The sequence below is a fragment of the Ovis canadensis genome, chromosome 14, assembly GCF_042477335.2.
Source record: "Ovis canadensis isolate MfBH-ARS-UI-01 breed Bighorn chromosome 14, ARS-UI_OviCan_v2, whole genome shotgun sequence".
Lineage (NCBI taxonomy): Eukaryota > Metazoa > Chordata > Mammalia > Artiodactyla > Bovidae > Ovis > Ovis canadensis.
The window spans coordinates 36,539,323-36,611,411 of record NC_091258.1 but is presented as its reverse complement, the minus strand read 5'-3'; positions in this window follow the sequence as shown (position 1 = coordinate 36,611,411).

The following is a 72,089-nucleotide window of genomic DNA, read 5'->3' as shown; positions in this document are numbered from 1 at the left end:
AAGAAGACAGACGATAAACAACTTGTCTCTTAAAAATAAACATATCTTCATAAACTGGTGATGATGTCTGCAAAAGACAAGTACGATTATTTTTAGAGAATGAAAAGGAAAGACTCCTTTGTGTTGGGGTTTTAGGGAAAACCTGAAGGGCAAAGTGGAGTGAAGTCGCTCAGTTGTGTCCGACTCTTTGCGACCCCATGGATAGTAGCCAACCAGGCTCCTCCGTCCAAGGGATTTTCCAGGCAAGAATACTGGAGTGGGTTGCCATTTCCTTCTCCAGGGGATCTTCCTGACCCAGGGATTGAACCCAGGTCTCCTGAATTGTAGGCAGACACTTTACCGTCTGAGCCACCAGGGAAGTCGCTTAGGCAAAATTAGCAGTTAATTCAGCCAAGAGGATGGGGAGAGGGGAATTCGTGTTGTTTTTTAATTAATTAAAATTTTTTTATTATAGTTGCTTTACAGTGTTGTGTTATTTTATGCTATACAGTAAAGTAGATCAGTCATATGTATACATATATTCCCTCTTTTCTGAATGTCCTTCCCATTTAGGTCACTGCAGAGCACTGAATAGAGTTCCATGTGCTACACGGTAGGTTCTCGTTAGTTATCTGTTTTATACACAGTATCAAGAGTGTATGGAGCTTCCCTGGTGGCTCAGAATCTGCCTGCAACATGGGAGACCCAGGTTCGATCCCTGGGTTGGAAAGATCCCCTGGAAAAGGAAATGGCAACCCATTCCAGTATTCTTGCCTGGAGAATTCCACGGAGAGAGGAGCCTGGCGGGCTACAGCCCATGGGGTCACAAAGAGTCGGACATGACAGAGTGACTAACACACATCAAGAGTGTAATCAGGTCCCCAGGAGGCACAGTGCTAAGGAGTTTGCCTGCCAACGCAGAAGACGCAAGAGGTGTCAGTTTGATCCGTGGGTAGGTAAGATTCCTTGGAGGAGGAAATGGCGACCCGCTCCAGTATTCTTGCCTGGAAAATTCCATGGACAGAGGAGCCTGGTGGGCTATAGTCCATGGGGTCACAAGAGTCAGACATAGCTTAGGGACTAAACCACCACCACCACCATCAAAGGCTGGCTTGGTGACCCTGGGCAAATCCTTTACACCCTCAGAGCCACATTTTCCCCATCATGAAAGGGGACTAATGAGGTCTACTCCAGAGGACCCTTGCTGGTGGTTCCTGGATGCGTATTTAATCCTTGCTTGTGGACTGTTGGGTTGTGCCAAGCACGGACCACATCTGAAATGCCCACTCCTATGGGTACTGGGTACTCCCCTTGATGGCTAACATCCCCTTCTTTGAGGAATCACCCCCACCAGACAACTTCATAAAGTCAGATTCCCCCCAGCTCCCCAGGTTGACTGGCCTCTGTCCTGAGGACAGCGTGGCCAGGGGCTAGCTTGGGGAAATGGACGAAGCCAGTCAGATCCCTGCACACTGAAATAACCATGGGGCGGGAGGGCCAGAACACTTCCTGTGGATGCTGAGTTAAGAAGCTGTGAACGAGGGAAAGGCCAGAGTCACCATCAGGGGTGGGCACAGACTGAGACTTGGAGGACACTGGTAGGAGAGAGGAGAAAATGAGGCAGAAGCACATGGGAATGCCTGAGAGGAAGACTACACCAGCCGTTCCTATGGCAACAGGGCTGCTCTCAGTGACCCTAGCAAAGGTCTCTGCCCAGGGTCTGCCTGCAGGGGGGTGTGAAGTAAGAACTGACTTCCACTCACTGCCGTGTCTCCTAGGAAGGCCCTAGGGGTCAGTAAGGAGCCTGTGAGGAAATTGCAGTGGTTATCACTAAACATGGGCCAGGTATCCTTCTGTGTGGTCCCTTCTCAGAACAGCCCTAGGAGGCAGATGACCTCAATCTCCCCATTTCACAGATGTGGAAACTGAGGCACAGGGTGGTCACATGAGTTGCCTCATACAACAAGGTGTACGAGTGAGCGACCCAGGATTCAAACCCAAGTAGTCATCTGAAGAGACTTTGACCTTAACCTCTGTGTTATCCTGTCAGCGACTCATCAGTCAGAGAAGGCAATGAAAAACAGATCGAAGAGTCTGTTCACAAGAGACTCAAAAGTAGTCATCAGCCCCCAAGGAAAAGGGCAGGAACTTTATGAAAAAGAGTACAAAGCTTTACCGAGTCACAGAAAGTTTGGATGATACATAGACACTGCTCCGCTATGGAAAGGTTTAGTATTAAAGTTGCCCATTTTGCCCACAGTGATCTCAAAGTTCGACAACCTAAATCACAAAGGTACTTTTTAAGGAACTTGATAACACGATTCTAAGGTGCATCTGGAAGATTTAATGAGCGAGAAGAGCCAGGAAGTTTCTGAGAAAAGGAGCATGATTAGGAGGACTCTGCTCATTACTGTGTTTGGGGGGTGCATATTACGAAGCCAGGGTAATTAAAACAGTGTGACACTGGCTTTGAAGAGCAGAAAGATAAAAGATATGCAATTAAATATTTGCTATATGATAAAGGAGGTGTTTCATATAAGTGAGGAAAAATATATCATTTATACCCAAATTAATTCCAAATGGATTCAATATTTTCATGTGAAGAAATGAAACTGTGATTTCCTCTCAAAAATGTATAACCTGAATTTAATCAAAGGGAAACATCAAACAAACCCAGACGAGGGACCTTCTACAAAATGGTTGGCTTGGAATCTTCTAGCTGTCAGCGGCAAAGCAGGCAGAGGGAGGAGAAGGAGCCCCAGAGCTGGAGGGGAGACCCCTGGGTGTGGGCAGAGTGGTGGTGGTGTCCATAGGAGAGGGACAGGTGGGTTTTGCAGGAGGTGGTGAAGAAAAATGGATCCCCAGGAATCCTCTGGTGGTCCAGTGGTTAGGACTCTGCGCTTCCACTGCTGGGACCCGAGTTCAGTCACTGGTCCAGGAACCAAGATCCTGCAAGCGGCACAGTGCCACCAAAAAAAACAAAAAACAGATCCTGAAAGAAAGGTTTTGGGGAGTAGCCTGTGCCAGGCTGAGGCACCAACAAGAAGCCCTGTCCTTTGCCTCCCTGGTTTCCTGAACTCGCCCCTGGTGATTACTGATCCATGCCTTCATGGAACTTTGTGGAAGCTCAAAAAAAATTTATGTTTTTTTTAACTTATGTCAAAACAGACATTAAATATAATGTTAGGTAAAAACACTTTGTAGTATTTACTATGCGCCAGATACTATTCTAAGTCCTGTAGACTTATTCCTCATATTTACCCTATGAGGCAGGTACTGTTATATCCCCATTTAAATTTGAGGAAATTGAGGCAGGCCACAAGAGGTCAAGTGACTCTGTCCAAAATCACATGGCTGTATATGCTAGGACTGAGGTTTGGCTGTAGGTAGTTGAACCCTTAAAACTGCATTCATAGTCACCATGCTCAGAGACTACCCAACTTGCTCAGAAGCTGGGATTGTGGGCACAGTATTTGTTTTCTGGGTGTATTTGTTTTTGCTGAACTTTTAGAATATTCCATGGTATGTCGCATTTTTTTTAAAATCGGAAAAAGTCAACAATTAAATGGAAAAAATTCAATCCACATTTCTTGTTTGAACTATGGGAGTCAGTGCTTGGCCCCTCTGAGCCTGTGCTCATCTCAGTCCTCTCTGAAATCCACACCTTAGGCCCTCCATGTACTGCTAAGGACTTCATTGTTGGCTAAGCAGTTGGTGGGGTCAATTATTGCTAGGACATCCTGAGTTCCTCAATGGTCTACACTTGGCTCTCTGGGGAAAATGCAGGTGCTCACACCTCAAGCTTTTCTTGCTTATTCACCTTCTGTAAGATAATATTCTGTGTTTAATCACTAAGTTTATTGTAACTTATAGCAGCAATCTGGCTTCCCTGGTGGTTCAGATGGTAAAGAGTCTGCCTGCAGTGCAGGAGACCTGAGTTAGATCCCTGGGTTGGAAAGATTTCCTGGAGAAGAGAATAACTACCCACTCCAGTATTCTTGCCTGGAAAATTCCATGGACAGAGGAGCCTGCCAGGCTACAGTCCATGGGGTTGGACATGACTGAGTGACTTAACTCTTTCACTTCATGGCAGCAATCAGAAACTAATACATTCCTAGTGAGAATAGAGTCAGTACATAGACTTGTGCTATCTGGCTCCAGACCTGAAACTTTTAACCATGATATTCGACTGCTTCAATCCGTGTATACAGAATAGGTATCCATGGAGAACTTATTTGGGGTCTTAGAAATTCAGGAGGAATTCAGGAGGCATTGAGGGTATGGTGAGTGAGTCTTAAGGTAGATGTCAGTCAGGGCAAGGGTTTGATAAATGGAAGTAGGAGGAAACAGGGCAGAGAGAACATCCTGACTGAGGAAACAGTATGCAAAGTTCCAGAGGCAGCAGACAAGTCAGCAGAGGTGGGAGGGATGAGGGGCCGGATGGAGCAACAGGAGGCCCAGAGACACCAACAGAGAATGTGCCTGGATGCTGTGGGTTCTGCAAACAGCCACGGGAAAGATAAACATATGCCAGTCCATTGCCCATCCATGGAGGCAGGAACCCACCCCACTCAAGGGATAGGACCACACCCCTCCTGGGGATGCTGAGCGACCCAGGAGCTGGCCAGGTCTCTCTCCTAGTTGGGATTCTAGGTCTCACTGGCAGACATGAGGCTGCTGTATTCTACATGGCATCTGACGCCATGGTTTGGGGCAGACATTTCCTGCAGGTCAAGTCCAGCTCAGGTTGAGGTTGTTGTGCCCTGGAGCACCAGACCTGTGCAAAACAGGATCGCTGGTGGGACCTGGTCCCCTGAAACTTCCCCTGGCTCAGGGAAGATGCTGGAGATAATCCTTGTACCTAATCCCTCTGCTCTCACAATCCAAAGTTTATTTCCACAAAACAAGGCTGCCAGCTGAGTTTGTTTCTCGTGTCCCTGTCCTAAGCCTTAATCATCAACTTCAGGGGACCCCACACAAGACAAAGCCATTCATTCATCCACCCTTTATCCATCACATACTTACTGAGCACAAAGAGTTGGCTATGACTGAGCAATGAACACTTTCACAGATCAGAAGATTTCTTATAGATAACCATCTTTCCAGTTTCCCACAAAAGACTACAAGCTTTGGCAAACCAGGCTCACATGTCCATTCAACTAGGGTTAGCACGGAGTAGAAGCTGCCCTCTTGCATTCATCACAATCACCCTTTTCCTCGCCCCTGCATCCCCGAGCAGGGACATCCACCAGAGGACAGGTGTTGGGACCCACCCTCACGGTTGTATTGTTGTTTGTTACTTGGAAACCTCCACCTGCAGAGACAGTCCCCAATATACGTGGCCATGATGATCTCTTCAGAATCTGTGCTTGCCTGTCCTGAGTCCTAGCAAACACTGCATGCTGGTCAGATGAGCACCTGTTCTTGTACCTGGTGTTGATGGTACCAGCTCCAGGCTGCGCTCAGAACCCACTGATGTGTCTATACGGGTTTGCTGTGTGGCCCCGAACAGGTCACTTCACCTACACCTTTGTGTCCTCACCTGCACAATTGGGGAAGTTAAAAACCCACTAAGTGTTCTCCTAGCTCTAAAGCTCTCTCCATAATCACATGTCCTTCCTTCCCTGTGGCACTCCTAAGACCTAGTCAGATCACAGATGTGGAAGAATCTTGAAAATTCAAGAATTGCACAGTGGCTAAGGGTATGGACTTTGGAGGCCAACAACTCAATGGTTTAAAATCTCAGCTCAGCGCCTGCTTGTTTTGAACCTGGGGAAACTTTCTTAAGGTCTCTCCATCTCAGTTTCCTCACATGTCAAAAGGGTATAATAAAATTCACTCACAATGTTGTGAATATTAAACAAGTTATTGTAGGGAAAGTGCTTAAAGCAATGCTTGGCGCCAAGAAGTGCTTAATAAATATTAGCTCTGTGCCAGGAGCCACTGTTATTGTAAAAGCCTCTGTTCTTGAAGAACGTCTAAATTCATGGGGAGACAAAAAGTGCCTCTAAAGTACAGTCTGGGGACAACAGGAATTCAGAGTGTGGTGGAGACTTTCAGACCTGTAGGAAGCAGGGAAGGGTGGCCTGAAAGAGTTTGGAAGGTTTCTCTAAGGAAGGTATTGATGGGAGGATTTGCCTGAGAAACAGTGGGAGTCAATGGGAGGGTGCTTTGTGGGGAGCCCTATCCCAGGTGGGAGAAAGAATGGACCAAGCATTGCTTCACTTGGTCATTTATATCTTTAAGGATGCCTCAAGTCAGGCTCAACATTTTGTGCCAAGGACACAGGTGAATGAAGCAATTCAATGTCATAGCTCAGACCACGGACACTGAGTCAGACATACTCGGGTGAGAGTCCCAGCACTGTGGCCATCAAGCTGTGTGATCTTGGTCAAGCGATTTAACCTCTCTGAGATTTACTTTTCCATTCTGTAAAATGGGGGGTGATAATGGCACTTCATCAGGGGGCCATAGTGAGGATTAAATGAAAAATGCCTGAAAAAGAAGTCAGCCCCTGCTAAGCGATGATCATTTTTGCTCCCTTGATATGGGTGTCTTTTGCACTGGAACATTGTGGGGAACATTACCTGTGTGAGAAATACAATTTCTGGCAGAGAATTGTACATAACTCAAAGGATAAGATCTAGGCTGCATGCAAAGCCTCTCCAGACTATGTGATGGTTCTACACATGAATAAAAATGATTCCGAGCAGTGTATTCAAAGCGTGGCCTGTGTTCTCATACCAACCCTGAATATCTTTGTAAGAGATCCATGATGAGACAATGGAGAGGGTGAGAGTAAAAGCTTAGATGCTTTTATGACGTGACATCCAGATGCATGTTTGATAGGCTTGTCTCACTGAACAGGAAGTAGATGAGTTCAGTCACTGTTGAATTTGCCTCCTACAATGCATGTGGCTTAAGTTGCATACCAGTTATGTACAGTAGGACCAAGCGTTAACCCATGATAGACTGGAAATATTTAAAAATGGTCCTTTGCAAAAGATAGTTTGAGAAACAGTTTTCTAGGCAGGCAGAGAGCTTTAATTCTGAGTGAGCAGATATCTCAGTCAGAGTCCTCCGGGAAAACAAAACGTACTCTATGTGTTTCAAACACAGAGAATTCAATAGAGGGGATTGATTACACAGGCCATGGAAGATCTGGGAAGCCAAACAAGGGACAATGGTACAACCCAGAAATTAGCTACAGCCGGAATCTGTGACCACCTCTAAGGCTGGAGGGACATCAGGAGGGTGTGGTACAATGAAAATCAAGGTTCAGGGTTGTCCAGAGAGAGCCAGACCCATGGTTAGGGCGCTCCAGTGGGAGCTGGTGCCACAGACAAGACTTAGGTTCTGTTTTAGATGCCACTGGAAGAAAGGACAGATAAGGAGAAACACCCTGACTTTTAGCCTCCTCCTATCCCCTGGTATTCTGCCAGGACCTTCCATTGGTTAGGACCCACCCAGAAGCCAGATGGCAAGGAAGCTTGGGGATAGAGAGCAAGGGAATGGCAGTGAATGGAACTAAGAGCAAGTAAGTCCGTGACTGTCACAGGGGGGTGAGAGAGCAGGAAACTAGCCAGACAGAAATGATTTCCAATCAACTTCTGACCATAGTGGGAGAGTTGGTGGCAGTGGATTCAGAATTTTCTCACTAGCTCTCCGTCTCCAGTTGTTGAGGAGACCAGTTAAGACGGTGCTCAGTTGATACTCCAGAAAAAGGACAAGGGAGAGGATGGAATTTCTGCACTGCCAATCTCAAGAGCAGGATTAAGAAAAAGGATTAGGGACTTCCCTGGTGGTCCAGTGGCTAAGACTCCATGCTCCAAATGCGGGGCGGGGGGCGGGGTGGGGTGGGGTGGAGTGTGCTGTATTTGATCCCTGGTCAGGGAACTAAATCCCACATGCTACAACTAAGAGTTTGCATGAAAGATCCCACTTGCTGTGATGAAGATCGAAGATCCCACATGCTGTAACTAAGATCCAGCATAGTCAAATAAAAATAAATATTTTAAAAAAGAAACAGGATTAAATATTTCTCTAGATTATTTTCCCTTCAAACTCCTTCTTGTCACTTTCAAGTGGGGAAAAAAAAATTCTGTGAGGTCTGTGATGTCTCTCATATTTGAAATGGAGATGTTAGAGTCAAAAGATGTGTGCATTGTGGAAAAGATGTGAGAGGATTTCGTAGAAGATGAAGAAAGAATTCCAGAGACGTTAAGCAAACAAGCAAACAGACCCAGCGGCAACAACTACAACAAACGAAGGGATGGGAGAATAAAACCCTTGTGAAAAAACCTGCCAGGCTATGATGCAGGGAGAAAATTGATATTAATGAAACATCATGAGCGAATTAAGACAGCCAAAGTACTCTCAGATGTCTGTAGGGACTGCTCCTCTCACTGGCTTTTGGAAAAAGTTAACATGTAAAACTTCCTCATAAACAAAAGTATTTTAAGAATTTCAACTCGGAGACATTCCTGGCTAGCATCACTCATGCAGTTGGGAATACCTTTGATTAATTCCGGCTGGTAATTAGGTTGGAGAGTGTTTGTGCCAAGCGTTTCTTAGAGCTGCGTGAAAAGTGAGGAAGGGCACCTGGGGAGAGACCCCCCCCACCTGGCTTTCGAGTCCTGAAGTGAGCTGGATGGTGACTTCTAGTTTTAGGAGTGAGACCAATACACTCTCAGATTAGCTCTGGTCATTCATAAGACTGTCACTGAAATCACCTTGTCTGTGATTGCAAAAGACACCAGCTGCAGAGTATCTCCAGCTCATCTCTCCTTTCTCTGAGACCATCCCCTCTTCACCGTACAGCCGTATTTAAACCTCAAGATCCCACCCCTGCATGTAGCTGATTGGACCAGGAGTGGTCATCTGACTAAGCTTAGCCAATCATATTCTTCTCCAACTGTCAAGCGTTTGGAACCAGCATTTGCAGATGCTAGTGAGTGTCTTCTTGTTGCTTGAATTGCCAAAGCATTAATGTTAAGGAGTGCTGGCTGTGTGCCTTTCATAGAGAAGCCAGTTTACAGAGAAAGAAATATGAAGATCCAGAGAAAAGCGGTTCCAGGCAATGAGGCTTGAGAGAGACTCTGGTTATGGGGCCCTTGTTCTTGTCCTCTATGAGGCCCAGTTGCATGGTCTCTCCTTGCCTTTTGAGAGGTGTATCCAAAAATAGTCCCCTTTTTATTGCTTGTGCAAATGTGGGTTTCTGCTCTTTGCCACCAAGATACCAACAGTATGAGAAAGTGGTGGTTGCTATGTTTTGGCCTAAGATGCCCTGGTGCCTGCAGTACTTTCTAATTACTCACTTCAGTTTAGGAGACATCTATGCAATGCCTCTTAATACTCTTTCCCATTCGTAGCTCAGTTGGTAAAGAATCGGTTTGCAGTGCAGGAGACCTGGGTTCCATCCCTGGGTTGGGAAGATCCCCTGGAGAAAGGAAAGGCTACTCACTCCACTATTCTGACCTGGAGAATTCCATGGACTGTATAGTACATGGGATCAGACACGTGTTGGCAGAGTCCCACGTGACTGAGCCACTTTCACTATCAATAAAGGAAGAAGTGGGTGAAGATGTTGTACAATTGGATGGCTTCTCTCAAAACTGTCCTGACCCAAAGCAGCCCTTGCCCTCCTACTTTATGTCCTACCATTTGGAGTCATCCCACTTTATGTAGGTCAACACAGGTTGCTACCTGGAGAGGGAGCGAGCCCATTGTACAAGTGGTATGAATGAAGCTCAGTGCTTAAGTGACAACTCTTTTTAGCATCTAGCAAAGCTCTGGAGCCTGGTGTGCTGCAGTCCATGAGGTCACAAAGAGTCAGATATGACTTAGCAAGTGACCACCACCAACAACAACAACAACACTAAGTTGGTATCAGCACCAAGGTGAGGCCTGTTACCCAGGGTTGGTTCCTGGAGAAATCTTGCAGCTGTCTTGGGGAAACTAGTATCAGTGCTTCCCCACCATGACTGTGCTTTAGAATTACTTGGGAAGGTTTTTGGGAAAAAAAAAAAAAAGTCTAATACCTACGCCACACTCCAGACCAACTGAATCACACATAGTCTCTTGGTTTGACACCTGGACATTATATATATTTAAAGTTTTTCTTTATTTATTTGGCTGCATTGGGGCTTAGCTGTGGCATACAGGATCTTCATTGCATCATGCAGGATCTTTCATTGTGGTGCACAGACTCTCTAGTTGCTGTATGTGGGCTTACTTGCTCCCAGCATGTGGGATCTTAGTTCCTTGAACAGAAATTGAACTCATGTTGCAAGGTGGGTTCTTAGCCACTGGACCACCAGGGAAGTCCTAGCATTGTTTTTTAAAAAATTCCTGGGATGATTTTAAGATTCAGTGGAAGGACTGATGCTGAAGCTGAAACGCCAATACTTCGGCCACCTGATGCGAAGTACTGACTCATTGGAAAAGACCCTGATGCTGGGAAAGATTGAAGGTGGGAGGAGAAGGGGATGACAGAGGATGAAATGGTTAGATGGCATCACGGACTCAATGGACATGAGTTTGAGTAAGCTCTGGGAGTTGGTGATGGACAGGGAAGCCTGGCGTCTGTCGTCCATCGGATTGCCAAGAGTCAGACACGACTGAGTGACTGAACTGAGGGTTAAGAACTATTGTGTGTCTATGTGCTAAGTCACTTCAGTCATGTCCAGCTCTTTGCAACCCTTTGGACTGTAGCCCACCAGGCTCTTCGGTCCATGGGATTCTCCAGGCAAGAATCCTGGAGTGGTTGCTATGCCCTCCTCCACAGGATCTTCCCAACCCAGGGACTGAACCCGTATCTCTCACCTCTCCTACATCAGCAGGTGGTTTCTTTACCACCAGCACCACCTGGGAAGAACTACTGAGCTGGGTGAATTACTTTCGGGAAAAAGGAGTGATTAACTGAGCTGATGAGTGCTGGATCTTCATTGTTGAGAGCTGAACATAAACCCCCTGAGCAGTTTGCTTGGGATGGTTGGGAGAAAGGAAAAAGAATAGGGTAGACTGGGCTATTGAGTTCAGAGGTTCCCTATCACTGTGGAGGTCAAACTAGCTTGGACTGTCTGAAGTTCATCACTCATTATACTTCATTAATTTGAATTCAGGTGAGAATTTATGAGTGTTCTCAAACTCTTAGGATATAGCTTTATTCAACAGAGGAAAAATATAAATAAGACAGCTTGTCCTTTGGCCTACTCATGGGAATCAGCTCTACATACACACAGGCACACACACACACACACACATACATACACACACACACACACACACACCCCAACAGTGAGTTTGCTAATAATACATTGGATTTGAGTTAGTCATTCAAGTAGGTCCTTGGGGATCACTATTTGCCAAACACTGTTCCTGGCATATGGTAGAGACTCAATAAATATTTGTTGAATTAATGAATAAATGAACATATTGTCACTGTAGAAGTCACCACATGCTGTTTGGATTATAGAAGGTTTTGAAAGAAAATGTAATATTTTGAGGTCCAAACAAAAATGAGCTGATCTGCCTCCATCTGTAGCCTGGGGATGGAGGGAAACAGTCATAGGTCAGAAACTCCATATTTGGGATGGGCAGAAATTTCTATTGCCTTTGCTTTCAAGATTCCCAAATTCTAACCTGTCGCCTCTGCATACTCCAAGGCTGGGTCTAACCTGGCTCAATTTTGGCTAGTCAACCTAGATAGCATATTGAAAAGCAGAGACATTACTTTGCCAACAAAGGTCCATCTAGTCAAGGCTATGGTTTTTCCAGTGGTCATGTATGGATGTGAGAGTTGGACTGTGAAGAAAGCTGAGCACCGAAGAATTGATGCTTTTGAACTGTGGTGTTGGAGAAGACTCTTGAGAGTCCCTTGGACTGCAAGGAGATCCAGCCAGTCCATTCTGAAGGAGATTAGCCCTGGGATTTCTTTGGAAGGAATGATGCTGAAGCTGAAACTCCAGTACTTTGGCCACCTCATGCGAAGAGTTGACTCAGTGGAAAAGACTCTGATGCTGGGAAGGATTGGGGGCAGGAGGAGAAGGGGACGACAGAGGATGAGATGGCTGGATGGCATCACTGACTCGATGGACGTGAGTCTGAGTGAACTCTGGGGGTTGGTGACGGACAGGGAGGCCTGGCGTGCTGCAATTCATGGGGTCTCAAAGAGTTGGACACGACTGAGAGACTGAACTAAACTGAACTGAATAAAGGGGAGTGGAGTGGGGCACCCCACATATGTCCTGTATGGGGGAGGTAACTGCCCCCTCCAGAGGGCTCCTCCTCTGGGCATCACCCTGTCAATGGACACACTGAGGGCCCAGAGCCTCTCAGACTTGCCAACTGAAATACCAATAAGGGCAATAGAACTTAAACTCATAATCTCCATGATATAAGGGCATTTCCATGAAGCAACCAGTGCCAGCAGGGCTGCTATGAATGAAACTGATTTGTGCCTTCACCACCATCATCCCAATTCCTATGTGAGATCTATAGTCCCAGTGTGGTTGTATTTGGAGATAGAGTCTATAAGGAGGTGTGTGTGTGTGCTAAGTAGCTTCAGTTGTATCTGACTCTTTGCAATCCTATTGATTGTAGCCCACCAGGCTCCTCTGTCCATGGGATTCTCCAGGCAAGAATAGTGGAGTGGATTGCCATGCCCTCCTCTAGGGGATCTTCCCAATCCAGGGATTGAACCTGCATCTCTAGCATTGGCAGGCAGGTTTCTTTACCACTAGCGCCGCCTGGGAAGCCTGCCTATAAGGAGGTAATTAAGGTTAAATGAGGTCATAGAGGTTATAATACAGAATGAAGTAGGTCAGAAAGAGAAAAACAAATACCATTTAACATCACTTATATGTGGAGTTTAGAAAAATGGTGCAGATGAACTTACTTGCAAAACAGCAATAGAAGAACTTTCCTAGTGGTCCAGTGGTTAAGAATCCACCTGCCATTGCAGGGGATGTGTGTTTGATCCCCAGTCAGGGAACTAAGATCCCACGTGCCAGGGGACATCTGAGCCCTTGTGCCACAACTAGCGAGAAGCTGGTGTGCCTAGAGAAGCCCCAGTGCTGCAGTGAAGGTCCTGCCTGCCCCAACTGAGACCTGATGCAGCCAAGTAAATAAAGAAACTATTTTGAAGAAAGCAGAAATAGAATCACAGATACTGAGAGCAAACTTATGGTCACCAAGGCGGGGGCAACAGGGTTGGGATGAATTGGGAGATTGGGACTGACATTCACATGCTGTGCTGGGCTCTGCTTAGTTGCTCAGTTGTGTCCGACTCTGCGATCCTGGACTGTAGCCCACTATGCTCCTCTGTCCATGGGATTCTCCAGGCAAGAATACTGGAGTGGGTTGCCATGCTCTCCTCCAGGAGATTTTTTCCTACCTAGGGATGGAACCCAGGTCTCCCACATTGCAGGCAAATTCTTTACCATCTGAGCAACCAGGGAAGCCCAAGAATACTGGAGTGGGTAGCCTATCGTTTCTCCAGGGGATCTTCCCAACCCAGGGATTGAACCAGGGTCTTCTGCATTGCGGGCAGATTCTTTACCAGCTGAGCTACCAGGGAAGCCCAATTCCCATATACACACCACTATATATAAAATAGATAACTACAGAGAACCTACTCTATAGCACAGAGAGCTCTACTCGGTGCTCTCTGGTGACTTAAATGGGTAGGAAATCTAAAAAAAAACAGTGTATATATGTTTACATAAGGCTGATTCATGTTGCTGCACAGCAGAAATTAATAAACATTGTAAAACAACTATAATCCAATTAGAAAATTTTAAATAAGAATGGCATTCTGATCCCTTAGGATTAGTGTTCTTATAAAAAGAGACACAGAGCGTCTTTAGTACTCAGAAGGACAGCCATGTAAAAACAAAGCTAGGAAGAAGGCACAAGGGACATCTTTGAAGTTTCTTGAACTACTAAAAAAGATGAATTCTGATGTTGTAATCTGCTTGACAATAAAGTCCTTGTTTTAGTATTAAAAATAGTGGTTGAAAATAACATTTTTCCTGACATTTCACCTAATCCCTATCTTATCTCCAGTTACCTTCCTAGGTGCATATGCCCAGTTTGGAAAGAACATGATGAGCTGAATTGAAAGTGGCTTAAGTTGGGAGGGAGCCATGATCTGGGTCAGAAGAAGTGTTTGCAGAAACTGAGGGTAATTGCCACAAAGGGGAGAGGCCTGAGAGTCAAGGATGACAGCTACCTTCAGATGTCAGAAAGAGAACCTGAAACAAAGGTCTTTAGTCTTATCAAGCACCATGTTCCCTTTTGATGAATATAAAAATCTTATTATTCTGGGTACTATCTGGCTCTTATTTATATCATGGAAAATATTGTTTTTCATTTCTTGACTTTAAATATCATAACAAACACCTGTGTGTTTTCAAACCATTTTCACTGCTGACACCCTCTCCACTCTGGAGATTCTGATACACCCTTCGGGTTGGTTTCCTTCTCTGTCTGCTGAATTTTGCTATTTTAAGTGTATAGTTACACAAAGCAGAATCTGGCCAGTGGGGATGAGTTCCAGAAAGGTAGATTTCAGCATATAAAGGAAGGCATTCTGAAAGAGTCCAAAATGGATTAATGTTTCAGGTAGTGAGCTCCCCATGGCTGGAGAAGTGTAAGAGGCCAAGTGACTACTTTTGATCACAGCAGTAATTGGTTGCTGTGATTTCCAGTTCTGACTTTGTGCTTCAAAAACCAAGATATATGATATGGAAACTCCAGATCTCTGGACGAACAGCCACATTTTCATAGGTTAGACATTTCAGCGTGTTAAAGATTGTTCTCTGTACTTTTAAAGAGGGGACACTCACCTCCGATTCCTTGAGCTCCCTAATTCTTTCTACCATCCAGTTTGGGGAGTTGAACTAGGGCATCAGGGATGTGGAGGCCCTGATGGTGCAGTTGAAGAAGGTGGCACCAGGGGTGTCATATGAAAAGGACAAAGGGAGTTCTCTCTGTCACTTCAGCCTTTCTTGGCCAGAAGAGCCAGGGTTCCTTCATTTCGTACTGGAGGTCTCAGCTCCCTACCATGAAAACTTAGCCTGGCCCTGAATCACTCTGTGCTGTCCCATCGTGTGCATGTTGTTATCCTGAAAAATGCCAGCTCACCCCTCCCTCTTCTCCTTCCAATCTTAGGCCAGAGATGACCTTACCACAGGCTAATCTTAATGCATTTGGTTTGACAAGGCGGGTGTATTTTGTGATCCCTCTCCTATCCACCTCTCAAAAAATAAACATTAAAGGATTTCATATTAGGAATCTAGATTTCCAATTTATCTGTATCACTCGGATCTGGGAATCAGGACTTGCAGCCCACAGGGCACAAGTCACCTCTGTGCTGCCCTCTCCTCACCAGCTACCCCTTGTCTTCATTTAGCTCCCACCCAGAGTGGATCCTGAGACCCGGATTGAAGAGCAAGTTATTTATTGGGAAGATGAGCCCAGAACACACGTTCAGAGGGTGGGTACGTGGGCCGGGGAGGGAAGAGAGCCATCAGGTCCTATTCTGGGGAGCTAGAGTTTAATCCTGCTGGATCACAGATCAGTGCAGTGAGTGCAGATCAGGTCTCTGTGTCCCTCCTGAGAGGAGCGGGAGCTGGGGTATTTGTACACCCACTCCTGCCAATCACGAGTGGAGGCTGTTCAAGCAGGGAGAGAGCCAGTGGCCGAAGAATCCTGGCAGCAGGGAGTCCAGAGTCCTCTGAAGGGGTCAGGCCTGCCCGTGGGCAGGGGCCAGGGGTGGGGGGTGAAAGGGTCAGGCCTGCCCGTGGGCAGGGGCCAGGGGTGGGGGGTGGGGGTTCTGCTGCTTCTCTGTGAGAAGCTTGATGCTACCTCTCTGCTTTAAACCATTTTGTCTGGCTCTGTTTAAAAAACATGGAGGGACTGGATGGGAAGGGAGGTGGGCGGGAGGTTCAGGATGGAGGGGACACATGTATACCTCTGGCCAATTCATACTGATGTATGGCAGAAACCATCACAATATTGTAATGTAATTATCTTCCAATTAAAATAATGAATTTTAAAAAAAGAAAAAGGACATCACCTCTCCTCACCATCCTTCTCTGACTCAATTCCTGTTCTGAGCTATGAGGGCATGATGGCGTATGCTGTGGGTTTAGGGGGAGATGTGTGGATCCAGGCAAGGTGCCGTGTCTCCTAAGACGAAAGTCTTTTGCCTTGCACGGCCTTGTCCTCTCAAACCCCTCAGCCGGGCTGATCTTGATTGGGTGTCCTGGGTCCTCTCTTTCCTTATCCCCATCCAGCCAGTCTTGCTCTTTCCTTCCGGAAGATTTAAATTCCTCAAGTCGCCTGCTCTCTGGTTCATTCAAAGTTAACCAGCCAAGTGGTTTTGATGGCCAGTTGTGGGGGGATTAATTGGAGGGGAGGGATTAAAACAATCCTTTTTCTAAGTCAAATCTCCAGATCCGGGTCATTAAAAATGATGCCTTTTTAAGCACTTCCATGTTTGCTGGCATCCCCTTGCTGAGCAAAGGAAGAACGGCAGACGCCAGACAATGGGCCTCCATCTGCCCTCGTGGCCACAACGTTTCCTGGAACCAGAGGGCTGGTAATAGGTACAAATGAGAGGGGCGCGTTCTCTGCCAGGCCCTCCCCAGAGGGGCATTAATCTTCACCATAGACGTGCTTTATTCTGAGAAGCTGTCTTGTAAACCCCGTGCAGACAGCTGTTGTTTTCAGATTACAGAGCCTGTTGACAGTCTCTCCTTCAAAGGATCTACGCTTTGGGGCTTTTAAACTTTGCAAACCATGCCACTGAGTCCCTGCTGGATTCATTTTGGCAGAGGTGCCAGCCAAAGGCTTCCTTTTTCCGTGTCTTTGGATGCCAGGGCTTGGAGTCAGGACTGGCTGTAGCCACTCCTGGAGTGAGTGAACTTTTCCTGGTCCCTTCTCATCTTTTCCTGGCCCTTTTGTCCCTCAGGTGGTATAAACCGGAGACTGTGTAAGGCCAGATCATCAAATGCACCCATGAGTTCCTGCCTTCTGGGGTGTTTAGTGACACCGAGCCACAGTCGGTGGAGCTGACGAGACAAGTAGACCAAGGCCTTGAGTCAAGGGTGTGGCCGTGAAATGTATTGCTTAGGGCACTCGGCCTCAACTGTTTACCAGCTGGGAGCCCTGGGATCAGCCACTTAACTTCTGCTATTCCTGTTTCCTGGGCTATGAAATGGAAAGATAGCACCTACCTCAGGAAGCTTTATCTTCATTATAAAGATAAAATGAGATAATACACAAAAAGCTTCTTGGTTGACACACAGTAAGAGCTTGATAAATGATAGCATTTTAAAGTTATCAAAACATTTATTTTCTTATTGGAGTAGAATTGCTTTACAAAGTTGTGTTATTCTCTGCTGTACAACAAAGGGAATCAGCTATATGTATACATATATCCCCTCTCTCTTTGACCTCCTCCCCACCACCCCCACCCCCTTCCCACGGTGGCCAGGACATGAACATGTCCATCGACAGATGAACGGGTAAAGAAGATGTGGTACATATATACAATGGAATCTTACTCAGTCATGAAAAGGAATGAAATTGAGTTTTTTTGTAGCGATGTGGATGGACTTAAAGTGCATCATACAGAGTGAGGGAAGTCAGAAAGAGAAAATGAATATTGTATGTTAGTGCATATATGTGGCATCTGAAAGATTTGTTTTATTGAAGTATAGTTGATTCACAATGTTGTGTTAGTTTCAGGTATACAGCATAATGAGAGCTCTTTTGCCTTCATCCTCCTCCTCTTCCTTATCACCTGGGCTTCCAGAAATACCATCACTCTGTTTCAGAGGAGGACTGGGCCCCATCCACTGTAAAGGAGCAGAGCTAGCTTCCTAAGTCGTGGTGCTGTGGATGGAGGACGGCCAGTCAGAACCGAGAGGGTGGCATTCCAGGTGGAGATCACCAAGCAGGCTGTGAAAGGAGAGACGCCACCGTGTGTTTAGGGATCAGCAAGCAACAGATCTGTCTGAAATCAGTGCAAGAGACGCAGAGGGGACTTCCCTGGCGGTCCAGTGGTTGGGAGTCCGCCTGCCAATGCAGGGGGCACAGGTTCAATCCCTGATCCAGGAAGATCCCATATGCTGCGGGGCAACTAAGCCCATACTCCGCAAATACTGAAGCCCACTCACCCAGAGCCTGTGCTCCACAGCAAGAGAAGCCACCGCAGGGAGAAGCCTAAGCACTGGAACAAAAGCCCAGCACAGCCAAAAGTAAATTTAAAAAATAAATAAGAGAGAGGCAAAGAGGAGGAAACGAGGCAGAAGAGGCAGGCTGGGACCAGCACAAATGCATGGCTTAACTGTGGTGGGCACCATGGACAGCTTTAAACTAGAGTGTCATCAGAGCAGGAGGTGCCCATGCTCAGAAAGAACAAGTCTGCTTTCTAGGAGAGGCCGAACTTCTCAATTAGGAGATTTCTCCTTTGGCCTTGACAAAATGGCCAACAGGACCACACGCTTGGATGTTTCATTTGTCAAATGACATCCCTTGCTTCGACAGCAAAGCTGAGGCCCCGTGTGATATGCCAGGGTGGGACGGTGGGACATTTTATTGGACAGTATTGAATTTGTTCAGACCTCTGCAATTCCCCTGGAAGGGGCCCTAGTTACGGGGTCAATTTATCCTCCGACCTGAAGCCACAAAGTTGATAATCAGCTGCCACTGTCTATGGGGGAGATGAACTCCAATGCGGAGCTGTTCAATAAATCTGCTATTAGCAGGGAAAGTGCTTACATGCACTTAAAAAAAATTAAACAACAAAATAAGAGCCGCTGATTGACAAGGCATCAATAAAGCCATATGTGTGCATTGCTGACCCCAGCTGCCAATCTGTGTTTATTAGAAATCAGTTTCTATAAATAGCTTGTGGCAGGGAGAACAGTGAGCTGCTTCTCAGATGGGGGATTGTGAGTGCTAACTCTTCAATACTAGGCTCTTGGTTCAATTTAGTTAATTGTTTGCCACAGCTGAAAGCTGGGGTGTCAGTAGTGAGGGGCTAGTGTCAGGAGGTGGTTAATAATTTTTTATCCTCCCATTTTGGAAGCAGAATTGCTAGCTCCCCACTCTAGATCTAGTCTTCCTTTTCCTTGACCAACTGAACCCCAGTTTGTTTCCAGGTTAGTTACGTCCTGTACTAAAACAAATGGCTTTCCCATTCTTCTCCGAAGCTTGGGTTGTGCACACAGCTCTGGCCATGAAACACAAACTGAGGGTTTCAGGGGAAATGTTTGCCAACTCAGTACATGCACAACCACTTTCTCTTTCTTTCTTCCATGGATCCCACATGACGCAACTAAGACTCAGTCAGTTCAGTCGCTCAGTCATGTCCGACTCTTTGGGATCTCACGGTCTGCAGCATGCCAGGCTTCCCTGTCCATCACCAACTCCCGGAGCTTGCTCAAACTCATGTCCATCAAGTCAGTGATGCCATCCAACCGTCTCATTCTCTGTCATCCCCTTCTCTTCCTGCCTTCAATCTTTCCCAGCATCAGGGTCTTTTCAAATGAGTCAGTCCTTTGCATCAGGTGGCCAAAGTACTGGAGTTTCAGCTTCAGCATCAGTCCTTCCAATAAATATTCAGGACTGATTCCCTTTAGGATTCCCTGGTTTGATCTCCTTGCAGTCCAAGGGACTCCCAAGAGTCTTCTCCAACACCACAGTTAAAAAGCATCAGTTCTTTGGCGCCCAGCTTTCTTTATAGTCCAACTCTCACATCCATACATGACTACCGGAAAAACCATAGCTTTGACTGATGGCTGGCCCTTTGTCGGCAGAGTAATGTCTCTGCTTTTTAATATGCTATCTAGGTTGGTCATAGTTTTTCTTCTAAGGAGCAAGCATCTTTTAATTTCATGGATGCAGCCACTGTCCACAGTGATTTTGGAGCCCAAGAAAATACATGGGTGTGGGTTCTGCAATGGATTAACCTCCTGGGCATTTATCATCTAACTCCATCTTCATGTCACCACCTTTGCCAGATACCACCAGGCTTCAGACACTATACACTGCCGTCTTATTTCTTTTCTTATCACTCTTCTGAGTGGGTGTTGTTAACCCCATTTCACAGGGAAAGAAACAGAGGCTCATAGAGTTTATCCATTATCATCCTCATTTATTCGGTCTGTCAACAATGTTTCCTGAGAGCCTCCTATCTATCAGGCACTGTGCTAAGCCTTCTCTGATTTAATCCTTGAAGCACTATTATGAAATGGCTACTATGAACATTAATTTTCAGGCTCAGAGAACTTATTGATTTCATTCATTCTTTCAATGAACTTTGAAATAGGCCACCTGATCACTACATCAAGAAGCAGAAGTGGCCCAGCTGTCCCGATGGGAGGTTGTCCACACATTCCCTTTCTTCCCAGGGATGGGTTTTGGTTCATCTTCCCTGAGGGAGAAGGACCACCTTCCCTGGGCCATCTGCAGGCCTGCAAGTGATGCGTTAGTGGGGCAAGGCTTCAGGTGCCTTCCCAGGCTCCTGCCCCCTGGCCTGGCTCTCAGTTTTGCAACATCAGTGGCCTTGCACTGGTTTGTTTCAGCCTCTCATTTGCTTTCTAAGGGGGGACTGTTCCCCTCATTTTACTGATGAAGATTTAAAAAATTTTTTTGATGTGGACCATTTTTAAAGTGAAAGTGTTAGTCACTCAGTCATGTCCAATTCTTTGCGAACCTGTGGACTGTAGCCCACCAGGCTCCTCTGTCCATGGGATTCTACATGCAGGAATACTGGAATGGGTACCCATCCTCTCTTCTCCAGGGGATCTTCCCAACTTAGAGATCAAACCTGGGTATCTTGCATTGCAGGAAGACTCTTTACTATTTGAGCCACCAGGAAAGCTCATTTTTAAAGTCTTCATTGAATTTGTTACAACACTGCTTCTGTTTTATGGTTTGGTTTTTTGTCTGCAAGGAGTGTGGGATCTAAGCTCCCTGATCAGGGATCGAACCTGCATCTCCTGCATTGAAAGGCCAAGTCTTAACCACTGGACCACTAGGGATGTCCTTCACTGATGAAGATTAAGTAAAAGCCTTGTATTAGCCTGTGTGTTATAAAATCACTGACTAAAGTGTAGTGGATCCTATGGCCTCCTACTCACATCTCTTTACTAGGCTGGTGCACTTAACCCTCAGCAACTGTGAGTACTGGCTACCCATGGCTCACAGGTGCCCATGAATTGTCCAGACAGTTTTCTTTGACCAGTGGTAAGCCCCCTTCCCAGGGAGTTTAAACACCCTAATTCGTGACAGCAACCGGCAGCCAATGACTGACCGATAGAAGGGGACCAAACCTGGACATCTTGGCTGAGGATCAAACCACGTGTAAGTTGTAATTCACGCTTCAGGCCTCCCCTGTAAGACCAAGTTCTTACACACCTTCCACCTTCCTCCACTCTACCCTACTCCCGTCATTCTCTTTCTCCTGAGAAACATGAATTACCTCAGTCCCTGTTCTGGGCTCTGCTCTACAGGAACCTGACCCAAGGCATCCAGGTAAAACCTTGGAAGTCACCTAGTGGGAGTCTTTAGAGAGTTTTACCTTCCCCTGGTCTCAGGCCAGGATGGGTTGCTGATGGTCACTGACGTTCTTCCTGCCCTGTCTTATGATCGACTGTCTGCTTATGCGTTGGTTTCTCTTGATTGACCAAATGATACTCTTGAGGACGAGCCTGAGTTTTGATCAGCTTTGTGCCTTCCTGTCCAGTGCTCGCCTGTGATGAGCGTCCAGTGATAAGAACAGCAACATAACATTAACTTGAGCTGACATCAAGTATTTGTTCTGTGTTGGGCACAGTTCTAGTGTGTTTACATATAGTACTTCATTTACACCCCACTGCACTTTCACTTTTCCCTTTCATGCATTGGAGAAGGAAATGGCAACCCACTCCAGTGTTCTTGCTGGGAGAATCCCAGGGACGGGGGAGCCTCTTGGGCTGCCGTCTTTGGGGTCACACAGAGTCGGACACAACTGAAGCAACTTAGCAGCAGCAGCAGCAGTAGTCCTCTTAAGTAGGAGATATTATTATTCCCATTTTGTAGATGAGGCTTGAGAAGAGCTATGCAAGGGAAGAATCAGGGCTGGAATGCTACACCTCTGACTCCTAACTGGGGCTCTCTCTGTCCATCTGCTCAGAGAGGAAGTATTGCCTTACTACAGAGTCAGGTGAGAATTTGTTCAAAGGTTCTTAAATAGTATCTCTCATCTCACCTTCAGGGTGAAAGGAGGTGGTAGCAATGCTTGATAAAAGGAAGCCACAACAAAGCTAAACATCTTGGTTTCACAGCACGAATCATGCAAAGTTGGAAAGCGAAGATTGGTTACAGAATGCCAGATCTCAGTTCCAACTGATATTTCATCAGCTTCAGAAATGAAGGCACTCCGGGAGCCCACCACGTGTGAGGTAGCAGATGCGATAGGAAGAAAGTTCAGTCCTGTTAGTCTACTGGTCCATTGTGGGTATTTCTGCTTCCACAGGAGACACAGAAGTTTCTGGGACACACCTCTTTACTCGTCCCATTCAGGATCTGAGCCACCTAGAGAATCTTGGCATCTCAAGGATCTGAGACTTCAGGGGTCATTGAATCCATTCCCAATTGAGGAATGAGAATAATAGCACAGTATAGCCCCTATATATGAGCCTTCAAGTTGTGAACTTTCAAAGATGCAAGCATGCATTCCATCAGAGTCAGGCATGGATGGAAGCACAGCTTGTCCTCCGTCTCCTACTGCTGACAATCCTTCAGCTCTCCCATCTCCCATCTCCTCCCTCTTCTTGCCCGTTCACTTGGTGGCAGCCCCTGTATGCCAGCGGTTGTGCTTTTCAAGGTACTGTACTGCACTGTAAGATGAAAAATGTTTTATTTTTTGTTTGTTTTGTATGTATTATTTGCGTGAAAAGTATTATAAACCTATTACAGTACAGTACTATATAGTTGATTGTGTTAGTTGGGTACCTAGGCTAACTTTGTTGGACTTATCAACAAATAGGACTTACAAACGTGCTCTCAGAACAGAACTCATTCGTAAGTAAGGGACTTACTGTAATAAGACTTATTAACATATGATGACTTATTAACTTATAAGACTTATTAACAAGGGACTCTTGAGAGTCCCTTGGACTGCAAGGAGATCCAACCAGTCCATTCTGAAGGAGATCAGCCCTGGGATTTCTTTGGAAGGACTGATGCTAAAGCTGAAACTCCAGTACTTTGGCCACCTCATGCGAAGAGTTGACTCATTGGAAAAGACTCTGATGCTGGGAGGGATTAGGGGCAGGAGGAGAAGGGGACGACAGAGGATGAGATGGCTGGATGGCATCACTGACTCGATGGACGTGAGTCTGAGTGAACTCCGGGAGTTGGTGATGGACAGGGAGGCCTGGCATACTGTGATTCATGGGGTCGCAAAGAGTCGGATATGACTGAGTGACTGAACTGAACTGAACTGAACATGTGATGAACATTTGCTATGTAATGGGCATCCTGCTAAGGGCTTTATGTATTTATTTCTCTCAACCATCCTAGGAGGTAGGTACTACAGATAACTCCAATTTGAGGAAAAGGAAATGAGTCACAGAGCATTTAAGCTATTTGCTTAAATTTATATAGAAAGTAGATGTGTTTATTAAGGTTGCATTTGCTCTGTAATGAATAATTCCCCAAAGGTTAGTGTTTAACATGCTAGAAATTCACCTCCAGACCACCTCCCCCCTCCAACATCGCAGGTGTTTCTGATCACTGGGTGGGGCCTTCTACAATACATGGTGCTTTGCGGACCCAGGCTCCTTCCATCTTGTAGCTCTGCTGTCTCCTAGAGCCTTGCAGGTCAACCACTTCCACCCAGTGAAAGGAGAGAGAGAGCACGGAGATGGTGTATCTACTTCTTGAACCTTGGCTCAGAACTGACATGCATCCATCCCTTTCACATACCGCTGATGAAAGTCAGTGATGGAGGCAAATTTAGATGCATAAAGGGAAGGCAGATACTTCTCAGAAGCAACTCTGAAATGTGGGTTAAAAGAGATGAAATTGAATGACCACTAGCCATTTTGTCACAGTAAATCCTCCCTGAAGGTAGAAAGAGGGAGAGGGAAGAATTAGACATTGTAACTTCATTGGTTTCCTTGAACCAAGACTGCATAAGCTTTCCCAGAACCTCTCCAGCAGACTTCCACTTAGGTCTCATGGGCCACAACTGGGCCACATGTCCATCCCTAGATGTATGGGATACTAGGAAAACAGAATAAGATTGTCTCAATTTGTTTACATCCGTCATGTTTCATCACCTGAAACTGGGTGCGTTGCCTTCTGGAACTAAAATGGGTTTCAGTTAGCAAGAAAGAAAGTGAAAGTGAAAGTGTTAGTTGCTCAGTCCTGGCTGACTCTGCGTCCCTATTAACTGCAGCCCACAAGGTTCCTCTGTCCATGGCATTCTCCAGGCGAGAGCACTGGAGAGGTTGCCGTGCCCTCCTCCAGGGGATCTTCCCAACCCAGGGATTAAACCCAGGTGTCCTGCATTGCAGGCAGATTCTTTACCATCTGAAACACCAGGGAAGCCCAAGAAAAGGAGGATGAGTCTTGAGCAATCAGCTCCTTGAGCCTATCACACATTCATTCATTCAACCTCTATTCCACAAATCCCCAAGCACCTACTCTGTGCCATGCATTATTTTTTATAGTCCAAAGCCATCCTGCCTCCTACCCAGCACTTCACTGAAACTTTCCTCATCAGGGTTACCAGGTACCTCCAGGTAGATAAATACGAGAAATATCCTCCAGAGATCAACTCCATGGCCTACTAGATGCTTTTGCCAAAACAAGGTCTTCTTTGGGGTTCCCAAGAACAAATCCCATAGCCCAAGGTTTAGGCATGAAAAAAGTATGCCCACCTGTGGAGGTGGTCTCCCTAGCAACTACATCAGCAAAAGGGATGATGAAGAGCCAGGAGCCCTACCCACCAGGGGCCCCGTGCCTGGCTCCCTGGAGGGTAGTTGGGAGGGGTCTTTCCCATCATTTCTGATGCCTGAACTGAGTTCATGTTCAGAATGTATATAAAGTTATTTGGGCCAAATTTCCATGTTAACTGTTCAGATCAGAAATGCTCAATGTCAGTTAAATTTGGTTGGATTATAAGACAACACAGTCAAGATCAGGAACATGTGGCCTGATGTGATTTAACCCAGAGAAGAAATGCCTGTTCCCTTCTGCTCAGCTATAACATTATACATATAAAGATACATACGCGCTTGCTCTCTGCCAGAAATGTCAACTGCTTTTGATCTCTCCCTTTAGATATTAAAGTTTCCCCCTGCTCGCCCCTCTGCTTGGCAAGCCCCTTAAGGGCTTTCAAACCAATAAACAAGCCTGGAGCTGCTGAGAGGGTGGAAGCTGTTTGCCTTTTTGAGCTGGTGCCCCGTGGCCCGAAGGTCGTGTTTAATCAGCCTCAAGGTTTTGCTTAACATTGACTTAGAGTTTAAAATAGCATTGCAATAACCTCAGCCCCTTCCTGCTCTCCCCCATCAGCCGGGGGAGGAGGAAGACAGGGCCCCATGGCTTTGGGAGTTTGTGTGTTTGTTGTTAAGGTTCTGAAGCAAATGAGCTGTGTTTGGCTGGTGGCCATGGCGGAGAGATGCCCTCCTTGTTTCGGGGAGGGGCTTGGCCCTAATGCTAGGACCTGGTCCCGAGTACACGAAATAATAGACTTATTGTAGCAGAATGCCAGCTGGAGATTGGGGTTGCGTTTCTTTCTTTTCTTCTTCTCAGACTCTAAAGATAGCTAATGCTCTTTAGAAGAGGGCATGGATCCCTGATGTATTTCTCAGTTATGCCCATAATAGTGGGTGGAGGGTGAGAATAGTACCTATTACAGTAATATTGCAGTATATTACAGTAATATTACAGTATTCAGTTCAGTTCAGTTCAGTCGCTCAGTCGTGTCCAACTCTTTGCGACCCCATGAATCGCAGCACGCCAGGCCTCCCTGTTCATCACCAACTCCCGGAGTTCACTCAGACTCACGTCCATCGAGTCAGTGATGCCATCCAGCCATCTCATCCTCTGTCGTCCCCTTCTCCTCCTGCCCCCAATCCCTCTATGAGCTAACTGCAAACTCTTCCAAGACTGGAGCTGATATAAAGCCCTTACTGCTGTTCCTCCCCTGGGAGGGGTCTTTCATGCCACACAAAGTCTGGGATGGGCATTGACTGCTTCTGCTTGCTCTGGTTCTCCTCCCTCTGATCTTGCCCTACTTCTTGACCTTCCCTCTGAAGGATCTCGGTCCTCCCCTGGTGGCTTGATTCTTCACCCTTGGAACCTGGTGTCACCTAAGACAAATTTTGTTCATCCTACAGAGTCTGCCTGTTAAAGTATTCTTCCATCGCATTATTATACTTAGAAACACCCTCCTCATCTGGCCAACCAGTGATTTCATGGACTCATCACCAGTCTAGTATTAAATAGTTCAGTCACCCAGTGTTAATCAGGATGAGTTCATCTGTGTTGCAATAACAAAACAGCATCCATATCTCCATGCAACAAAATGCAACAGAAGTTCATCACCCATGAAAACTCCTATGGAAATGAAGCTGCTCTCCAGGGCTTCTGGTTCCCCTGCAGTGACTAAGTGACCGAGACAGCTTCCACCCTCTTAACATGAGGCCTCCATGATCACAGAAGAGACAACTGGTAGGTTGACAATCAGCTTTTAAATGCTTTGGCCAACCCAGTAATACTTGCCACTTCTGCTCACAGAACAGCTATAATCACATGATCCCATATACTGCAGGAGATCTGGGGCAATATATGGATACTGGATGAGGAGGAAATCCCTTGCCACACAGCCCTGCGTCCACATCTCTGACCCCTCATAATAATCCCTAAGAGGATGCTAGGATTCTTCCCAGGCTGTGGGAAAATTTACTTCTGAATCTACTGAGAGCCATGAGATGCTAGTATCAGGACCCCGTTTTCCAGGGCAGGCTGCTTTGTATTTCTTTTTTAAAGATGGTCAGTCAGGGGCAACTGTAAGAGGAGACACAGGAGAGGCTTGGGAAAACAAAGTTTAATGTTTATACTCACGGGTCCTAGAGACAGGAGACCCGGCATGCTATGCAGAGCCACCTGGGAAAGACACCAGGGTGACAGGAGGCAGAAGAATGCACGGGGCAGGGAGGACTGAGGCCACCGCGCTTATTGGGGTTCCCGGGGGACAGGCAAGGTAGGATACGGTGAACCACCTCAGATTGGCTGGGGTGAGTCATTTCAGCAGGTGTGGGCCGTAGGGGTGGCCTGGCCCTGGGATGGCGAAGGCAGGGGAATGTTGCCTTCTGGAGTGCAAGGCCACATAGAAAAGGGATGGCGGACTGGTTTTCATATCACAGTTCCGTTCCCTACTGGGCCTTTGTTGTCTAGGAATTGGCTACCAGGGGAAAACAGTTGCAATCTAGACAGAAAGTATTTTTTTTAAATTTTATTTGCTTATTTATTTTTGGTAATGCTGGGTCTTCATTGCTGCAAGGGCTTTCTCTAGTTGCGGAGAGCGAGGCTGCGCTTCATTGCTATGTGTGGGCTTCTCATTGAGGTGGCTTCTCTCATCGGGGAACACGGACTCCAGGGTGCTTGGGCTTCAGTAGTTGTGGAGTAGGGGCTAAGTAGTTGCAGCTCCCAGGAGCTAGGGCACAGGCTCAATTAGGTGAGGTGCACGGGCTTAGTTGCTCCACGGCACATGGGATCTTCCTGGATCAAGGATTACACCTGTGTCTCCTTCATTGGCAGGCAAATTCTTCACCATTGAGCCACCAGGAAAGGTTTTGTGAGATGTCAACACATCATAATATACAGAAAATGGAAAAACAAATTTTCCTAGGGCTTTTTTACTAGGGCCTTCCCAGTACCCTGGCCCTAGTGAAAGCAGGAAGTCAAAGTTCAGACACTTAAGATCCAGGGTAAGGGGCAGCCCCATATTTCACAGATGGACACCAAGACCCAGATACACTAGGCGTGGGTCTCTTCCTTTTCCTTCTTCCAGAATTTCTGGAGACCCCAAGACTTCTTGTTCAGAAAAGAGGTTCCAAAGTCACTTCTCGGTGAGTACCTGGTGACTTCATGTGCTGCCCTGACCTGGAACAGAGCAATCTTTAACCCAAAAGACAGCGCCATGTTTAACTCAGAGGGATGGAGTACAGAGCCCTCAGAAGGCTGGAAGGCCAAGAGGGAGGGAGAGAATTTGGGGAAGAGAGCAGGGGGCCTTACTACTGCTTCAAAATCACAGCATCCCTCTCTTGAAAGTGAAAAATGAAAGTGAAAGTCGCTCTGTCTAGTCCGACTCTTTAAGACCCCATGGACTACAGAGTCCATGGAATTCTCCAGGCCAGAATACTGGAGTGTGTAGCCTTTCTCTTCTCCAGGGGATCTTCCCAATCCAGGGATCGAACCTAGGTCTCTCGCATTGCAGGTGGATTCTTTACCAGCTGAGCCACAGGGGAAGCCCCCTCAAAACCCCCATCTGACCTGAAACTAAATATTCTCTTTGTTTTTGAACCTACTTTGTTTTCTCATTCAAGGTCAATTCTGAAGTATTTTCTTGAAATATTTCAGTGACTCCACCTGAGATGAGGGACAAGCCTGTGGGGGCTACTGCCCTGAATGACCTTATTGTTTGAGGCTGCACCATGGGCTCCCCAAAGGGCCTGCATCAAGCAATTTGCTAGAAAGCCTGGGAAAGGAAGCCCCTACCCCTGGCCCTCGCCGCTGAGTGAGCCGTCTCAGTCCAGGCAGGTGTGAGCTTCAGTGCTTGAGTGGAAGGGAGCTAGTAATATTCCCTCTGAGCATCTGGAAACAGATGCCTCCAAAACCTGTGGATTACTTTCCTGGCACGCACGACCTACTAATTAACTTTTACTATTTACCTCTGGAAAGAGAAGGGGCTTCCTGGACTCTGGAGAGGGCCTGACCCCTCTCCACCCCAATCAGGCCTGAACACTTTTCTGGCTCCCAGAGGGTGGGTGAATTTTGGGGTCTGGAAAAGGGAAAAAATTATATAAGCCCATGCCCATGCCTGCCCCACCTCTCTGCAGGCTTCTCCTGAAGGTGAAGAGCAATAATACAGGGTAGGGGGTATGAGAATGAAGTAGTTCAGTCAAAGTGAATTAGCTCCTTCTTACTACTTGACATTGATCTCTCTGAAGGTCACTTTCCTCATTTATAAAGTGGAAGAAACAATTGCATCTCTCTGTGAGAATTGTTGGGAAGGTTAGAGTGTTTGTGTGGGAGAGTCTGTTAGATGCCCCCTCGATGTCCACTTGCCTTTTCTCATTACCAATAGGCCTGTGAGTCTTTATTTGGGCAGCAAAGTGCCCAGACAAAAGACAGTCCTTCCTGGTCTCCCTTGAAGCTAGAGATGACCTCTGCAAAATGAGTGGAAGTTATTGGTGGTAGCAGAGTTTCCAGGAATATTACAGGGGTCTGCCTTAACTGAGAGACAAGCATAGTGCTCTCCCCTCCCTGTTTCATTCTCCTTGTGCTGAATGCAGACTAGATGGCTGGAGCTCCAGCAGCCTTCCTGGAGTATAAACTGCTCTTGAGAATAGATCCATGTGCCAAAGATGGTGGAATAAAGAGATGGAGATGTCACACTGGCCCTAGGCTCTCTGTTTCTGGATTACTTCTAGGGGATGGAGAATTGGCTTATTTTTGTTTAAGTCAGGGATTCTCAAGCTCTAGCCTGCATCAGAATTATTTGGAGAGCTGGTTAAAACAAAGATACCTGGGCTCCAGCCCCAAGAGTTTCTGATTCAGTGGACCTGGGGGCGAGGGCTCCAGAATTTTTTTTCCTAACGTGCTCTCAGGGGTCATCCCTCAGAGATGGGCCCCCAACCTGGGCATCACCCCTCAGGAATGGAGCCCAGATTCAGGTCACCTCTAGAGATAGAACCCAGGTAGGATCAGCCATCAGGACATCCAGCCTGCGTTAAGGGTGTTGACTCTCAGCATGAAATAAGATCTTTGGCCAAAATGAGTTTATTGGAATCAGAATTTCAATTCAGAACAAGCAAACTGTGCGGCAAGTTGGAGGAGACAAAGGGAAGGTCACCTTTTACTAGGTTTTAGGAGGAATTGACTGAGTGACTTCCCTTTCACTTTTCACTTTCATGTGTTGGTGAAGGAAATGGCAACCCACTCCAGTGTTCCTGCCTGGAGAATCCCAGGGATGGGGGAGCCTGGTAGGCTGCCATCTATGGGGTCACGCAGAGTCCGACACAACTGAAGTGACTTAGCAGTAGCAGCAGCTCTCGGGTGATGCTGATGGTGCTGGTATGGGTAGCACACTTTGAAAATCACTGGTTTAAATCATCATGAATAAGGTTTTCTATTTTCTGAAGCATAACCCAACCCTAACTTACATAGCAGGGTAAGGGCTTCACTCTCAATAAATGTAATTAATATTTTTGTACAGAATGAGGAAGGTACCTGTTCCCTTCCTAGGACCTGGTTGTAGGAAGAAATTAGAAGCTCAGTGGGCTGGAAGGGAGGGCTAAGCTATCTTGATGGCCAGCCTTACCCTCCACTACTGAAGGGCAGCCTTGATCTTAAGAACCCCAAGAAGACTGGGTAGACACAAAGTCTATGTGTGGTGAGGTTGAAGCCCCACGTTGCACAGGCCTGTCACATAGCATCTCCTGTTCCTCCAAGTTCCCAGAAACTTAACAATATGCTTCATGATGAGAAGGCTTTTTTTTTTTTTTTTCCCCAAAGCAGGGACCATGTGTAGATCCAAGCACTCTGTGTATATTATCTCATTTAATCATGACCCTCTTCACGGACGAGGAAACTGAAGCTAACAAAGGATGAGTAACTTGTCTGTAGTCCCAGAACTACTGAGTGGTGAAGCCTAGATTAGGACTGGAAATGTCACACTGTAAAGAGCTACTTAAAGCTGAGTCAGCCCTGCCCTGGCATTGGGCTTTGTGTGCATGCTAAGTCACTTCAATCATGTCTGACTCTTTGGGACCCCATAGACTGCAGTCTCCAGGCTGTCCATGAGATTCTCCAGGCAAGAATACTGGAGTTGGTGGCCATGCCCTCTTCCAGAGGATCTTCCCAACCCAGGGATCGAACTTGTGTCTCTTATGTCTCATGCTTGGCAGACAGGTTCTTTACCACTAGCATCACCTGGGAAGCCTGGTATTGGGCTATGCTTGACTGTATTTCCAGAAATAAGAAAGCAAGAAGGCTTTGAGGCAGCTGAGGCAAGGGTGGGGTGAGTGTCAGGGGCCACCCTCTTGCCTCTGTGTCTGTGGACCCTCACTGAGGACTGAACACCAAGCCCTGGAGAGGTTGAGGGGAAGCAGCCTCTCTTCCGGGCAGGTGGGCTGTGTTGATGGATTAGAAACCATGTCTCTCCCGAGGCGAGGGGGTCAGTGGCCCTGTGCTGCCAGCTGTTCCAATAAAATATGAAGTTCAGAAACTCCAGGCAATCTTCTCTCTCCACTGAGTGATGGCCTTGTAATTGGCTCTCAAGCTGGCTTGATTTATCAACTCCAACCTGGGCAGCCAGAAAAGGATGAATTAGCTCCTGGGGGCTGCCGAGGAGAGCAGGGTCCCTAGGAGCAGCGATGCCATGGGCGTGGGGGCCGTTTGTCACCACCAGGCCCTGCTTAATTATGGGAAGATGAAGCGAGGAGGTGTCGGATTGCACTGTATAAATCACAGTCTCTTGTAGTTCAACCCGGGCCAAGGCGGCAGGGAGGAGACTCCTGTTTGGAGGAAGTTCTGGAACAGAGACCTGCATCTCTGCCCACCACCGTTTCACTAGAGAGGCAGCTTGGGTGTAGGTTTCAAAGAGGGCCCTTTAGGGAGGACTGGAGAGCTAAGTGATGTCACAGCCTCAGGGGAATCCCGAGTACTTTGCAGTCAGTGCCCTGGGTTCAAATCATGATTCAGCCATATACCAGCTGAGGGACAGTGTCCGAGTCGCATAACCTCTCCCTGTTGGACATCACGGTTAAGAGCGCTGAGTCTGAAACTTCTCTGATGGTCCAGTGGTTAGGAATCCACCTGCCAAGGCAAGGAACAAGGGTTCGATCCCTGATCCAGGAAGATTCCACATGCTGTGGGACATCTAAACCCATGCGCCACAGCTACTGAAGCCGGTAAACTCTAGAGCCTGCGCTCTGCTACAAGAGAAGCTACCACAATAAGAAGCCCACACACCACAGCTAGAGAGTAGGCCCCACTTGCCGCAACTAGAGAAAGCCCGTGTGCAGCAACAAAGACCCACAGCAGCCAAAAATTTAAAGGTAAAAGAAATAAGTCAATAAATAAAGTAATAAAAAAGAAAAGAGCACTGAGTCTGGATTTGAATCTGGACTCTGCCCCTTACTGGCTCTGTGGCCTTGGGCAAGTTACTTAATCTCTCTGTGCCTCAGTTTCCTCATCTGAAAAATGGGGATAATAATTCTATTGAACTTATAGGACTGTATGAGTTTCCTAGGGCTGCCATGACAAATTGCTACAAACTGGGTGGCTTAAAACAACCGAAACGTATTGGTTTACAGTTTGGGGACTGGAAATCCAAATCCAAGGAGCTGGCAGGGCCATGCTCCCTCCAAAGGCTCTAGGGAAGAATCTTTTCTGGCCTCCCTCACGTTCTGGTGGCTCCCGAGTTCCCTGGTGTGTGGCTGCGACACTCTAGTCTCTGCCTTTGTTTTCCCATGACCTCCTCTTCCCTGTCTCCCTCTCCTCTCTTATGAGGACATTTGTTATCGGATTTAGGACCCACCAACATAATCCAGGATGATCTCCGCTCAAGACCCTTAACTTGATTGCATTTTCCAGGACCCTTTTTTCAAACAGGTCACATTCACAGAACTTAGACATATCTTTTTGGGTGTCATCATTCAACCTACTACAAGAGCTATTGTGAAAATTAATGAATTAAAGTATTCACAGGAATATTACTCAGCCATAAAAAAGAATGAAATTGGGCCATTTTCAGAGACATGGATGGACCAAGAAACTGTCATACAGGGTGAAGTAAGTCAGAAAGAGAAAAACAAATATCTCATATTAACCTACATATGTGGAATTTAGAAAAATGGTACAGACAGACCTATTTGCAAAGCAGAAATAGAGACCCAGACGTAGAGAACAAACATATGGACGCCAACCTGGGAGATTGGGCTTGACATACATACACTACTGTCTATAAAGTGGATGACTAATGAGAACCTACTGTATAGCACAGGGGAGAAACAGAAGGTCCAGTCTGTTTGCAGGACTTATTTTAAGGTAAAAAGGCATTCCAGTCTACAGTGCTGTGTATGTGATCAGCTGCTCAGTTGGGTGACTCTTGTGACCCCCTGGACTGTAGCCCACCAGACTCCTCTGTCCATGGGATTCTCCAGGCAAGAATACTGGAGTGGGCTGACATTTTCTTCTTCAGAGGATCTTTTTGACCCAGGGATTGAATCTGCTTCTCATGTGTGTCCTGCGTTGGCAGGCGGGTTCTTTACTACTGTGCCACCTGGGAAACTCTCCCAAATATAGTCAGTCAGTCAGTTCAGTCACTCAGTCGTGTCCGACTCTTTGCGACCCCATGAATCACAGCACGCCAGGCCTCCCTGTCCATCACCAACTCCCGGAGTTCACTCAGACTCATGTCCATCGAGTCGGTGATGCCATCCAGCCATCTCATCCTCTGTCGTCCCCTTCTCCTCCTGCCCCCAACCCCTCCCAGCATCTTTTCCAATGAGTCAACTCTTCACATGAGGTGGCCAAAGTATTGGAGTTTCAGCTTTGGCATCAGTCCTTCCAATGAACACCCAGGACTGATCTCCTTCAGAATGGACTGGTTGGCTCTCCTTGCAGTCCAAGGGACTCTCAAGAGTCTTCTCTAACACCACAGTTCAAAAGCATCAATTCTTCGGTGCTCAGCTTTCTTTATAGTCCAACTCTCACATCCATACACGACCACTGGAAAAACCATAGCCTTGACTAGATGGACCTTTGTTGGCAAAGTAATATCTCTGCTTTTTAATATGCTGTTTAGGTTGATCATAACTTTCCTTCCAAGGAGTAAGCGTCTTTTAATTTCATGGCTGCAATATATAGTAGGTGCAGACAAATACCGTTTGATTCCACTTCTATAGGGTACCTAGAATAGCCGCATTCATAGAGTCACAAAGTACACTGGTGTATGCCAGGGGCCAGAGGGTGTGGGGGGTGAATGGGGGAGTCAGTGTAAACACTGGGGGCAGGGTTTCAGTTTAGGAAGGGGAAAAATTCAGGAGAGAGGTGATGGTGAGGGTTGCACAGCAGTGTGAATGTACTTAATGCCACTGACCTGTCCAGTTAAATACGGGTAAAATAGCATGTTTTATATTACGTGACTTTTACAATAAAACATTTTAAAAATATTTGTAAAGTTCTAAGAAGAGGACCTGGCACAGTCAGAACTATACAAGTATCTGATGCATAAATGTGCATATGTATAAAATTGTATATATAACATGGCATGCTGCAGTTCATGGGGTCACAAAGAGCCGGACATAGCAACCGAACAACAACAAAATATATGCTATATATTTAAATATATGATATATTAACATATTTCATATACATACTATATACATTAATATCAATGCATATATTAATATATGTACATTGGCACATATTAATATAATCAATCTACATGTGTATGTACAGAAAATAATGGTACACATTTTATACAAGTCAGGCTATTGGAAGGATTAGAGCTAATGATGAGCATATAGTAGCTGTCACTGAAACACCCTCCCCCCCTTTTTTTCCTTTTCTCCTTTCTCCATCTCACTTATTTTGCTCCTTTATTGCCTCCTGGGTTATTTACCAAAGAACAAAAAAAATACATATGTTTACATAAAAACAGGTGTACAAATGTTCGTAGAAGCTGCAGTCAGAATAGCCAAAAAGTGGACACAACCTAACTGCCACACAAGTGGGGCATAGATATACTGTGCTTTATCCAGGTGTTGAAATACCACCCAGCAATCAAAAGGAATGAACTGATGAGACAGCAACACGGCCAATCCCAGACGGACCATGTCAAACGAAATGGCTATGCTATGTAGGCTCTCATTTCCACAGCACTGTGAAAATAGCAAAAGTCTATGGAAAGAGAACAGACCACTGATTTCTCAGGGTGGGGAGAGGTCGACAAAGTTGGGGGCTGGAGCGGGGGAGAGAGAGCTGACTCTGGCGGAGACTGACTCTCTTCTGTTCTCTGTGGTCATAGTGACACAACCGTGTCTATTAAACCAGCAGAGTTGTGCACTCTAAGGGTGCGGTTTTTACTGAATGTAAATTATACCTTCATTTAAAACTGAAAACAAAAATTATCTGAAGAAAAGTTTCTATCACTACAGAACAAAAGCTGGAAACTCCCCCTAATTGCCGCAATGTAAAGGTCTTTCCCAGCATGCCAGTGTGCGTTCCTGGGGAGATTCAGATGGTGCCTCCCCTGCTCTGAGCTCAGGCTGGGGGCTTGGTCTGTGGGTCTGTCACCTGTGTCTGAGCTTCTGCTGGGTACCCCGCCTGAGAGACACTGGTCCTCCCCGCCCCTCCCTGTGTGGCCTCTGCTGAACAAACACTGACCCCTGCTGTCTCCAGCAGGTCCTCCTTCCTTCCAGTCTGGTCTTGGGGCCAGAAAATTGTGGTCCATTCCCAGTTCTGAGGGGAACTTGGGTGCAGAGGCTGGGGCAAGAGTAGGCAGCCAGCGCTTCCAAGGGGTGGAGGAGGTGCTAGAAAGTTGCTTCCATGCCTGGTGCTGGCACAGGGCAGAGCCAGGGCAGGAAGCCTGGAGCTCCCAGGCCCACCTTGCTGCCAGCTTGCCCAAGCTTCCCAGCCCAGGCCTGGGCATGGGGAGGAAGAAGGAATCAAGGATTCCGTAGATAGGGGCACCCCTGGGGGCAGACCCACGCCTCTCTGGGCCTCAGTCTCTCCAGCTGTTAGGTGGGACTATCAATCCCCGCTCTCTGACTTCACCCATTTATTCATTTATTGATATGGATATTGAGTACAAGCACCGCAGTACATCCTGGGATGAGCATCAGTGCGGGAACCTGGCCACACAGAGCTCATGGACCCACAGGGATTGGGAAGTTCATGTAAGTGTGGTGCCGGCAAGCTGTGGACACGGCCAGGCCAGACTATGAGAAGGACCTGCGGCTGGGTTACTGTTTGTTTACTCTTTCTTTGCTGGGGACAACCTGGAGAACAAGGTGAAGCAAGGCCGGTGGGGAGCCAGGGAGTGGGCTGCAGGACCAGGTAGATTCTGCACTTCCTCGGCAACTTCTCCCTAACCCTCCAGTTCCAGAGTCCCCAAAGATGTCCTCGGATGCTTCTTCTGATGAGATGACCCCAGCCCTCTGGGGCGAAGACAGCTCAGTTACTGCTGGGGTGATGACGTCCAGAGAAAGAGGAGGCTCATGGGGCCAGTGACAAGGTGACTAAGGTTATATGATCATGAGTGTACACTTGCCTACCTGGATGTTTGTGTGTAGCTAATGTGCATATGAGTGTGTATATGTGTGTAAGGATAAGTAAGCTACATGTACATACGAGTGTGTGTGTGTGTGTGTAAGGATAAGTGGGCACGGTTGTGTGGATCTCTCAGGCATGAGTGGGTGTAAGTGCATGAGTGTATCTGTGCGCACATGGGTGTGTGCATAGCACTGTGGCCTGTGCTTGCCTTTGTGTTCCTGTGCGCACGCGCAGTCTCAATCTTGCGTGCATGGCTGCATAAGTTCACGTTTGTATTTCTGGACCTGCGGGGAGATGGCATGTGTCTGTGTGGGTCTGTGAGGGTGTTTGTGCTGTGTGTTGGAGGAGCCTCCAAGTGTGTGTTTGTGTGTGCATGGTGGGGACAGGGCTGCCAGGATCCAGACCTCCTCTCCCTTCCCCAGGACCCTGTCTGAAGAGGGGGCTGCTATCCCAGCTGCCAAAGGCTGACAGCCCAGGGAAGCACGACCCAGCCTTCTTCCAGGGACTGGAGGTGAGGGGAGGGTGACACCGGAGCCTCCCCAGGTAAGAGCAACACCCCCGCGGGGCAGGGCCAGGCGGGGCACGGTCGGCCAAACACCGACAAGCTCCCTTCATGTGGTGGCTTGGGCCTATTTCTGTCTTGTTTGGCTCATCCTGGCCGGGTGTTCCCGCCCAATAATGCCCCGTTTCTCCACCCGGCTATTTCGGCCGAGGAATGTGCTGTTTGTGTCTCAAGCAGAAAACCAAAAACCCCCATTATGGTTAGCTGTCCTGCGGCTCCGAGCAGCCACTCACTTATTTAGGTTTCTCCTGGTCTATATTTGTCGACGGATGACATGTTGAACTTGGAAGGCACGGCATGGGGGTGGGGGACCAGGGCCTCTTTAGAGAGGGAGGCGGGGTTATCCTCTCCGCCCCAGGGTGCGGGGCAGTGTTTGACTTCTCCGCTAGGGGACGCTGGCCTTTTTGCTCGCCTCTCTCCACCCTGAGTCGCCGCCCAGCGGCCTCTGTGCGTGAGCCCCCAGACCTTTGGATTCAGCGTGTGGTCCAGGCCAGCCCTGTGTTCTCCCTGCTGGCCTCAGCTGCAAGACTGCCCCCATCCCAAGCCCACCGCGCTCCACCCCCACAGCATTTCCCCCAGGCCGGCGTCATATACCAGAACCCCGCAGGGGTGGGTAAGGTATGGAATCTAGAATGAAACTGTCTGGTATAAACCTTGGCTCAGCCATCTCCTGGCTAGGTGGCTCAACGAGTTACTTATCTTCTTCTTCTTGTTATCCCTTCGTCCCTGATGCAGGAGTAATACTCTATTTTGCTGGTTTAAGACACACAGTTTTCACACTCTGATGATGGCCACACAATCAATGAAGCATGGCGCCATTTAACTGGCCACATTTATTTCTATGTTTTCATGATAAATACATAGAATAATGATGTGGTTTATAATCAAAGGCATTTAGCGTGCTCTGAAATATGCTAGTATGAATGCTAGTGCTATTACAGATGGCACATTTAAATTAAGATAACATGAGGAGGTTTTAATAGAGTACCTGTGGGCAGGATATAGGGGAACCACAGGCCATAGTGAGATACCTGGGACTAGCAAGAGAAGGGTTGTTATCATCTCAGACTTCAAGACAGATGTTGGGGAAGTGCGTCTTAGAGCTGTGAAGGAGACAGTTGGTACAGATAACCATCGAGAGCAGTGGCCTTTGTGTGGGGTGGGTGGTGGGGGTTGGGTGGCACACAGCCAGGCAGTGGGAGGCTGCTGGCTCTACTGTCTGTGTGATTTAGGGTCACTTATTTATTTGTGTTTTAGTTTATATGCTCAGTCACTCAGTTGTGTCCAGCTCTTTACGACCCCACGGACTGTAGGCCACCAGGCTCCTCTGTCCATGGGATTCTCCAGGCAAGAATACTGGAGTAGGTTGCCATTCCCTTCTCCAGGGGATCTTCCCAGCCCAGAGATCGAACCCGGGTCTCCTGCATTGCAGGCAGATTCTTCGCCATTTGAGCTACCAGGATTGTTGCCCAGGCTTAAATAGGAAAAGACAAATTGAGTGTTTAGAACTTCTCAGTAAAGTGAAGTTGTTCAGCTGTGTCTGACTCTTTGCGACCCCATGGACTATAGCCTACCAGGCTCCTCCGTCCATGGGATTTTCTAGGCAAGAATACTGGATTGGGTTGCTATTTCCTTCTCCAGGAGATCTTCCCGATCCAGGGATTGAACCCGGGTCTCCTGCATTGTAGGCAGATGCTTTACCATTTGAGACACCAGGGAAGTTCTCAATAAAGAGTGCCTAGCATTGTCTTCATCATTCTGATAATGGTGCCTTTAATATTAATATTTCTTTCTGTCTTGGTGTTCCAAGCTGTCCTGGTTCCCATCCTAATTCCGTAACTAACTGACTCTTCACCTCCCTGTCTGTTTTGTGAACTACTTGGTATCCCTTTGAGGTTTTTTTTTTTTTTTTTTTTTAATTGGGGGATAGTTGCTTCCCAATGTTTTGTTAGTTTCTGCTGTATGACAAAATGAATAAGCTATGCTCTGCGATGTGCTGTGCTTAGTTGCTCAGTCATGTCCAACTGTTTGCAACCCTATGAACTGTAGCCCACCAGGCCTCTCTGTCCATGGGATTCTCCAGGCAAGAATACTGGAGTGGGTTGCCATGCCCTCCTCCAGGGGATCTTCCAGACCCAGGGGCTGAACCCAGGTTTCCCACATTGCCAGCGGATCCTTTACCATCTGAGCCACCAGGGAAGCCCAAGAATACTGGAGTGAGTAGCCTATCCCTTCTCCAGGGGAACTTCCCGACCCAGGAATTAAATCGGGGTCTCCTGCATTGCAGATGGATTCTTTACCAGCTGAACTACCAGGAAAGCCCCAATCAGCTATGTGTATACATATATCCTCTGCCTCTTGAATCTCCCTCCCACCCCCACACCCCACCCCTCTAGATCACCGTAGCGCACCGAGGTGAGATCCCTGTGCTATATAGTAGCTTCCCATTAGCTATTTTATACATGGTCGTGTATATATGTATATTTGTTCACTGGTTGTTTTTTTTTTTTTTTTTTTGCTTAAGTTAGCTCAAGTTGATTTCTGTTGCTTGCCACCAGAAAACCTTAACACTACAGTGACACAGCAGTGATGTAGGACTGAGTCGGGGTCCTCGCCAGCAGACACTAATGATGCAGTCTCTGCTTACTGTTGAGTGCCAGCCCCCATCCTACCCCTCCCACCCCTCCCCGGCCCCTACAGGACTAGAGCACAGAAGACAAGCTTCCACGGAGACGCTCTGATTGACATGGGAGTAGACAGTCAAGAGCCTTGCCCCTTTCACTTTTCCCTCCTTCCTTTCCCCTTCTTCAACCCCCAGCACCTCAGTCCTAGAATCTTCTAGAACACTGGCTCCCCGACAATTGTGTCCACAGCCCATTTTGGCCAAACCAAAGCCCACAGACCCTCTGTCTCATCCTATCTGATGGCCAGAAGGAAAAAGGAGGCAGTAATGACACGAAAGGGCCCCCGTGGGAGCACTGCAGAAGCTTATGGATACGTTCTGCGAGAGAAATAAGGGCACAGGGGCGATTCAGAGCCAAACAGCAACACCTACATGTTTCAGAGTCTGGTAGTTATTGGAAAATCATGGGCCCCACACTCCATTGGTGCAAATATACCTCCCTGCATGCTGTGGGGTTAACCAACCGCCCGCCACAAGCTGCAGTGATGACGAGGGAACCAAACCAACAGTGATTCATAATTAAATGTAAGAATAGCAGCCACTGAAAACCAGGACCAGCCCAAGGCAGCCCTGACAGGGCCCGAGCATCTCGCGTGTGAGATCCTGGCCTGTGCGAACATGTGGTAGCATTTTGTGATGCTGCCAAGCCTTGCACGGCAGCCCATCTTCTTTGCCAAATGCTGAATCAAGTCTTCAGGAAGCTCTCCTAACCTGCTAATTTTCGGTTATAAATACCAAGTTTTGGTAACCCTCGTTGACTCACTGGATCTGTTAGTGAGTGGCTATTTGTTCGGATTGTGTGTCCTTTGCTGGAGGAAGGCTCTTCCCTTGGAAAGTCATTCAATCTAGATGCTTAAGTTGTATGGAAAATAGCCTGAAATAGTCACATAAAAGTTGAAAGACCTGGGTTCAAGACCTGGTCATATGCCATCTGAGCCTCCAAGTCTCACGAGAAATCACTACGGGAAGTCGTATCAGCTGCTGCTCTGGCTGCTCTGGGCAAAGACCTCAGAGCTGGCATCTGAGGAGCTTTGCATTGCACTGGAGTGGGGATTTCATCAGACAGACAGCAGGGCTGGGAGAGCCAATAGCTTGGAGGAAATTGTGAAGAACCTGGTTCCTTTGTCTCTCCACTCTGTCTTCCTTGGCATGGCTCCTCTTCTCTGTGAGTTATTCTGAGAAGCAAATGTACAAGGATGTGATTAGGGAACCACCAGCTGATCCTGAGCGAGGAGAGAGGGCAGTGAGGTTGGGTGGGAGTGTCCTGGACCTCCAGGCAGGCCTGCAGAAGGGTCAGTAAAGCTGTTGGGGAGTTTAAGAGCCACAGTCCCCAGTTCACCATTGGAGGGGTCTCCGTGGATCCACCTTGGCTTAGTAGCCCTGCTACATTCATTCATTGGCTGGGAGCAGCCCATGGGGGGAGTGGCCTGGGTGTAAAATGGAGATGGATCTTGGAGCTCAGCAGTTGCTGCCCTTGGACCGTTATGGTCCCTGTGGTTAGAGGTTGGCTGGGGAAAGCCTCCGCTGAACTTTGTAGTGATGCTGCTTCCCCCTAAATCCAGTGTCTTCTTAATGGCCTTGGTGGATGCCGTGCCTGCTGGGACCTTTTGTGAAAGTGAGTCCTCTAATGGCTTTTCCCACCTCGCATGAGATCCACTTCAGCACACCCACCTCCCTCCGCTTGCATCTCTCCCTCCGCCTCCTGCCTGGGGCAACTCAGACGTTTCCACTGGGACTCTTGTGAATATCGAATTGAACAATAATTTTAACTTTTAAAAATTAATTTTGGCTGTGTCACATGGCATGTGGATTCTTAGCTCCCTGACCAGGGATTGAACCTCAACCCCTTGCATTGGAAGGCAAAGTCTTAACCACTTTAAGACTTTAAATTAATCTAGAAAATAACAATAAGATCCTAAGATGAAATACTCTAGAAAATAACCCAGTTAACACAAAAATAATTTTGAAAGATTTCTCAACTGAGACACTGTTTCCTCTAGGCTTCTAGTAACCACCCTGGTAGTGAGTTTGGCGCGTTTTCTGGGGTCCTTGGTGGCACAGTGGTAAAGAATCCACCTGCCAACACAGGAGATGCAGGTTTGATCCCTGAGTCGGGAAGATCCCCTGGAGATGGAAGTGGCAACACACTCTAGTGTTCTTGCCTGAAAAATCCCATGGACAGAGGAGCCTGGTGGGCTAGAGTCCATGGGGTCGTGAAGAGTCGGACACAGCTGAGCCACTCAGCCTGTACACTGGGGTCCTTGCTGGGGTGTGAAACCTTCAGGCCCCAAGAAAGTGCCCTCAATCAGTGAATTCTTCTTTAACTAGTTTTATATTCCAGCCATGTTGAACAAGATGACTTAAGCTCAACCCTAGGAGCACGCCCCAGGGTGCTGCCTGAGCCATGACACAGTGCTAATTCTCACATTCTTTAACTACATGGCCCCTTCCTGTCGTCTCAGGCTTGGCACTAATGTGGGATTTCACCCTAGTGATCAGCTCCCAGGGGAAGCATTTGTTGCCTAGTTGGGGGGATGCTTTGTGGCATCTCCTAGCACAGAAGAGGTGCCAGCTCTTTTTAGGGAAGGGCAGGTCACCTCTGCAAACCTTGAGGGCCCAAGGGAGTTGTAGAATCCACAGTCTCCAGGACATCCACCCGGGAGCCCCTGTTCCATACGTCAAGGTCCCAGGTTGTCCCAACCAGCGTGCTGACCTTTACATCACTGAACTGCTTTGACGCTGCATTGGACATCCGTGGAGTCATGCAGTTCTTAAAACTGAGCCCTCTAGCTCTGTTCAGCTATGTCCACCCTTCCTGGGCAGGTGATAAAGGACTCTTTCTGAGCTACCGCCAAAGCCCTCTGGTCCTCACACTTGCTATTAACTGCCTGGGAATTACTGTCAGTCTTGCATTATCCGCCCATAAGCTGCAGGGATCAACACAACTTAGCATCAGCCAGCCAGCTCCGCTGTCTTTGCGGGTGTCGCTCAGCTCATATATTTCAAATGCCTGCACCATCGCACCGGCCTCAGCAACTACCTCCACTAGTGTGCTTTCCCAGGTCGTCCCAGTGAAATATTTGACAATTGAGGTGCCACTCTGTGCAGGGGATTATCCTGCTCTACCGCCGACGAGGAGAGCATCCTCTTCTCCTGCCAGGTGCTGGGAGAGTCAGTCCTGCATCCTCATCTTACCACGTGTTGTCTCAGGCCACTCCTGGTACCCCAGAAGTCAGAGTCTGAAAAGAAGATTTCAAAGGAAGAGAGAGGAGAGGAAAGTTGAAGAAAAATCATAGATAGCGATGCAGTCTCAGTGTGGTTTGTCAGGGGCTGAGAGCAGCCGGTGAGAAGCAGGACATTGGCACAAAGGTGGTGATGGATTTCAGAGCAGACAGGACATATGCCCACCTCTAAAGCAACAAGAGTTCCGTGGAATGCCATCTGTTGAATGGTTCAAATCAGCCAGAGTTTCCTCTTGGAGTCAGAAATGGGATGGAGGGATCCTGAATAAGACCCATGCTGTCAGGAGAAAGGAAAAGGCAGGAGTTCTAGGAAGGCCACCAACCATGTCCACTACAGAAGCCACCTTAGAAGTAACAAGACCCCATCTTCTTGCAGATGAAGGAGGCAGGGGTCTAGGGTGGAGGTGAGAGAGGTGCTCCCAGGCTCTCACTGTGAACTGGGCATAGACAGGACTGGGAGCATGTCGGATCCCTCTGACTGTGGTTTCACACCACCTCTTCCTGGCAGCCTTGCAGTGCCCAAGGCTGCATCAGGTCAGGAGATCTGGGCCTTGCTTCTTACTGAGCTGGCCTGGTCCAAACCCGCCCTTCTCAGGATTCTCAGCTGTTTGGGATTCTTGAGCATCACCTGGGGTCTGGCCGCTTCTCCCTGGAACACTGGATTAGCTCTGGGGTGGGAGGTGGGTACTCACAGCCAGCTCTTCTGAGATACTTTTAGAGCAGTTAAATGCAGCAATAACTCCTCACTTTCTCTTAAGGCTCATTTCCTATTTCTCTATTAAAGGGAATAAAAGCCCATCCTGGAAGGATGCCCAACACCCTCTTTGGGGAAGGATGTGGGACCGGATGCCAGGCAGTGCTGGTCAAGGTCAGATGGAGTTTGCCTGTGAATCCCCCAGGAGGCTTGTTTGATGAGTAGCCACCTCCACCTCAGCAGGCTCTTCTGAAGTGATGTCTGAGTTCCTTCCACTATGACCTGGGCACCAGGGATGGTTCAACAGTGGGGACCAACCTTCCTGGTGTGGCTCAGGGGGCTGTTTTAGCCCCATCTTAAATGTACCACCTAAATTATCCTCAGGCTTCCCAGGTGGTACAATGGTAAAGAATTTACCTGTCAACGCAGGAGACACAAGAGATGCGGATTCAATCCCTGGGTCAGGAAGATCCCCTGGAATAGGAGCTGGCAACCCACTCCAGTATTCTTGCCTGGAAAATCCCATTGTCAGGGCAATCTGGTGGGCTACAGTCTATGGGGTCACAGAGAGGTGGATACAGCTGAGCATGCACCCATACACATCATCTTTGCCTTCCTGCAGCCTGTCAGAAAGTCTGTATTTTGACATTTTCTCTTGTTGGATAAGCAGAGGGTTAGTGCTATCCTTAGACATTTGCTCTTGGGGGTTGTTGCTCTGCAAGCCACCTACTTTAAAAGAGAAGTACTCCTTAGAAAGAAGATCTAACGTCACTGTGACTTAGTTGGGAAAGAGTGTTAGACTCGGGCTTGGAGACTTCCATTTGAAACCTGCTCCTGCCATTTAAGAGGTGAGCAATCTTGAACAAATTGTTTCTCCTCTATGAGTCTAAGTTCCCTCACATATCTATTCTGAATACTTATCTTCATAGGCCCTTTCCTGGGGATCTTGTGAAGACGGAATTGAATAGTAATTTTAATTAAAAAAAAATAAATTTTGATTGCATCACACGGCATGTGGAATCTTAGCTCCCTGACCAGGGATCGAACCTGAACCCCCTGCACTGGAAGGCAAAGTCTTAACCACTTTAAGACTTTAAATTAATCTAGAAAATAACAATGAGATCCTAAGATGAAATACTCTAGAAAATAACCTGGTTAACACACAAATAATTTTGAAAGATTTCTCAAAAATAATAAAATCTAAATAAAGCAATCTAGAAAATCATCTAGAAACTAAAGAAATGAGGTAATTTGTTGTGAATGTCTGCAGAAGATAATTTAAAAAGTGTTACTAGGAAAATGAAAAGGAGGGCATTTAGACTTGTCTGAATCTTGTTTGATGAGTTGAATCCATTGATCAGACCTTTAGATGCTGTTAATATCACGTTGCTATGGAAGTAAAGTGAAAGTCAATCAGTCATGTCCAACTCTTTGCGACCCCATGGACTATACAGTCCATGAAATTCTCCAGGTCAGAATACTGGAGTGGGTAGCCATTCCCTTTTCCAGGGAATCTTCCCAACCCAGGAATCGAACCCAGGTCTCCCGCATTGCAGGCGGATTCTTCAGATGAGCCACCAGGGAAACCCATAGAAGTAAAGGGTTCTTCTTGATTTCCATACTTATCTCATGGTGGATCAGTTTTGAAGGTGTGTGATTCATCACTGATCCCTGAACATACTTCAGAGGCTCTGCTGCATGCCAGCTCTTGGCTGGCAAAGCCTGCATTTCCCTAACAAGGAACACCCAGCTCAGCAGCCCTCAATGTGGGAGATATAAGATCCTGGCTGATGAGTCATAGAGACCCCCAGCCGTGGCCAGGAATATTCCAAGGAAAATCTCCTCACACCGTTAATGGAATGCTTACCCCCAAGTCAGAGCCTTGCCCCTGGAGGGGCGTGTTTTAAATTTTCCTCTCTCCAGATTCCATGTGTCCCCTTCTGTCACCCCATACCGACTCTTCTGAGTCACAAGCATTTATAGCTTTTGACTACTCAAGTCTATATTAATTAAAGAGCAGACTCGAGATAGGAGAGCCAAGTGTCTTATTTCATAAAGTAGATAATGTTAGAGATTTTAATTTACAAGGAGAGCAGAGACTGGGGTCTGTCTGCTGCAGAAAGAGCTGCAGAAAGCTTCTTAGTTTCTGAATCTGATATCTCGAGACTCGCTGAGTTGCCATAAATTCTGATAAAAATGTCTTCCCAGCGGCAAAAGATAATTTTTATAAGCTTTTGGAAGGGGACTAATAAAGCAGTAATCTACTGTCTTCCATTATTTAAAGACCTGGCTTGAGGGATGTGATTTGTAAGGGTTTTTATATATAAATATATAGACGTATATTAATTATATGTCTCAATCCATCACCCTCTCTGTAAAGGAACTGTGGCAGAGAGCTTTGGTTTTCCCGGATCTGGCCTCTTGCCTCGGCTGGAGCTGGAAAGATCTATCTCTGAGACCTAGCCCTGCCGATCTCCACGCCTCCAGGAGAAGTGATCAAAGGTGATGGTGTAAACCGTCTGCATCCCTCCCCTGGACCCATGTGATAACCTTAGGGTTACAATTCATGTCTGACAAACATGATTCCACCGTGACAAGGCCCGGTGGCGATGAGGGCAGCTTAGTCATCATCTGGCAACAGACTCATGTTGGGGACCTCCCCATCTGCCCCTTGCCCGAGTATTCTAGCTCCGGGGTTATCATGCAGACACCAGCCTGAGCATCCAATAAACAACCAGCTTAAGCTCAGAGCCAGGGAATGCAGTCCTTGCATCCGACTCCAGGAGACCAGGACCCCTGCTGGGTGAGGCAAAGCAGAATTTCGAGGCTGTGGGATTTGCGTGGCTTATTCTGTGAGAACCCTCCATGCCCCCGTAAAGGGCTTGAGATGCTACAGGGTCAATCAATATATGGTCCAAGTCCCTGCCCATTAGCCTCTCTGACTCAGTCAAGCCAAGACGCCTTGGGATGGTGACAAAGAGCTGAGTGAAGATGTTCCTTAAAGGGACAGAAGTTATTCTGTATCTGCTGTTTCCCCCTTGTCCTCTTACACTCTGAGCGCACAAGGGGACCCAACACCAGGAAGATGCTGGTGAAAGTGGTGATGTTTCACCCTCAGTCTCTTCTCCCTTCAGCCTCATGGTCTATGACCCCTGAGTGTGATAGGTAAGGAAACAAGTACAGACTAGTGAGATCCAGGGGCAGAAGCAAGATTCAAATCCAGGTCTCACTGACCCCACAGGTTATGTGGTATTTGTATTTCAATACAAACATTAACATATAGATAAGGAGAATAAATTTTTAAAGAGAGAGGGACTTCCCTGGTGGTCCCATGGTTAAGACTCTGTCCTGCCAATGCAGGGGGCATGGATTCGATCCCTGATTGGGGAACTAAGTTCCCACATGCCTCTGAGAGGGGTGACTAAAAGTTGTTGTTGTTGTTGTTTTAAAAAGGAGGGAAGGAGAGAGAGAGGAGGAAGGATGAAAGGCTCAGCAGATTTGAACTAGCCACCTGGATTAGTTGCAGATTGCTGTGCTAAAAAGGAGAGCGTCTATTTGGGGAAATAGCCCACACACGTGAAGGGTAGGTGCAGAAGACCCTCTCAAGTGTGCAAAAACTCTGCAAGAGACCCTGAGTGATAGCTCGCTGGCGAGCCCAGGGCTGAAGCCAGGAAGATGACAATAGAGACAAGGTCTGGTCATCATTTCCAAAGCAAGAGGTCTCCTCCACTCTATGGCAGAGAAGCACCCTCCAGGGATGCCTGTTGGCCTCCTCCCAGCTGAGGCTGGACCAAGAAATAGTTGCTCTCTGGCTGCATTAGGAGCCTGGACCAAGTTGCAGGGCTTGTCACCTTATCTTCAGTCCCTGCTCTGGGAGCCATGGTGCAGCTTCAAGGCTTGGGTAGCAAGACCTTGGCATTATGGGCATTATGGTCCCCTGAGTAAGATGAGAGAGGGGAAACAAGGATTTTCCCATCGTGAAACCAGCAGCAACTGACTTCCTGGGATGTCCAGACTGCCTACTGCAAAGCTCACACGCTGGGGCCATGTGTGGCTGAGGTCACAGGCAGCAGCTTCCTCCCAATTTGTGAAAGTCCCGATTTCCTAGAAGTCAGCAGCAGCCTTCCCAACTCTTACTTTCTCCCCACCCCCTAGCACCTTTCAAGAACTGCACCATTTCTCAATGTCTTGAATTAAAATCCTCCCTCCAGGTAATACCCAGGGTGATGCCCTGGCTGAACCCTGAGTGAGACAGGAGACCAAACTGGAACTGCCTGCCACACAGAGGAACAGACACCTAATCCAGTTTTGCAAAACTTAGTTGAGCTGTTTCAAATCCTGAAAGATGATGCTGTGAAAGTGCTGCACTCAATATGCCAGCAAATTTGGAAAACTCAGCAGTGGCCACAGGACTGGAAAAGGTCAGTTTTCATCCCAATCCCAAAGAAAGGCAATGCCAAAGAATGCTCAAACTACCAAACAATTGCACTCATCTCACATGCTGGTAAAGTAATGCTCAGAATTCTCCAAGCCAGACTTCAGCAATACGTGAACCGTGAACTCCCTGATGTTCAAGCTGGTTTTAGAAAAGGCAAAGGAACCAGAGATCAAATTGCCAACATCTGCTGGGTCATCGAAAAAGCAAGAGAATTCCAGAAAAACATCTATTTCTGCTTTATTGAATATGCCAAAGCCTTTGACTGTGTGGATCACAATAAACTGTGGAAAATTCTGAAAGAGATGGGAATACCAGACCACCTAAACTACCTCTTGAGAAATCTGTATGCAGGTCACGAAGCAACAGTTAGAACTGGACATGGAACGACAGACTGGTTCCAAATAGGAAAATGAGTGAGTCAAGGCTGTATATTGTCACCCTGCTTATTTAACTTATATGCAGAGTACATCATGAGAAACGCTGGACTGGAAGAAACACAAGCTGGAATCAAGATTGCCAGGAGAAATATCAATAACCTCGATATTCAGATGACACCACCCTTATGGCAGAAAGTGAAGAGGAGCTAAAAAGCCTCTTGATGAAAGTGAAAGAGGAGAGTGAAAAAGTTGGCTTAAAGCTCAACATTCAGAAAACGAAGATCATGGCATCTGGTCCCATCACTTCATGGGAAATAGATGGGGAAACAGTAGAGACAATGTCAGACTTTATTTTTTGGGGCTCCAAAATCACTGCAGATGGTGGCTGCAGCCGTGAAATTAAAAGACGCTTACTCCTTGGAAGAAAAGTTATGACCAACCTAGATAGTATATTCAAAAGCAGAGACATTACTTTACTGACTAAGGTCCGTCTAGTCAAGGCTATGGTTTTTCCTGTGGTCATGTATGGATGGGAGAGTTGGACTGTGAAGAAGGCTGAGCGCCGAAGAATTGATGCGTTTGAACTGTGGTGTTGAAGAAGACTCTTGAGAGTCCCTTGGACTGCAAGGAGATCCAACCAGTCTGTTCTGAAGGAGATCAACCCTGGGATTTCTTTGGAAGGAATGATACTAAAGCTGAAGCTCCAGTACTTTGACCACTTCATGTGAAGAGTTGACTCATTGGAAAATACTCTGATGCTGGGAGAGATTGGGGGCAGAAAGAGAAGGGGATGATGGAGGATGAGATGGCTGGATGGCATCACAGACTTGATGGACGTGAGTCTGGGTGAACTCCGGGAGATGGTGATGGACAGGGAGGCCTGGTGTGCTGTGATTCATGGGGTCACAAAGAGTCGGACACGACTGAGTGACTGAACTGAACTGAACTGAAGAGACATCTGAGTATACAGACTGATAGTCATAGTTACTACATGCTTTTGAGATAGTTGGGGCCCTCAGAAGTGAGCAGTGCCTCCTACCCCATTGCAGATCTTGACATTTACAAGGGACTTTCACAGCCACCACTGATCCCATCAGCAAGCCTACAATGTGGCCACGATCTCCATCAGTGGATTGTTGTTGTTTATTTGCTAAGTTGTGCCTTACTCTTTGCGACTCCATGGGGTGTAGCCCGCCAGTCTCCTCTGACAATGGGATTTTCCAGGCAAGAATACTGGAGTGGGTTGCCATTTCCTCTTCCAGGGGGTCTTCCTCACCCAGGAACTGAACCCGTGTTTCCTACTTGGCAGGTGAATTCTTTACCCTCAAGCCACCAGGGAAGCCTATTAGTGAATTAGAAGCATGGATCTCTGGGATAGGAGCAAATGGAACCAAGGCTTGGACCCTCCATTAGTCTGCTTGGGCTGCAAACAAATACCACGGACTGGGTACCTTAAAGAGTAGAGATTTATTTTCTCCTGGCTCTGGAGGCTGCAAGTCCCAGGTCAGGACTCTGCATGGTTGGTTTCTGGTGAGAGTTCTCTTTGTGGTGTGGGCTTCTCAGTGGCTCAGACAGTAAAGAATCTGCCTGCAGTGTAGGAAATGTGGGTTCGATCCAGGTCGGGAAGATCCCCTGGAGAAGGGAATGGCTACCCACTCCAGTATTCTTGCCTAGAGAACTCCATGGACAGAGGAGCCTGGCGGGCTACAGTCCATGGGGTCACAAAGAGTTGGGCATGACTGAGTGACTCACACTTTCACTTGCTCTTCCTGGTGTACAGACGGCATCTTCTCTCCGTGTCTTCATGTGGCCCTGCCTCTGTGTGTGCACACGCAGGGAGGGGGAGTGAGCTGTCTGATGTCTCTTATTTTTTAAACAAATTTATTGGAGTCTAGTTGTTTTACAATGTTGCGTTAGATTCTTCTGTACAGCAAAGTGCATCAGCTGCACGTGTAGGTATATACCCCCTTTTTTCGATTTCCTTCCCATTTAGATCACTACAGGGTGCTGAGCAGGGTTCCCTGAGCTACACAGTAGGTTCTCATTAGATATCTATTTTATACATAGTATCAATAGGCACCCCATTGATGTCCATACATTTGTTCTCTACGTCTGTGTCTCTGTCTGTTTTGTAAATATCATCTGTACCATAGTCCTAGATTCCACACATATGCATTAATACATGATGTTTGGTTATCTCTTTCTGACTTACTTCACTCTGTATGACAGATTCGAGGTCCAGCCGCATCTCTACAAATGACCCGGTTTCGTTCCTTTTTATGGCCGAGTGATATTCCACTGTACACGTGCACCTCATCTTTATCCGTTCCTCTACTGATGGATGTTTAGGTTGCTGCCATGTCCTGTCTATTGTAAACAGTGCTTCAGGGAGCACTGGGGTGTTTGTGTCATTTTGAATTAGGGTTTTCTCTGAGTGTATGCCCAGTGGTGGGATTACTGGGTAATATAGTAGATCTGTTCTGGTGTCTTTTCTTATAAGGCCTGATCCTAGAGATCAGGCCTCATCTTTAGGATTGTCTTTAACCTTAATTACTTCCTGAGAGGCTCTGCTTCCAAGGACAACCGTATTGTGGCGGGGGGCGGGGGGGCGGGCGGGGGGAAGGCTTCAGTATAGGAATGTGTGGGGACATAAACATTCAGTTCGCAACCCACCCCTAGCTTGCTGTTCATCACATCACACCAGGAAACTGAATGCATTAAGGAGAGGCGTCTGAGGAGGGTGAAAAGGGAAGGAAAAAAAGGATGGGGGTGAAGGTCTTTGCCTAATTTCAGCCTAAATCAAAGTGTCACACCACTTTCCCAGCCTTGAAGCAGATACTCCCTCTCCTCCCACCCCCAACCAACGTATTGAATCTGGAAAGTCTGTCTACAGGCAAACTGCAGAGGCTTTTGCTTGGCCTGCTTAATATCTTTTAAAAATCTGAATTTGTCCCTCATATTTAAAGCTTGGAAGACTTCCTATAAAAACCTGGGTTTCTGGCTGCTCTTGAAAAATCAGATTATTTGTCACTGGGACTGCGTGTCAACCTAGAAACCATCAGCCTGAGTTCCAGAGTGACCTCTTCTGATGGAGCATCTGACCTATTCCCTTGCTCGCCCCCCAGTCCTCACCACTGCTCTGGGCCAGGCCCTCCACCTCGGCCCTTCTGGGAACACACTGGCCCTGTGGGCCTGGGGTAGGTGGGGTGCCATGGAGCAACTCGCCCTCCCTGAGCTTCTTTGCAGAGGTGACAGCGCAGCGTGGGTCCTCTTTGATTCCAGGGCTGCTCTTTCAATGTCCAGCTGCTCCTTTCCCCCACGACAGTATCGCATAATTCACATGAAAGCGGATTAATATACAGTCAGGAAATTCAGACACACGATATGACTTCTAAGGGCCTTTTTATTTGCATGGGAAAAAGGAGCATCCCAAAATATTCACTGCTCCTCCCCGCTGGGGTTTGAAGATCATCCTTCAAGACCTTGTCCCACCGACCACTTGGATGCTAACCAGAGAATCCTGAGGGCTGAGGGTGGGTGGCTTCCTGGGTACCCCATGCTGGCTGCCGGCAACCCAAGCCTTCCATGTAAAGAGTCCAACCTTCACGTTTATTTGTTATTAAAAACTCAGTCTCTAGCTCTGAATCCTTTACTGTTTTTTGGCTCTTGCCTGAGGCCTTTCCTACCACCCAGTTCCTGTGATTATCTGTGTTGAAAAGTTTCCTCTCCTGACCCAAGAGGAAGCAGTCCTGTTATCCCCCATGCTGTTTAGCCCTGAAAAAAGTGGGCTGAGGAAATGGTAATGGTTCCCCATCCTCCCACGCGGCTCCCTGCTCCTTAGCTGCGTGACCTTGGGCAAAGCAGTTTACCTCTCTGAGCTTCTGATCTCTCTTCTGTTAGGTGTGTTTTGCCACACCTCAGGGAAAATCTACTGCCATCGTGGATGAGGAAAGATTTTTGAAAGACAGAAAACAATACATAAAGCTTAACCACAGTGACTTTGTCAGGAGCCCTAAAAGGAGATACTTCCCTGGTGTCTCAGCTGGTAAAGAACACGTCTGCCAATGCAGGAGGCCCGAGAGACACGGATTTGATCCCTGTGTCAGGAAGATCCCCTGGAGAAAGAAATGGCAACCCGCTCCAATATTTTTGCTTGAAAAATTCCACGGACAGAGAAGCCTGGTGGGCTACAGTCCATGGGGTCACAAAGAATCGGACATGACTGAGGACGCATGCATGTCTCCTAAAAGGAAACAGACAATGATTCCAAACGGGTAACAAAAGACAAGGTGAATGAAAGGACGAAGGAGTAGGGTGGCTTAAGGACACTGACAAGGGACAGGACGGCCCCCTGCGGATGTATGTGTGAAGGTCTAAGCAAAGAAGCAACTCTCACAGGACCCAGGAGTGGGCTGAGTTAAGAGGGCTGTCTGGGCGGAGCAGTGGCCTCCACTGTGGCATGCAGACAACCCGCGGTGACCTGACGAGGGTGGGGAGGCTGGAGGAGTAAATAGCCCAGTGTGCTTCCCCCCTTCCCCTCTGGTGTGCTGTTGGGACTTCCAGTGGCTAAACCCACCTAGAAGCAAGAGAGTGAGGGAGCTCCTTGGTCCTGTCTTAGACATCAATCTCTCAAGCCCCAGAGCAGGATGGAGAACAGTGGAGACTGGACCTGGAGGGGCGAACAGAAGATGTCTGGGACCACCTGGGAGTAAACAGTTGTTGTGTTTTTAAAGTGCTGCAGACATCATGGCAATGCTTTGTATCACCATCTCACTCTTCTCACCAGCCCAGGGAGATGGGGACTCTATTATCCCCATTTTACAGATGAGCAAACCGAGGCTTAGACAGGCAAAATGACACCCTCAGTTACTAAGTGGTAGAGGCAGGAATTGAACCTAAAAGCTGGATTCCTTGAGAATGTTGCTGTGTCATCTCTCGGATAGAGAGAGAGACACTCATTGTATCATCATCCTAGACCACAGCACGCACGTATTGAAGCTTTCTGCCTTGCTCAGTATTCAGGGATCGAGCGCTGTCTTCAGGCTTCCCTGGTGGCTCAGATGGCAAAGAATTTGCCTGCAGCGCAACCCCGGTTTGATACCTGGGTCAGGAAGAAACGCTGGAGAAGGGAATGGCAACCCACTCCAGTATTCTTGCCTAGAAAACCCCACGGACAGAGGAGCCTGGCAGGTGACAGTCCTTGGAGTCGCAGAGAGTTAAACGTGACTGAAGAACTAACACTTCCACTTCCAGACCCTGTACTCAGCACCCTGTACTCAGGACGGATGTGCTGTCCTGGCCTCAAGGGCATATAACGTAACCAGGAGCCTGGTGAAGGCAGGAAGCAGAGCCACCACGGCAGGTGTGTGGGGTGGATGGGATGGTCGATGCAGATGGAGAAGAACGCAAGGCTCAGAGGATAATGAGATCAGGAAAGCGAGGAGACAGTCATTCCTCTCGATGACCCCAGGGCTTCCCCAGGGTGGAGCCTCTTGTCAATAGATGGGGAAGTAAGTGGGAAGGTGGTGGAGACATGGAAGGAATTCATTTTTAGATGCCTGCAGAACACGCTACCAGACACGTCCAGCCAGCTGTTGGAGAGTGTGGGACTTCAAGCAGGTTGCTGCTGCTGCTAAGTAGGTTATTTAGCTCCTATTTCCCAAGAAACCAAAGCAGCTGGGTTGCCTTCCCTTTTTTCAGTCATCCATGAATTCACAGAGAGGTCAGCAAGGCCCTAGGAAAGCTGAAGCCAAAATAAAGAGCGAGCTCTGGTCTCCAATCACTCAGGAGAAGCCATCTAGGTCCCAGACACTCCCTTCTGAGACTACTGTGTGATTAGGCCAGAAGACTTCTATTGTATGGAGCCAGTCACGTTTTAGGGTTTATTGGTTAACAGCAGATACAATTAACTCACCAATGTGTGGGGCTTCTCTGTGGATCACATCCTCTCTAGAAAGACTCAGCAGGCTAGGAAGCTCAGAACTGCCTCCAGAGGGACCCCTGGCTCCTAAGAGTGGCTTCTTCAGGCGAGACAGAAGCACATCTTCCTCCAAGGAGCTGGCTTCAGCCGGGGTGAGGAGAGCTGAGACGGAATTTATCCCCAAGCCAGGGGCCTCTGAGCGAGGGGCTTCTCTTGGGGGTCCGTGCAGCTGGGTTCGCAGCTTTGTTCTGCGGAGACCGGGAAGTGGCTTGGGCCCTGGGGCTCCATGGATAATTGTTCCAACTTTAACAACAGGCTTTGGGATACAGTGAACATCTGCAGAGGGCTTCCCAGATGGCACTAGTGGTAAAGAACCCACCTGCCAACACAGGAGACGTAAGAGGAGAGGGTTCAGTCCCTGGGTGGGGAAGATCCCCTGGAGGAGGGCACGGCAACCCAGCCTAGTATTTTTTTCCTAATTAATTAATTTATTTTAATTGGAGGATAATTACTTTACAATACTGAGATGGTTTTTGCCATACATAACATTAATTGGCCACAGGGATACATATGTCTCCCACCCCAATATTCTTGCCAGGAGAATCCCATGGACAGAGGGGCCCGGTGGGCTACGGTCCATAGGGTCACAAAGAATCGGACCCAACTGAAGCAACTTAGCACGCATGCACACATAAGGGTCCGCAGAACTCTGTGGCAGGGAATTTATATCCAATCCCTTCACTTTCTTCTTGTACATTGATTGAAGTGGTTCTTATTTAGCTCAAAGTCTGCAATGCGAAGCATTAAAAAAAAATAATGTTTTTTGGGGGGGGGTTATTTTTTCCCCAAAATGAAGCCACTTTCCGTTGAGTAATTGAGACCCATCTTGCTTGCTCCCCCTCCAATGCTGGCCCCACTGCCACTCTCCCGGGAGCCCCAGAAGAACCAGTGGGGTGGCAGCCAGGGCTTCCCAAACCATGGCCTAATTCAGTGCTATTTGATATTCCTGCAAACTCAGGACCCACACGATGCACTGGGACAGTTTGTTTGGAGAATATATTTCCGCCCCTTTGTGCTGCACGCCTGGGACCAAATGACATGCATGTCTTTTCTGCAAATCTAGAGTTTGCGAGAGAGCTGGAGGGAAGACAGCTTAAAGCCACGTAGCCATGCTAGTTTCTCTATCCGTGAGATGGGCACGTGGCTATGGGGCCCTGCCACCTCACAGGGTAGTTAAGAGACTGCCTGGGACAATCTCCTTGTCAGGAATGCCAGCTTCAAGGAAGAGAAAAGCCTACGATTGCGATCTGAATGAATAGGGGTTTCTTTTTCTCCCATTACCAGCTCTCTGGAGGTGGCAGTTTGAGGCACTGACTGGCTCCATGATGTCATCAGGGCCTCAGGTCTGTCTCTTCTTTCAGTTTCCTCTTCGTTCCCATGTTGACTTTGGATCTTGTGCAATTGCTTCCTAGCCTCCCAGTGGCTGCTGACTCCCTAGAATTCACGTCTGCATCCAAGGCAGAACGGAGTCAAGGCCAAGGCTTTATTTACTTATTTAAAATATGTATTTGTTTATTTATCTGGCTGCCTGGGGTCTCAGTTGCATTCAGGTGGAATCCTGAAGGACAAGGAGGAGTGAGCTGGGGTGGTAATCATTGGTGCACCCCCTTTGGATGCTGTAAGCAGGACTCTGATGGCCCACAACTGCCCTTTCTCCAGAGACTCATCAGTTGGAGAAACCACTTCACTGAGAAATGCATAAGAGATTCCTTGTTCCCCTGCCCCTGTAATGGGGAAGACACCAGTCAGTGACTGCTGTGCAGGCACAAAAATCCAGACTCCTTGCTTTAAGAAAGAACAATTCATGTCATCATTCTCTAGAGCTCCCTGTGGATCAGGCTGAGGACTGACTTTTGCAGAATCCACAGCTTTGCTCACTTTCTTCCCCTGCCTCTTCTTTCATCACTCTCTTATAAGGTTCTCCTGGGAATGAGTCCTCAAAAATCACTTGTATAAGTATCCCCACATCAGTCTGTTCCTAGGGAGCTTATCTTGAGACATCAGGTGGCCAACAGCTCCAGCACAAGGAACAGCTTATAGAAATCTTTTCAGTGACAAGAGAAAATAGGGGGAGCTCAGGAGAGCTGTAAACCTCCATTCAGGGTGAGTGGCTGAGCAATGGCGTCAGGGCACAGGGTGATGCCCTAATGCTGCCAACCCCCACTGCAAGGCACAGAGTTTCTATTCCAGCTGTTTTCTGGACCTGGGTCTGGTGAGGTACCAGTTGTAACCAGTCTGCTCCCTCTGTGTTATCCTTTTTTTCCAAGAGTACAAGCCAGCCCAGCTTTGAGAGATGGAGAGCAAGAAACCGACATCCAGGGGAAGCCAGAGGTATGCCTTGCTGGACTGTAATGCACTGAGTATTTTGCAGGCCCTTTGGATCAATAGCAATGCATAATTGAGAGATGAAACACTGCCTAGTTACACAGCTGTGAGACTGAGAGATGCTGTGGGCCCTAGCCAGCCCCAGAGTCCTTCTGAGGCTTGCTCCCTGGTTTCAAGACATCTCCCTCAATCCCTATCCTCTCCATACTCAGGTAGAACAGCCTCCATCTAGTGGATGTGAAGCACATGCCAGATATGGGCAGTGTGGGATGGTGGTTAAGAGTACAGGCTCTGGAGTCAGACTGTATCAGCTAGCCATTGCCACAATAATGCTGTGTAACAACAACAACAACAAAAATGTTTTTGATAAAATCTCATGGCTTATAAAAATAGCAATTAATTTAGCTGATACCTCTCTGGGTAAGCTGAAATAGCACCACTTTTAGCTGGTTTTGCTGATGTATTTGTGGTTCATTCAGGAATGCTGTGGAGCTGGAGTAGCTGTATTTTACCTAAAGATCTATGAAATTTGTTCCACTTGTCTGTTTTCTTTCTTGGTCCAGTGAGCTAGCCAGAGAATGTTCTCACAAGTAAAAAAAATGGAAACATGAAACCCTCTTATGGCCTAGACTTAAACTGGCACACTGTTACTTCTGTCTCATGATCTTGGCCTAAGAGAGTCACATGATTCAACCCAAAGGCAAGGATGGGGAAATACACTCCACTTTTTTTACTGAGAAGTACTCTAAAGTCATATGACCAAGGATAAAAAATAAATAAATAAATAAGCACCAATAATGCAATCTATCCCAGACTGCTTCTTTGGAATTCTAGCTCTGCCACTTGCTAGCTGTGTGAGACTGAGCAAGTCACTTAACTTCTCCGAGCCTCAGTTTTTTCATCTATAAAATAAAAATACTAATGGTAGCTTCCTTTGGGGTGGTTGGTAAATAATTGTTCTTAGCACCATAAAGTTCTGCAACCAGGAGGAAACCATCCTTGAGGTAGAGCCAGTTCTGGGGTAGCAGAGAGGAGATGAGAAGGAATCTAATCCTTGAAATCATTGAACTGCTTGACGGAGTGACCAGAAGCAGTCAATCTAACAGTTCAGTTCAGTTCAGTTCAGTTGCTCAGTCATGTCTGACTCTTTGCGACCTCATGAATCGCAGCACGCCAGGCCTCCCTGTCCATCACCAACTCCTGGAGTTCACTCAGACTCACGTCCATCGAGTCAGTGATGCCATCCAGCCATCTCATCCTCCGTCATCCCCTTCTCCTCCTGCCCCCAATCCCTCCCAGCATCAGACTCTTTTCCAATGAGTCAACTCTTCTCATGAGGTGGTCAAAGTACTGGAGCTTCAGCTTTAGTATCATTCCTTCCAAAGAAATCCCAGGGTTGATCTTCAGAATGGACTGGTTGGATCTCCTTGCAGTCCAAGGGACTCTCAAGAGTCTTCTTCAACACCACAGTTCAAAAGCATCAATTCTTTGGCGCTCAGCCTTCTTCACAGTCCAACTCTCCCATCCATACATGACCACAGGAAAAACCATAGCCTTGACTAGACGGACCTTAGTCAGCAAAGTAATGTCTCTGCTTTTGAATATACTATCTAGGTTGGTCATAACTTTCCTTCCAAGGAGGAAGCGTCTTTTAATTTCATGGCTGCAGTCACCATCTGCAGTGATTTTGGAGCCCCCAAAAATGAAGTCTGACACTGTTTCCACTCTTTCCCCATCTATTTCCCATGAAGTGATCAGACCAGATGCCATGATTTTTGTTTTCTGAATGTTGAGCTTTAAGCCAACTTTTTCACTCTCCTCTTTCACTTTCATCAAGAGGCTTTTTAGCTCCTCTTCACTTTCTGCCATAAGGGTGGTGTCATCTGAATATCGAGGTTATTGATATTTCTCCTGGCAATCTTGATTCCAGCTTGTGTTTCTTCCAGTCCAGCGTTTCTCATGATGTACTCTGCATATAAGTTAAATAAGCAGGGTGACAATATACAGCCTTGATGCACTCCTTTTCCTATTTGGAACCAGTCTGTCGTTCCATGTCCAGTTCTAACTGTTGCTTCCAGACCTGCATACAGATTTCTCAAGAGGCAGGTCAGGTGGTCTGGTATTCCCATCTCTTTCAGAATTTTCCACAGTTTATTGTGATCCACACAGTCAAAGGCTTTGGCATATTCAATAAAGCAGAAATAGATGTTTTTCTGGAACTCTCTTGCTTTTTCCATGATCCAGCGGATGTTGGCAATTTGATCTCTGGTTCCTCTGCCTTTTCTAAAACCAGCTTGAACATCAGGGAGTTCACGGTTCACATATTGTTGAAGCCTGGATTGGAGAATTTTGAGCATTACTTTACTAGTGTGTGAGATGAGTGCAATTGTTTGGTAGTTTGAGCATTCTTTGGCATTGCCTTTCTTTGGGATTGGAATGAAAACTGACCTTTTCCAGTCCTGTGGCCACTGCTGAGTTTTCCAAATTTGCTGACATATCGAATGCAGCACTTTCACAACATCATCTTTCAGGATTTGAAACAGCTCAACTGGAATTCCATCACCTCCACTAGCTTTGTTCGTAGTGATGCTTTCTAAGGCCCACTTGACTTCACATTCCAGGATGTCTGGCTCTAGATGAGTGATCACATCATTGTGATTATCCAGGTCATGAAGATCTTTTTTGTACAGTTCTTCTGTGTATTCTTGCCACCTCTTCTTAATATCTTCTGCTTCTGTTAGGTCCGTACCATTTCTGTCCTTTATTGATCCCATCTTTGCATGAAATTTTCCCTTGGTATCTCTAATTTTCTTGAAGAGATCTCTAGTCTTTCCCATTCTATTGTTTTCTCTATTTCTTTGCATTGATCGCTGAAGAAGGCTTTCTTATCTCTTCTTGCTATTCTTTGGAACTCTGCATTCAGATGTTTGTATCTTTCCTTTTCTGCTTTACTTTTTGCTTCTCTTCTTTTCACAGCTATTTGTAAGGCTTCCCCAGACAGCCATTTTGCTTTTTTGCATTTCTTTTCCATGGGGATGGTCTTGATCCCTGTCTGTTGTACAATGTCATGAACCTCGTTCCATAGTTCATCAGGCCCTCTATCTATCAGATCTAGGCCCTTAAATCTATTTCTCACTTCCACTGTATAATCATAAGGGATTTGATTTAGATCATACCTAAATGGTCTAGCGGTTTTCCCTACTTTCTTCAATTTAAGTCTGAATTTGGCAATAAGGAGTTCATGATCTGAGCCACAGTCAGCTCCCGGTCTTGTTTTTGCTAACTGTATAGAGCTTCTCCATCTTTGGCTGCAAAGAATATAATCAGTCTGATTTTGGTGTTGACCATCTGGTGATGTCCATGTGTAGAGTCTTTTCTTGTGTTGTTGGAAGAGGGTGTTTGCTATGACCAGTGCATTTTCTTGGCAAAACTCTATTAGTCTTTGCCCTGCTTCATTCCACATTCCAAGGTGAAATTTGCCTGTTACTCCAGGTATTTCTTGACTTCCTACTTTTGCATTCCAGTAACAGTAGATTGCATTCCAATCTAACAGTAGATTTCTGTAAATGTATAAATTCTCTTACTGTTTAAACCAGAGTAGGTCACTTTTCCATTACTTGCAGCCAAAAGCTTCCCTTACGATGTAGATGTCTTAGTACCTATGGGTTGCTACAACAGAATACCGTAGAATGGGAGGCTTATGGGCTCTCCTGGTGTTTCAAATGATAAAGAATCCACCTGCAGTGCAGGAGACCTGGGTTCAACCCCTGGATTGGGAAGATGCCCTGGAGAAGGGAATGGCTACCCATTCCAGTATTCTTGGGCTCTTTTGGTGGCTCAGACAGTAAAGAATCTGCCTGCAATGCAGGATCAACAGAGATTTATTTCTGACAGTTCTGGAGCCCAAGGAGTCCAATATAAGGTGCCAGTAGGATCCAGGTCTGGTGAAGACCCTCTTCCTGGTTACAGACTGCTGGCATCTCATCATGTCCTCATGCAGTGGATGTGGGGAGGGAGCTCTGCAGGTCTCTTTTACAAGGGCACTAATATACAAGGGCACTAATACCATTAGTTGAGGACTAATCAACTCCTTAAAGCTCTGCCTCCTAATAGCTTGGGAGTTAGGTTTCAGTATATGATTTGAGTGGGTAGGGAGGATACATTCTGACCATAGCACCAGACCAGACCTTTATTGTTTCACAATCTTTTTTCTTAACCCTTTACTCTTTTAGGAATGAATATCTCTTGAAATGAAGTATTCAGCAATATTTGTAGTTTCACAAATTTATTTTTCTTCCATTAAACTCAAGTTAAATATATTCAATAGCTTTTTTTTTTTTTTAAAGTAGCCTACCTGGTAGGAGCCCATTTGTATAATTTGTTTTATCCACCTATCCATCTTTCTATCAATCTACTTATTCATCATCATACATGGGAATGAAACAGCAGGAGTAATATGCATTAATGTAAAAATGGTGATTTCTTAGTAGTAAAATTTAGAATGACTTTCCTTTTTCTTTTCATTGTTAACCTTTTAAAATTTCTTGCTTCTTTTAAATGAGCAGGAAACTTTTTACTTTAACTGAAACTAGAAGTTATTATATATTTTCTTTGTAAAACCGAAGCTGCTGCCAAAGACGGTGAAAGCGAAAGTTGCTCAGTCATCTCTCTTTGCGACCCCATGGACTATACAGTCCATGGAGTTCTCCAGGCCAGAATACTGGAGTGGGTTGCCTTTCCCTTCTCCAGGGGATCTTCCCAACCCAGGTCTCCCTCATTGCAGGTGGATTCTTTACCAGCTGAGCCACAAAGAAAGCCCTAACAACCATTAACTGAGTGCCCAGTGTGATCTAGATGAGTCTCTCTCAAAGTAGACTAAAGGTTGCTCCAATCCAGCCTTCTTCCTCTTCCCTCCCTTCAGGCCAAGTTTATTTCCTCAAAGGTCTTTCATCACTATTATCTTATGGCCTCAAGACACACCTGTGAAATAGCAGGTCCGAAGTGTAACTGCTAACCCTATCTGACAGAAGGGTAAACTGTATCCAAAGAGGTTAAGCGGCTTGGCTAATGCCCCCAGCCAGAATCCAGGTCTCCAGATTTCCAGCCTGGAGCCCCCCAAATTAGGACTATTAGGAAATTTTTGATTCGAGCCCAAAGGTCCATCTTCACGGTTCAGGATTTGGCACATCGGCTCTTTGTCTTCTGCTGAAATCCCATTTGAGTTCAGCCAGATCTAAGACTGTCTAAATAAGACTTCCATTCTAATGCTCATAGAGGCTTTTATGAATAACGATCAGCATTGGGGACATTTTTTTTTAAGTTGCTAATATTAATTTTACAGAAATAAAATCTGATTGAATTCCTCCTGGCTTTCCCCATTAACTTAATGTTATGGACTTTTAACGGATATTTTAATTAGACATTCCTAGTAATGGGAATAGGGCTCAATTTTCAAATGAGGGCCTAAGCTGCCAATATTCCCATTTGGACTTTTAATTAAGGTGAGAAAATATTAACCAATTACACCGGGTTATTGCCGGGGCTCTTTGTAGGATGGTGAGGTCACAACAGAGCAGGTACTCAAGGACCTAAGGGTAAAGGAGGGTGAGAGTAGGGTCGGGACATCAGAGAAGGGCAAGCCAGTACCTTCGGAGAAGGGGATCCTGTGTCAGCTATCTCTCCGTGTGAAGATGCAGATGTGGAATCTGGCTCCAAGCACTTCCCTGCATTTCTCTCTGATTTTTCTGAGGTTTGTGGAATACTCAGTTGGCAAGTGTATCAACTTGCTTTTGCTGTGTAACAAAACACCCCCAAATGTCATGGCTTTAAAAGCAACCTTTTATTATCCCACAGTTCTGCATAACAACAATTTGGACTGAGCTTAACTGGGGATTTCTTCTGGTCTAGGCTGGATTTGGCTCATCCTGACCAGACTTGTTCATGTCTCTGTGGTCAACTAGTGGATCAGCTGGGGCTGGCTAGATGATGATGGTCTTGGTTGGGATAATGGGGGCCTCTCTGCTAGTAGGTGCTCATTCCCCAACAGTCTAGCCCATATGGCAAGGTTTCAAGAGCTGCCAGAGCATAAGCTCCCATGCTCAAATGCTTTCCCAGTCTTTGCTGGAATCTCATGTGCCACTGTCTCATTTGGCCAAAGCAAGTCATGCAGAGAGGACAATCCAAGGATGAAGACTTTATAAGAAGCATAATTAAATTGGGCCAATCCTTCAATTAACCCACCACAGCAGGTTAGGTGAAAAGCAGCTGAGACACTAAATCAGAAGTCCCAAATCCAAGCGCCAGCAGAGCGTGACACAAGAATGGGTGAAGTAGGAGACACTGAGAGACCCTGGTGACCACACTCTGACTAAAGGGGCTCTCCCCTGCTCAGCCCCAGTGGATCATCACCAAGCGGGGACACAAGCCACCCGTGGCCAGAGAGTCTCTGTTCTCTACTGTCACCAGATGTCTGCATTTTAGTAGACAGTCCCTCAATTTTTGAAAGTTGGGAAAAAGTTTTAATGCTATACAGCTATTAGAGAAATGGGAAGAAAATTTCAACAGGAACTCTACAAAGGAGGAAATCCAAATGGGCAATAAATAGATGCAGTGGTGGTTGGCCTCATCAACCATCAGAGAAATACAAGTTAAACCCAGGATGAGGTACAGGTCACAGCATAATCTCAGATGCTGCTAGTTGGAGGGAAAGCTGGGACAAAAAATTATTGAGAAGAGTTAAGGATATGCAAAGACTGTATGCAGAAATTCCCTGGCACATATTCACAAGTGTGAGCCCCTATTCACCAGGTGATATGGTCAAGAATGAGCATGGCAGCATTGTACCAAAGAGAGCAACACTGGAAACAACCCAAATGCCCAACAATAATAGAACTGGTAAATATATCGTTGTGTGGCAAAACAATGGAGTACTCTACAGCAATGAACACGACCAAGATACCAAGATATGAAACAACATGGTTGAATCCCACAGATGTGATGCAGAGCAAAGGAAACAAGACACAAAAGAGTGTACATTGTAGGTTCTCTTTCTAGAAAGTTCAAAAAAGAGTAAAATTAAATACTGTATTTATATAAGATAAAACAGTTTTTAAGAGAGATAAAACATCATGAAAAAGCCTAGACAGTGGTTATCTCTGGTGACAAAAGAAGGGCGGTGATTGGCTGGAGGCCTCTCGGGGGCTTCAGTATTCTCTTTCCTGACCCGGGTGGTGGTTTCACAAGCTGGAAATCCCATTCTTGGAGCAGAACAATTTTTCTGCTCCAAGTGGTCTTGAGTGGGGTCACTTGGTGTTATTCAGTGGGAGGCTGGGCTAGTTTGGAGGATCTAAGATGTCTTAAGTCACATATTTTTTGGAAAGACTGGGCTCATCTGGGCTCCTATCCCTACCCCTGTGGTCTCTCCAGAAGAGTAGCTGGCATTCTCACATGGCTGCTTGGGGCTCCAAGAGTGAGTGTTCCCAAAGACAGGAGGTGGGAACCGCTGGTCTTGGCAAGCCCAGCGCTAGAAACTAGCATTTCTACGAAGCTCTCTTCATTACAGCAGTCACGGTATATCCAGGTCCAGGGAGAGGGAACATGACCCCACCTCTCCATGGGAGGATGCCAAAGAATCTTTGGCCACTTTTAATCTGCCATAATACAGCTACATTATTATATTGCTATTATTATTGTGTATTAATTATTGTGGTGTTGGAGCAGACTCTTGAGAGTCCCTTGGATTGCAAGGAGATCAAACCAGTCAATCCTAAAGGAAATCAGTCCTGAATATTCATTGGAAGGACTGATGTTGAAGCTGAAACTCCAATACTTTGGCCACCTGATGCGAAGAACTGACCCTTTGGAAAAGACCCTGATGCTAGGCAAGATTGAAGGCAGGAGGAGAAGGGGACGACAGAGGATCAGATGGTTGGATGGGATCACCGATATGATGGACATGAGTTTGAGCAAGCTCCGCAAGTTGGTGATGGACAGGGAAGCCTGGCAAGCTGCTATCCACGGTGTCTCAAAGAATTGGACACAACTGAGCGACTGAACGGACTGATTATGATTATCCCAGTGTTAGAAGTTTGAGGAAGCAGCACCAGAACCAAGGTTTTCCTATTGCTCTTGTTGAAGAAGCAGCCCTGAAAACTGGTTTCCTTCTTCATCTGCAGTGGGAGTCCTGATTCCTACCTTGTGACTATCCCTCCTTGCGACTATCAGACGGAGGGAGATGAGCAGGTTTGGGGCAGACTTGTGCCCCAGAGGATGTAGCCCTTTTCTCTTCCCCCTTCCCTCTGCCCACACTTCCAGAGCTCCCTTCCCCTCCTCCATCCCCACACCCCAGAGCTGGGGGCCCTGCGCTGTCCCCACTCCCCGTCTCCAGGGAAACAGACATGAGTCCCTTGATGAGTCTGCCCAGAGGAGGCTGTGTGTGACTTGATATCACATCCATTCCCTGTCCACCCCAGGATTTGCCATTCCACTTCCTATTTTATTTGTCAAAAGCTTTTAATAGAGTGGTAGATTAATACACAGGTGACAGGCCTGCCCTTTGGAGCTGAGCTATCAGGGTTCAAATTGTAGTTCTGCCATTTACTGACTGTGTGGTCTTGAGTAGGTTAATGTCTCAATGCCTCAGTCTGCTTGTCTGTCCAATGGGGATACTAATGATTATATATCCCTGGTGTGGGGGAAATGAGGATGAAGTGAGCTATCACAAAAAAGCACCAAGAACAGTACCTGCTCATAGTAAGGACTAGGTAAATGTTTACCCTTATTTTTATTATTGCAAAGTGAAAATGTACCTAGTAAGAATCATCTAGAAGAGCATATAGTGAAAAGTCAGTTTGCCCACAATTGGGTATTTTCTGCAGTTCTCCCCAGAGGCAACCTCTACTAGTAGTTTCTCATATACACTGCTAGAAATGTTCATTCCAGTGTGTGTGTGTGTATGATATTTTTAAAATTATATATATATATATACACATACACATATAGGCATATACCCCCACACATACATGCACATACACAAACCCACATATATTATGCTGCAGAGTACTGAATACTTTTTAGACACTTGTTTACACTTTGCTTTCTTTTCTTAACTCAGAATCAAGATTTTTACCAGCATTTCTTCACTCAAGGATTACAGTTCTAATGGTAGAAGTTCAGGATAGATAACCTTGGTTCAGGCTTCACCCTTCTTTACCCTAAGAAGGGTAAGAAATCCATGGAGGAAAACATCCTTTAGGAGGTACTCCCAAATTGTACCAGGTAGGTAGTTAGTTCCTGACCCTGCTTATGGCTTTTAAAAGTTTTGTCTCAAATTTACTGTGTAATCTTAGAAAGTCCCTTCTCTCTGGCCTCAATTTTTCATCTGTTAAATGGGTGCTGGACAGGTTAGCTCCAAACCCATCTGGAGCAGGATATTCTAGGGTTTTAAGGGTACAAGAAGTCTCTGCTCTAGCCAGGACCCAGGGACTTTAGGATGTCAGCCTTCTTCTGCAGCCAAAGAGTTGTCTGGCCCCGTTTCACACAGCCTCTGTGAAGGGGCTGGGGACGTGTGTCATTGAGGCGAGGAGAGTCGGGTAATGAGGCCAGAGCGGGAAGAAGGCAAATGTCCTGGGACCGCCTGAACCGAACCCAGGGCATCCGGAGACGCCAGGCGGGCGGCTTCGGTTTGTGTTGGATGCCTCACAGCCCGCCCGTGGTAACCGAACCGGCTTTTGTTTGTTTGTCTAAATAGGAAGACAGAGGCTTGGGGCTGCCTGGGATGGCTCCACAAACAGCCCCGCGGCCAGAGTGGGCGGCTGGGGGCTGAGCTGGGCAGCCAGAGGCCTCTGGGACTGAGGTGGGGAGGGTGCCTGGAGGCCAGGCCAACCAAGCCCATGAGGGGAGAGTGTGACAGGCAGACAGGACCTGGAGAAGCAGGGTGGTCACGCTGCACTCCCCTTGGAGAAGAGGGAGGACAGGACAGGAGACTCTGGACTAGCCTAGAGCGAGGTTAGGCTGCCCTCCCTCCACCCTGGCTCTGTTCATCCCAGGGGATGCAGACTTGGGGCCCAATGTCTGTGGGCTGCCTCCTCCCTGCCCATCAAACACAAGTCAGTGTCAAATCATCCATTGATCCCTCCCTTCTATTGCGGAGGGAGTGGTGGCCGGTTAATTAGGGCCTCCTCTGGTCAGCAGAGGGAGTGGAGGGGACCAGCTCGCTCTGAGGCCAGGAGAGCTGGACAGCTATCCATGGGCCTCCTTGACCCACGGGTCCCCAAGGCCTTGCTTCCTCTCTATCTCAAGGTGGCCAGGTTCTGGATGGTGGTGGTGGGAATGAGTGATAGTCCCAGATCCAGAATTAGAGGAATGTTTGTTTTTGTGTGTGTGAAAGAGAAGGAAATACTGATCTAGATTACACAGATTTGGAATAGGTACAGAACTAAACGGGCTTACCCAGTGACTCAGCAGTGAAGAATCCACCTGCCATACAGGAGACACAGGTTCAATCCCTGGGTCGGGAAGATCCCCTGGAGGAGGGCATGGCAACCCACTCCAGTATTCTTGCCTGGAGAATCCCATGGACAGAGGAGCTGGCAGGCTACAGTCCATAGGGTTGCAAAGAGTCAGACATGACTGAAGTGACTGAGCATGCGTGCAAGCACACATAGAGCTTCTGAAGGTGCCATTTTTATAGCTCAGATATGCTCCAATACTGTCAGTTTCATGTGGTTCAACTTAACAGCTGTAGTGATAGCATATGTTATGCAGGCATACAGATGTACACACACATACACAGTATGTTGCTGTTGCTGTTTAGTTGCTAAGTTGTGTCTGACTCTTTTGCAGGAGGGGGGCAATTCCCTAAAGGAAATTGGGGTGCTCTTTCCAGTAGTAGGGTACAAGGATGCTGGGTAGTCAAAAAAAACTCATGTCCACCACACACTTGGAATATAATCATACAAATACATTTTCCTTGAAATAATATGGTCAAAGAATCAGGGAGCTTGGAGAGGCCCAGATACTAACCACCTACCCAAATGTCAGCTTTATAGGGATTTTATAGTTTAACAGTTTTACAAGCTATATCCGGTGATTTCTACCACAGGTGGTTTTACCTCTTATGTCCTTACTCAACTACTCCTCCCAAGCCCCACCACATGGGCCACCCCCAAATATCTAATTTCCCAACAGACATGTTTCCTCTAGGAAGAATCAAGGTGACTTCAGACCCTGACAAGGAAAAAGGCCCAGGAAAGAGACCCTGGGCCTCAAAGGTTTTGAAAAGGAAACTGGCGTCAAATCCCATCTGTCACCAAACAGGGGATCAGCGCAACCACGGGCGGCTCAGGATCTAGTTCCGCCTCTTTTCTTACTTCCTCTCTCTGATCTCCAGTGGGCCCACCTGCAAGGAAGAGCTCTGATCTCAGTAACAGACCTTTCTCGGTCCCAATGCCACATCTCCTGAAGTCAGCACCCTGATTTCCTGCTAGAGACTCACCCGTCTCCCGCAGAGGCATCATTTGGGTGGGATGACAAACTCCTGAGCGATACTATGCTGTGTGAAAGCCACAGGCCAGGTTCAGTCCTCTCCTCTCCCTTCTGCTCCTGGTGGTCAGTGCAGGATCTAGGTGCAGGATCTAGGTGTGACCAGCCAGGTGGTCTCCCGGGGACTTTATGGAAACAGTGACACAAGGCTGAAGACATGGATGGCTCGCATCGCACCAGGTCATTCCTATTGTGACCCCATAGTTGTGCTGGTCTTTCCCAGGCTCCCCTGCTATATTGCAAGCTGGTGATTCCTTCATGTTCTGCCCTTGAATTTCCTAATGCTAACTGCTTTCTGTTGCTTACAAACCAAGGGCCTAAACCAATCAGGGTTCTAAGGACCCTTTCATTTCTGAAGTTGTGTGATAGAATGACCCTGACAGAGGCCACTCTGGAACACGGACAACCCACTTTCTCCTGTTCTTCCAGGTAGCACCGCCAGGTTGATGTCCCAGCCTCCCTTGTAGTTAGGAGGGATCACGTGACTTAAAGTTCTGACCAATGGGATGTGATCATCCTGTGATGTGTGTCACTTCCTGGCCCCTCCCACAAAGCCTCAGTGCAAGTCTCCACCCGGAGGACTCACGGGTCTTAGAGACTGGCAGGGCCGCAAGATGGGAGGACCTCATCCTCACTCCGTGCCAACGTTTTGGCTTCACACGGGTGACAAATGGAGTGTCAAGGTCTCAAGCCATAGAGACTTTGAGGTGGTGGTGTGAGCCCTAAGCATACATACAGTAACATTCCAGGTAAACGATGCCTTCAGGTTAACAATGGAGACACCCGGCAAAGGCAAGAAGTGACCACTAGCTGCTGTGTCCCTTGGCCAGAGGGGCAAGCTCCCCTGGATCAGGGGCCAGGCCACATCTCCTGTGACACAGAAAAGGCTTGATTTGGGAGAGGCAGCGTGAGGTGGATCATGGGGCTGCTCCTTTATGGCTGTGTCAAGTATAACCTCCAGTTACATGGAGAGTGAATTTCCATCCAGGGACCCAGGGATTTCGAAGTGACTTTCGGATGATCTGGAGCCTTCCCCTCTGAGTTCACTGGGTTGGGCTTCTTTTCCCAGAGCACTCTGGGAAGATCCTTCCCCGAGTAAAGGAGCAGATGTTGATTTGCATATATGCATGTTTCTGGCCTCTGATGAGATTAGGAGGTGCATATTTAATCAAAGCCTCCAGCGAGGCTGGGCCCTGGGAGGCAGACTCAAGGGGGGAGAGGAAATGTCACAGCAAAGAGGGTGTGGGCCTGGGAGAAAGAGATTCTCAGAGCTGAGCCTTGTTTATAAAATCGGAGAGGGGCTGGAGGGACTCTTTGGCTGGCAAACAGGACTGATGATGGAGGCAGTCTTGGAAGTGAGGTCACGAGCACCAGCCCCTCAATAAACTGCCTGTAAACCTTTGAGGCTCAGTTGACCCTAAAAAATAGAGAGTTGGGGTGATGCCACTGGACCCACTAAGCAAGGGGCCGCAGATCCAAGTCCAAGGGGTCAAGGGTTCTATCTTAGGGTCCTTTTCCCACCAGGATGTCCAGCTTAGCTAGAGGCCCGTCTAGGGTTGCACGGCCCTTCTGGTAAACAGGGATGCTTTGCTTGTTTTGGAGGAGGAGGTTTAGAAATGATCCTAGGGTGAAATCTGTGCTCCTTGGGGTGTCTGATTCCGAAAGTGAAATACCCTGAAGTCTTTATAAAGGGTGAACTACATCTACATATATTCTTTGAACACATCAAGTATTTTGCCCCCTCAGAACCTTTGCATTGGCTAGTTCCCTCTGCCTGAAATGCTAGTGCCGTGTTTTTTACTCCTCAATTCCATTCACATTTCTGCAGAAATGTTACCTTTTGGGGTGGAGGTAACATCTGAGGAGGAAACTGGACCATCCTGGCTTCCCACACCATCTTGGTTTCCATACTTCTCTGTGACTCTAGCCCCTATCCCAGGGTTTCTCAATCTCTGAACTGTTGATACTTTGCACTGGAGAATTCTTCACTGGGGGAGGCTGTCCTTTGCATTTTAGAATGTTTAGCAGCATTTCTTGGGTCTACCCATTAGACCCAGGAGCATCTACCCTCCAAAGGTTATGACTCCAAACATGCCTCCAAACATCTTCAAATGTGTTCTGGGGGCAAAGTCTTCCCAGTTGAGAACCCTTCGTCTAACCTGTTTTATTTTTCTTTGTAGGACTTGGCACTACCTGAAGTATATTTTATATGTTTATCATCCATTTCTGCCGCTAGAATGTGAGGTCTCCTTGGACAAGGATTCGGTCTTGCCTTGTTCACCAGGGTGGCCCTGATCACAGAGTAGCACCTCACATGTCAAGGAGCCCACTGACTCCTTGTTGAATAAACAAGCAAGTGAGGGGGAAAAAAAATCTTCAGCGAGAGGGTGTGGTACGATGCCTTTAATGTCTGTGTGCATGCATGTAACAAGATGCAGAGAGCTGTGTTCTCATGACAGCTGGTGCAGAAAGCCTTCCAGGGAGAGGCCAGTTTCTACCTGAATGACATCGTTCTTTGCAAATCCGCTTTGAGCAAAACGTCCCTGGGACTTCTCAAGGTCAGCTCTCAGCTGGGCTTGAAATAGCTCTGCAGGAGACCGACACAGGACCCTCTGCCAGTTCTGACCACGTTCAGAATAAAAACTACTGTGTGTGGACTGAAATGCAGAGATGCTGCAGGACCTCCATCCCATACCTCTCTGTCCCTCTTCTTTATTCTCCCCTTTGTGAACTCTGCCCCTGCCACACTGGCTACCTTGGTATTCCTGGAACACAGCAATCTCATGCTGCCTCAGGGCCTTTGCACTTGCCATTGCTTCTCCCTGGAACACGCTTAAACTTATGTGGATTATTTTAGTGGCTTGCATCCTTCCCAGCTCCTTGAAGTGTCTACTCCCAAGTTGCCTCTTCCGGGAGGCCTTTCCTGATTGCCTCATTTATTGAATGCTATGTTCACTGTCTTCCCCAAGAGAGTGTCAGCTCCTCCAGGCAGGTGCCCTTGATGGTTCCATTCTCTGTTGCATCCCCAGCACTTAGATTATTCCTTGGTATGTTCTTGGTCACAGGTGCACGTGCACAGGTGTGACTTATTTAACACTGTGACATCGGGGTGAAAAAAATGGCTGGCACACAGGTGGCTATTAAGACTGGATTCCACAAGTCAGACCCTGAGCTGGAGTCAGGTGAAAGTGATGCCTCAGGAAGCATTTCTGGAAACAATCCACAGGGAGTGGGGAAGCAGGACAGGGAAAGGAAGGAAGCCGAGAGAAGGTGTGTATCAACAAAGTTGTAGAGAGGGGACCTGGAGCTGGAGATAGCGTGTCATTCATTTGGGTTGTCCTGCTTAAGGGTGGAGGAGAGCAAAGCCTTTACAACCCACATCCACCAAAGTGCTCTAGAGGGATGTCAATGTCCAGGCACTTCTGGCTTCTTGTGCATGCAGGTAAAGTGTGTTTCAGCAACTTGAGGGCTGTCCACTAATAGAAAGAGTCAGGTGCTGACTCTTTAGCATGCCCAGAGCTGGACTCCAGTGTGCAGCAAGGAGGGAGAAGGATCCCAGGGATTGTGGGTGAAACTCTGGCAGCCTCTGCTATGCTAGCCTGCCCCATATTTGTTGAGTAAATGCTCCAGCCTAGCTTAATTGCAACTGGAACACTCCTGTATCTAAAGAAATGACCCCAGGACTGCCCTGG